The sequence below is a fragment of the Leopardus geoffroyi genome, chromosome C2 (assembly GCF_018350155.1).
Source record: "Leopardus geoffroyi isolate Oge1 chromosome C2, O.geoffroyi_Oge1_pat1.0, whole genome shotgun sequence".
In the NCBI taxonomy this organism is placed as follows: Eukaryota; Metazoa; Chordata; class Mammalia; order Carnivora; family Felidae; genus Leopardus; species Leopardus geoffroyi.
The window spans coordinates 144146906-144218994 of record NC_059333.1 but is presented as its reverse complement, the minus strand read 5'-3'; the positions used below and the strand labels follow the sequence as shown (position 1 = coordinate 144218994).

The following is a 72089-nucleotide window of genomic DNA, read 5'->3' as shown; positions in this document are numbered from 1 at the left end:
ATAAAAGCATCACAAACACTTGGAAGACACTTCTTCAACCACAAATGAATGAGTGATTGTCTTGGGCTAATTTTCTATTCTAAATGACCTAACGAAGGATACATCAATCCTGGTGTACACTCTTTGGGAAACCTGCTGTATCTCATAATTATTTGATCAGTGTCTCTCCTTACTCTACTATGTGCTATATGAAGACAAAGGCTTAGTCTTATCCAAAGCCCTATTCCTCAATTCCTGAGTGCAAGATAACCAATACTTACTAGTTGAATGAATGATCGTTCATGTATTTTCTACTAGTGTGACCATATTTATTAGAATTATTGTTATTGTTATTTGCAAGTAGCCAACCCACATTAGCGTAAACAAAACCAGATATTTCTTCCCAGGCCTCGGGAACAAACTAAAACCAGAGGACCTTTCTCTCTCCACCTCTTTCTTACCGCAGTTTCCTTCAGACCCTTCTTGTTCCTTGCTTATTTTTCTTTCCCACTACAAAGCAACTTTCTGTGTCTGAGTCTACAGACAAGCTATACGTGTCTTCACTCCACCCACCAGGAAAACACAGAGACTCCATTTCCAAAGTCAAGTTTATTAAGAAGGGATTTATAGGGCAAGCAACCACTTGTGGTAGGACAGTGGGATCCATTTTGGGCATGGCTGCTTTGCCACCGTCGTTAGGGTGAGTCTGCCACAAGGCAGTTCCTGAAAAGAGATCCACTTCACACGCTTTCTGCTGATTTGCATTTCCTCTTGTGTGAACTGGTTCGTCTTCTTAATTGTTTCCATTTTTCCATTTTGGCATCTTTTCTTTTTCCTACCATGTCGATAAAAATTTTGACCTTTCTGTTTAGCTTTCTGAAAACACTTTTCCGGTTTATATCAGTCACAATTCAATGCAGAAAACAGAAATCATTCTAGATATTGTAAACAGAATGGGATCGAACACAGAAAATTAGATGCTTGTAAAATCCCTGGAAGTTCTGTAGGGACAGCCTCTAGGCCAGGCTTCTGTGAATGACTCTTGCAACATCACAGAACTGGTCCTTAAAGGTTTTGGCCGCATCTGCCACCGTCAGGAAGAACACTCCACTGCAGCTGGGGTGCGAGGGTCAGGGAGCCACCACCATTGCAACGCAAATGTCTCCTGACAACCACAAAGGTAAGGATTAGACACTGGAATGCTGTTCCAGAAGGCCTCACACCTCCACAGCCAGACCTAAAAACAAAAACAAATAGCCAAATGCAGGCTCTGCCTCACTTCTGGCTCCAAATTATCGCAGGAATGTATTAATGAGTAAATCTAATTTGAATCCGCCATCCCAGGTGCAAAGGAGCCTGGGAAATGTCATTTTTACCTTCCAACCTCTGAAGTACAGGAAGGCACATGAAAAAGGGGCGGACAAGATCCTAAATGCCACTTGACTTTGTCTACTGCAGACATATAAACACACAGTACTTTCTGAGAGATTTAAATTTTATGTAATTAAATCGGTCAGTCTTTATCTTTGTAATGTATTCTATTGCTTCCAAACTTATGAAATCATCCCACTCCAGAGACATTTAGTAACTATTAAATTCTGGTTGCTTCTTGTCTTCTTATTGATACTGTTGTTGGAAAAGAAGATGAATGTGGAAGCACCCAAATGAAAATAATTGCTGGGGACTAGTAAAAAATTTGCTCAAAACTGTATTCAACTCCATTGTTTTTACCACAAAAAAAAAAAAAAGACAGTGATTACAAGGGTGCCTGGGTGGCTCAGTCAAGCATCCGACTCTTGATTTTGGCTCAGGTCACGATCTCATGGTTTGTGGGATTGAGCCCCACGTCGGGCTCTGTGCTGGCAGTGCTAAGCCTGTTTGGGAATCCCTCTCCCTCTGCCTCTCCTTGGCTCGCTCTCTCTCTCTCTCTCTCTCTGTCAAAATAAATAAAGTTAAAAGAAAAAAAACCAGTGATCAGAAAGTAACAATATACAGCCTGGTTGAAATTTTACTTCAAGTGGCACTTTGGGCCTTTGCGACAGGCTATGGGCAAATCATGTCATAGCATGGGCATCAGTTAACTCTGATGTATAATTTTTATATACATAGGTGAGAAGTTATTCTCAACTTTGTGCTGTTCACACAAGTACAGCTTCGGTCTGTTCTCAAAAGACAGCGAATGATGCAGAATGCCACACGATCAGGAAAAACAAGGCATGTCGGGTACCTGAATCATTAAGTGATCTTTGTTTCGTTTGAAGCTTGGTTCAGAAATGATTCTTTTTTTCTCATAAGATTTTGTTTTGAGGTTTTCCAAAATCTCTCATTCTTTTTAAACAAAAGCCTCCATAAACCTCTCAAAAAATGTTTATTTTGTTTGGCAGTTAGAAGAACACTCTGCAGAGATTTGTTTTCATCACACCTAATTGGCCATGTACTGCCTCCTCCTTGAGGTGAGCCAGGGCGACTGGATGCCAACCTATGGAAAATGGTTTTCCAGAGCAGCGTCTGTCTCTCCACACAAGTCCTGGGGCTGTAGCTGGCGCTGTGGTCCTTGGAGTCCCCTTGCCCTACAATTGGATGGTTTAGTCAAACCAGGGCTCTCCCCAGCTGTTACATCCTTGAGGAAACACTTCTCTGAGATGCCTTTTAGTAAGACTTTGTTGAGCCACTGTCTCCACTTTTATTGTGGACAATTATGTAAACTTAACCCTTTTGTGTGGTCAGCTGAAAGTCATTGATAATATATTCCAAATCAGCGTTTCCCAATCTTCACTATACATCAAAGTAGCCTTCAGAGACTTATTTCAAAAAATAATATAGGTATACCCAGAGATTCATATTCAAAGGTCTGGCATGGTGCCTAGGCATCAGCATTTTTAAGCTCTCCAGGTGATTCTGTGCTGCAGCCACGGTTGAGAACCACTGCAAAAAAATGATGGGCCAGCTCCAGTGAGCAATTTGTGTTCATTTGCCTGAGACTTTCCTGGTTTTAATACTGTAAGTCTCATGTCCCAGGAAGCCCTCAGTCCCAGGTAAACCAGGACAGTTGATCACTTTAGACCTATAAGTCTTTCCTCTCAACCTCCCAAGAAAGCCTGAGTCACATATGCACCCTCTGTAATTACTCATTGGACACAACACTGGGTTTACACACCCAAAGCCCAGGTTGGATACAGCCCTTCTTCTGCCATTCCCTAGCTGTGACCCTGGGGGGAGTCACTGAACTCTTTAACAATAAGAGTTTCCTCCTCGCTGCCATGTTGGGGGCATCAAACAACAGTGCGTGTGACAGAAGAGGAAACTGAGGCTCAAGGAGGCTAAATGACAGCGCTTTAGTCATTGAACTGAAGTGTGCCTTGCCTCTCAAGCCTAAATGTCTTCCACTGCTGCTGTCCTGGAGGGCCTCCAGGAGGTATTCTGCAGCTGGGAATGAATCACCACCTCAGGCTAAGAGCAAAGCAGTGAGCCACCCACCTTCCACACACTCCCTCCAGTATATGGCTTGTATGGATATTTCTCTTTTATGCTTATTTGGAACTAAGGTCATCTTTGTAAAATGTGTTTGGTGGAGATAGCTTAATTTGTCCCAAGTTCTAGCTCCTGGAGGTGGGTTTAGATTATGCCTGAGTAGCCTCTTGAAGGGAAGGTTCCAGTTCCCTCCCCACTCCTTTCAGGCCACCCATTGAAAAATGCTGTATTAGAGCTTTATTGTTGACATTTTTCATGTTTTATGTTTCTGAAACAAAGATGGGTATTATGATCAATGGGTACATCATATGTGATGCTATTTTCCTTTCCTCCCCAAACTGCCCCTGAATTAATGGTATATCAATACACTTAATGGAGTTATTAGTATGCAGAAAACAAAACTATGTCTTTTAATTCTACCAGCAGCCCTGGAGGTAGCTTTTGGAGAACGTAGAGTTGCCTTAAAGCATCGTGCAACCCTCCGCCCCCATCCCCCACCCTGGGCTGGAGCCCATGTCGGCTTCCTAAAGGCAACAGAGCGCGCACACAGCCCTTCTTCAGTTTGGCAACTTAACACGAATGGATCCCACATTCTTGGAGAACGTGAGACTGCAGCTCAAACAGTATTTTTGGAAGTCATTAGTTAGCTCAACTGTCAAGCTTGTCCATCTCAAAATGTAGCCAGGTGCCCCTCAAAGTCATAATGAGCTTAAGACGTATTGTGTTCACATCTGTCGTAATTATCAACTTTCTGCCCTTTGCCATCCCAGCGACGAAAACTTGATACCAACAGTTATGTGAATCAGGAGAACTGGGGCCCGAGAGGTCTAAGAGGCATTCTGAGAGGAGTCCAGCAGTTGCCTATTTTACATTCAGAGCTGTTTGCCTCCTACTCTTTTGACCATCCACTCTCACAATGTAACCTTTGAATAAACTTACTTTAAAAAATAAATGAATAAGGGTAACGGGCCACCTTGTTTAAGTGATGTTCTCATCACAGTCGGACTGAGCAACTTGGTAGGACCAGCTTGCCTATCTGGAGTTGAAGGAAGAGAAGTGAACAGATTTTTAAAATAATTATTCATAAGATGTCAACTCTCATAACATTGTTTCTTGATTATCTGCCGACCTGAGGGGCTCTTGCTCTGCTCTCAGAATAATGCGTGACACGCTGACATCCAGCTGGTCAATGGTAATGAGATATTTAGTGGGTGAGAGAGAAGGGCCTGATAAGTAAGTCCAATTCCCTTTGTCTGCGATCTGTTGGGATAATTCGCACAATGTTTCGAGGAGTGCGTGGGGAAATGAACTGAAAGCGAAGAGTCTACCGTCCTTAAGTATTTATGTTCTAGGTGATAGGGGCAAAAGATAATATTGATCTAAGAAAAGTGTAGGTTCTCTTGAGGGAAATATTTAAGCATCAGGGAGGAAGTGAGGAATAAGAGACAATAGCAGCCAGGCAATTTTCAAATTCCCTTCTTGCCAGCGTTGAGCTGTGTGACTGTGGACAAGTCACTTAAACTCTCTGGGCCAGTTTTCCATTCTTAAAAATGAGGTGACAGGCCTTAGAGGACAGTGGTGATGATGAAATGGAATAATCTACACAAGATATAATGTGCATAAAAACATATTCAAAATAGTGACATTTAAATATTACATGTTATTTGTTCTAAACATTCTTTTTCCATTTTGAACTCCTGGATTCCCAAATATATTTTGTTAAATATCACATTTTGTGTGGCATGTGTGCTGTTTTAAAGGTGTATAAGAATACAACATGAGTATAAATTCTGAGTTAGAGAAAGATTATAGAGAGATTTTTGTGATTCTTAAAAGGCAACTACTTTATTTAATGTTTGACTTGGAATTGTGTTCTGGGCTAGTTTCAGAAGGATTCAGGTCTTCTGTCATGTGATAGTGATGTGGCCCTTAGAAAGGCAACCCATGGGGCGCCTGGGTGGCGCAGTCAGTTGAGCGTCCGACTTCGGCTCAGGTCATGATCTCAGTCTGTGGGTTCGAGCCCCGCATCAGGCTCTGTGCTGACAGCTCAGAGCCTGGAGCCTGCTTCCAATCCTGTGTCTCCCTCTCTCTCTGCCCCTCCCACACTCTCACTTTGTCTCACTCTGTCTCTCAAAAATAAATAAATATAAAAAAAATTTATTTAAAAAAAAAAAAGAAAGGCAACCCAGGTGAGACTGTTTATCCTATCTATAAAATGGGATAATTCTCCTCTTCCCACCTCACCAGGATGCAGAAAGGATCAAGAGAAGATACATACAAAGGGGTGAAGCACTCTAGTAATGAGAAAGATCATTATTATGAAGAGTATGGTGAACACCTGACATGTTTATACCTGTGGGCTTAGGAATCAAGGTTTTCATTGAATACACAAGCTCTAGAACCCCAGAAAGAGCTCCTGGAGATGCCAGGGTGGAACCAAGGCTGCTGTTTAGAGTTGAGCTTTCTTCTTCCATATTTTATGGGGGAATTACTCTGTCTTGGTCAGTATGTTGGACTGAGCCTCAAGTAGAGACATTGTTCCTCCTTCCCTGCATCCTAACACTACCACCACAGGTCATGATATAACCCCACCCAGAGAAGAACTGCAGTTAGACTTGGGAATTTTCATAACACAATGTCGTCCTTACCCCATAACACAGGCATCCCCTTTGGGCAAAAGTTCAGAACCTCTAAATTCCAGGGCCACCAGAGAAGATACCATTGAACCCACTACTCCCTCTCTCTCACCTTTCAAAAATCAGTTGAGAAAATGCATTCTTGGGGTGCCTGACTGGCTCAGTCAGTAGAGTATGCAACTCTTGATCTCAGGGTCATGAGTTTGAGCCCCATGTTGGGGGGAGAGTTACTTAAAAAAAATTAATTAGTTAAAAAAAAAAAAGAAAATGGATTCTTAAGGAGGATATTCAGAGGTCCATGCTATCTATTTGACTGTCTAAATCATGGCTCTTAATCTTTTAGTGTGTGAGGATTCCTTGCTAACCAAAACATTTTATTAAGGCCTTTCTATATGACAACAGTTTTATTTAGTGACCACTGATTGAGAAAATACACAGTGACCATCAAAAATACTAACCACCACCATGAATTCAAAAGTACTATCATTGAAAACATTTATACCTATAAAAAACCAGCTATTCAGATAAGTGTGAGGTGTATGTATTCAGTCTGTAGGCAGTGCATGTGAAGAAACTCTCACGAGAGCTGATGTGTTCCCCATGGGGGCTTTGGACCCTGGCTGAGAATCCCTGCTCCTAGTTTAAGAACGTCAAATTTCCATGACCTCCTTAGCTTTGCCTCACTAGAAACACTTTCACTCTGCTATTGTTGAAGATGTCACCCTCAGACTGAAGATTGACAATTATGTTATCTAGTGCCACTTATGAACAGACCACTAATTTCTTTTAGAATTTAATGCCAGTAAATGCTTATGTTTCCTGAAGAACTAGCAAATGGGTTTTTTGTTGTTTTTTTGAGGTTTTTTGGTCAGTGGTGTTCTAGTTGTTGTGTCCGTGTGGTTAGGGGCATTATTTTGAAAGTTTAAAAAAGTGGGACTGGGTGTTGAAGTTGGTGAGGACCCAAAGCCACAGCGCGTAAGGATCTGTCTTTACGAAGTTGTACATGCAGAAAGGGGACGTGAAAACAGGCATTTTCTCATTTTTATGGGCTCATGTTGGAATATCCTTTATTTTTTTAGCGATGCCCCTTCTGGTATTCTTTCATGGTGAAAAGAAATAAAAATGCTCTATTTCTCAAGATACGACTATCTGGGATTTGCATAGGGTTTTGATTGCATAATGAGGGTGGTTGGAGCAAGTGGTAAATATATAATAGGAATCTGCTTGCCTGCCCAGAGAGAGACTTTTGGGGTGGCAGTTCTAGAGTCTGATCCTTTTTTTTTTTTATTGAGGTATAATTGACATAAGACGTTTTATTAGTTTCAAGTATATAACGTAATGATTCAATATTCGTGTATTCTGTGAAATGATCACTACGATAAGTTCAGTAACAGTGATTGCTACCTAAATTAACAGTACTTTTGAAACTGACTCACAATAACCAAACTTAAGAGACTGATGTATAAATCAGAATGCTAGCATATGACTTCACAACAGGGGAGATAACTGTCCAGCGGAGAACATCAATGTCTATCATCCAACACACTACCTTTCTAGTATTTGTATTCGGGGGTCAAATTATTCATCAAAGTTTGGCTAGTAAATACTGAGTTTAATAAAAACAGAATCAGTAAAGTTTCTGATAAGCTTATTTCTCCTTTTACACACACTTTTCCTAGAACATTTTCAGGGCACTCTTCAAGACAAACTCTGTGCTTATTTTTGTCCTTAATTGGTTTCTACCAAATGTCCATCTCACACAAAATGCTTGTACCTCTTTGGTTGAGTTCACCCAGAAGCAGACCCTGAGAAAAGGAATTAGTTCAAACCATTTATTTCCGGAGGAGATTGCAGAAACCACCGGTAAGAGCTGGGAAGTGAGACAGGAAGGGAAGGAACCATTACAGAGTGTGTTAAGGTGTAGGCTATCATTTGGGGCACCGGGGTCTCCGTCCCACTGGACATTTATGGGAAGTGATACAAAACACTCCCTAGAATGGCTGCACTTGAGGGCAGAAGAACCTGGGGCCCTTATCTTCCCATTCCATCGACCATTGCCTAAGGGACATTCCCAGAGGTGTTAATTCCCTAGAAGGATTTGACCTGCCCCACCCATGAGCTGAGCATACAACAGAGCATTAGCTACTTGGGTCACAGAGGCTGGCAGCAGGAAGTCCTGGGGTGAACAGGCATCAAGAGTGGGGAGGGATATGTGCCGGCCATTGATGGCCTCTGCTAATATCCTACTGGGCAGAATTTGTATCAACCTACTTCAAACAGGGTTGGCTGTCATAATTCATATATGACTATTGACATCTTAGACTCAAGATATCAAGGTAGATTTCCCTCAACTCATAGGCAAAATTGTGAAAACTTGTGAGACCATTTCCTTAAGATGATGGCAAGAACGTTTCCACCTTATGCCCTGCTTCATTATCAGAGTTCCTAAGGTTAGCAAGGTGATGAAACAAGGCAGAGGATGCAGAACAGAAACACGGTTCATGGCAGTGAATGAGTGTGCCACTGCTGCTGTAACAGATTGGCACAAATATAGCAGCTGGAAACAATACAGGCCTATGCTATCTCACGGTTTCCCTGGGTCAGAAGTCCAGGCCCAGCTGAGCATGGTCCCTTGCTCAGGATCTCACAGGACTGTGAGCAAGGTGTCAGCTGGGCTCCATTTTCACCTGTGGAAACAACCTACTTCCAAGCTTATTCAGGCTCTTGGCAGAATTCATCTCCTTGAAGCTATGTGACGCAGGGCTCTGGCTTTTTGCAGGCTGTCAGCTGGACACTGTACTCAGGTCCTAGAAGCCATCCACAAGTTTTTGCCATATGGGCTTCCTCTGGATGACTGTTTACTTCATCAAGCCAGCAAGGAGAATCACTGCTAAGAGGGAATCTCATGTAACATAATATAATCACAGGAATGACAGCCTATCACCTTTGCCATATAATGTAACCTAATCGAGGCCATGACATCTCATCACTTTTGACATATTCTGTTAGTTAGAAGCAAGTCCCAGGTCCTGCACACGCTCAGGGGAAGGAGATTACACAAAGGCGTGGACTTGGGAAGTGGGAAATCCGTGGGGGTCATGGTAGGATCTGTTTGCCACACATACATAGTGCACACCCGATACATATTAATTTGCTTCCTCTGCTTTGGATTCTTCTCCCATCACTGCATGTATTATTACTGTCACAGTAAATTTAGGCTAGAATAAAGACTCATGATGGACACCGAGACTCTGGGATTGAGAAAACAATTCAGACACGACAGCTCCGTGGTGACAACAAACACTGTCAGATCACATTACCTGTTCATGCACAGTTATCACACATTTAATGTGGTGAAATGTTATGGCCACATCACAGTCAGGCTGAGCTGATGGTTTTAATTTGGGTCTAAGGCTACAGTTATGCTGATGCTTTTCACCGCTGGCTAGACTGGGGGACTCACATTTCCATGAGTTTCTGCTATCAGGAGGAAGGCTTTGTTTCCCCTTCATCTTGAACTTCTCATGCAAGTGAAAGCTAGTATTTCCCAAGTGGAAAAAACTGTCATTAGACATTAGTCCCCTGCATTTCATATTGGATGAGAGTCTGAGTGAGTTATGGAAATATAGGGGCTGGCACTTTCAAGCTCTGGGAACTCTAAGTGGCAATTGAAATTTGGCTTTCCTAAGGACTTGATGAAAAAACAGAGCTTATAAAAGTCCACAGGCATCAGCTTCCAAGAAGTCACCTGAGGATAAGCTGCAAAAATGCTTTATGTGCGTATAACTACTGTCATTTCCCACCCTGGCCCCAACCACTAGTTTCCAAAAAAAAAAAAAAAAAAAAATGACTTGACTGTCAGCCTTTACTGCAATAAGAAATATTCATGACTCAATTTTGAAGATTATATTCTTGGAGTTGACCTCTGTTGATCTAGGAGAGATTAGGCCTGTTTTACTGATGGTATTACCAGTCTATATGGATTGAGGGCTCCAAAGCAAAGCAGTGGACTTTTGTTTTGTTTTGTTTTTAAAATTTTTTTTTTTTTCAACGTTTATTTATTTTTGGGACAGAGAGAGACAGAGCATGAACGGGGGAGGGGCAGAGAGAGAGGGAGACACAGAATCGGAAACAGGCTCCAGGCTCTGAGCCATCAGCCCATAGCCTGACGCGGGGCTCGAACTCACGGGCTGCGAGATCATGACCTGGCTGAAGTCGGACGCTTAACCGACTGCGCCACCCAGGCGCCCCTGTTTTGTTTTGTTTTTAATGTCTTCTCTATTAACTCAGAACCTGAAAAGTCTGCAGTTGTAGTGCTGGGAATAAACGTTGTGAGGACAACAGACGTCTCCTAGAAGTTCCAGTTGATGGAATTCTGTTGTTCATTTATATATCTCCTTGATGACACCATTGGTGGACAGGGTCCAATTGGCTTTCAAACCCACAGAAGAGGGGCGCCTGGGTGGCTCAGTCAGTTAAGCGTCCAACTTCAGCTCAGGTCATGATCTCACGGTTCTTTGGACCAGCCACATTTCAAGTGCTCAGTAGCCACATGTAGCTAATGTCTACTGCCTTGGATAGCACAGTTAGAAGCTTCCATTTTAAGTTTTTTGTTTTTTTTTTATGTTTATTTATTTTTGAGAGAGAGAGACAGAGAGTGCAAGCAGGAGAGGGGCAGAGAGAGAGGGAGACACAGAATCCGAAGCAGGCTCCAGGCTCCGAGTTGGCAGCACAGAGCCCGACTTGGGGCTCCAACTCACAAGCCGTGAGATCATGACCTGAGCAGAAGTCAGATGTTTGACCGACTGAACCACCCAGGCACCCCAGACACTTCCATTTTAAATGGATTCTTAGGAGTTTCCTTTTATTGGGAGGGTGGTGGATGTGGTAGGGGCGGTATTGACCAGTGCCTCTTAAACTTTAGCATCCGTGAGAATCACCTGGAGAACAGGTTAAAATGCAAATTCCTGCGTCCTAACTCCAAAGATTCTGATTAATTGGTTCTGGTGTAGGGACCAAGCATTTGCACACCCGAAATAATGCTGATGTTGGTCCATAAACCACATGTTTGAGTACCCATGGTACAAAGTCTGCGTCCTTCAGTTTTATCGTTAACCTTACTGTTTTCGTTAGTTTTCCAAGAGAAGACTAGTTGTACCTATTTTGGCCGCAGTAATAGAAATGAAGGCCTTTCCCATGGCACGCATATCAGTTTCTGTTTCTACCAGCCCCACACAGGTAGAGGATTGAAAACCTGCAACCCATTCACTCTCACTCTGCCAGTTGTTGAGCCGCTAGGACCAATGCTTGTTCTATCTGGGGTGTCTCATCTCCTCCATCAAGTGGAGATCAGCTGGCTCCTGTTTCTCCAAACCTAGAGATCTCCCTAGGCCACGTCCCTATGGGTCTCCCTGGGCCACGTGTCCCCTCGGTTGTAACCTCTCTTTTTAATTATCATAGGCTCTGCCGTTATTATTACATTGAGTTTGCATTTCAAATAGTTTGGTACAATCGATGTGTTGAATTTACATAACGATCTTGTCCTAAAACCTGTGTAGTATGACTAGCAATGTCTTTTATCATAGTATATATTGTTTCTCCTTTTCCATGAGCATAAATGACACTAATATTTAGGCAGCAGATCATCTGCCTAATTGTAAATCTTCATATCATGGTCGTGGTTTATGATATTGCCATTACAAAGCAATGTTGAGTAGTTATGGTAGAAACTATGGGTTAGTCTCATGTTTACGTATAACTTATAAGGGTCCATCATTTTGTTCTAGCTAAGCACTATTTCAGTAACCTACCTACCCTGTGGCCCTCCATGAAGATATTTAATAAATGCTCAATAGCCTATTCTCTAAAAGAAGCTGTTTATAATTTCACTGGAGAGTATTATGCAGACAAAGAAAAAAATGTCCTAGGAATGTCCAAATTCGCTTAAAACACCACTAAGTTCTAGGTGCCCAGTGGCCAGTACAATGGGGGACAGAAAATGGACTGAAGAGATAGTCAGGTTTGAATGACAATTTCCGACATTAGGCCAGTTAGGCAACTTATTTATTTCTCTAGGGCTAGTTTCCTCATCTACAAAACAAGAATAACAAAACCCCTAGTTAAGGAGGTGACTGTGAAGATTGAATGCATGTACAGGGAGTGGTGCTCAGCAGAAGACTTACTGCTATTATTGTTTCAAGAAAAAAAGGGTCTCTAGGCTGCTAATCTGAAAAGGCACCATGAAGGAGATAGCATTTGAGTTAGGTCTTTAAAACTGGTAATATTTGTTTGGTGTTCTTTTAAAAAAAAAGGGGGGGGGGGACGCCGGCGGCTCATCGGGTTAAGCGCCGACTATTGATTTCAACTCAGGTCATGATCAGGTTATGGGATCGAGTTCCTCATCGGCCTCTAAGCTGCTAGCGTGGATTCTCTCTCTCTCCCTCTCTCTCTGCCCCTTCTCTGCTCATGCTCTCTCTCTCTCTCAAAATAAATAAATGAACATTTTTTTTTAATTTTTCTTTTTTTAACATTTATTTATTTTTGAGACAGAGAGAGACAGAGCATGAACGGGAGAGGGTCAGAGAGAGAGGGAGACACAGAATCCGAAACAGGCTCCAGGCTCTGAGCTGTCAGCACAGAGCCCGACGCGGGGCTCGAACTCACGGACCGCGAGATCATGACCTGAGCCAAAGTCAGACGCTTAACCGACTGCGCCACCCAGGCGCCCCGAACATTTTTTTAATTAAGAAAAAAGGTTTGTACATAAACTGTAAATTCATCGTATACAATATTGAAGTGATAATTTTTAAATGTTACCGTGATTTCACCATTTTCATTCATTTTATGTTGAACAACAAGGTGTTAAATAGAATCATAGAATAGAATAGAATTATTCTTATTGAGGGGTTTCAGCATGCCTAGTGTCCCCACATTCTAAAGCGAAGTACCACACCATCTATGAAGAATTTGCATTTTGGGTGCTCTTTTGCCAGCATTTGCCCACCACCCACTTCATCCTTAAAAAAAAAAAAAAAAAAAAAAAAAAAGGTGAAGAAGTCAGTGGGAAGTAGAAAGTTTTGTAGAAAGAATGTCTTTAGGTCAGTGCCTCTCAACTGGAGGCAGTTTTGTACCCCCAAGGGACATTTGGCAATGTCTGGAGATATTTTTGGTTGTCACAACCGGGGGGCGGGGGGTGCCACTAGCATCTAGTGAGTAAAAGCCAGAGAGGCTGCTTAACATCCCTCAATGCACAGGACAGCCTCTGGCAACAAATACTCATCTGGCCCCAAACGCCAATGGTGCTATCGCTGAGAAACGCCGCCTCAGAGAGAGGGTTGTCCTCGAACAGGTGCGCTGCTCCTGCCCACATCTGTGGGACTTGTGCTTCTCTCTCACCCCGATCCAAGTACGAGGATTCAAGAAAACTCTTCAGATCATTTGGCCGGGGTTCTTTGGAGTTTGGTAGACACGAATATCTGTATTTCATTCCCTTCTGGAAAAACCCTGAAGAGGAGAGGCTGAGGGAAAGTTCAGTGAAACAAAGATCCCTGTTTTTCTGGGCCTCAAGGACTATGGCTGCAAGAGGCCACCTCTAAGAAGAGACCGGAAACGGAGTGAAGGCTGAGAAGACAGCAGCACAAGACCAGGCAAGGGCAGCATACATCTTCCTGAGTGGAAAAAGTAGGAGGGAGGTCTGCAAAGAGCGAAAAGGCAGGAGGATCCTGTCGGGCCAGGGACAGTCTTTCGAGAACATCAAGACAGCCTCTGAAGATGAGCATTTAAACTGTTGTCACACCCAAGGGGATGATCTTCCCATCTTCCCTTTCCTCCCTGCCTTCCTTCAGCCCAGCAGGGTAGAGAGGAAGCCAGCGAGTAGACAGGAGGATGAAGGGACCAAGTGGGTAATTGTGAAGCAACCAACCAATCCCCTTTACCTACTGCAGGTTTCCTAAGCTGGGCCAGGAGAGAAGCTTACATAAAACAAGAGCCTGAAGGGGCACCTGGGCGGCTTCGTTGGTTAAGCATCCGACTTCAGCTCAGGTCATGATCTCAGTTCACAGTTCAGTGCAGAGCGGCTTTTCGGATCCTCTGTTGCCCTCTCTCTCTGCCCTTCCGCCGCTCACTCTCTTTCTCTCCAAAATAAATAAACATTAAAAACAACAACAACAAGAGACTGAAGATGTGATGCTAGCCTAGGCAAGACTTTTTAATACCTGCAGATGACTATACAAGCTAAAAGGCCTCCTCACAAGGTCATCTTGAATACTGGAAGAATGAGTCTCTAGAGTTTCTTTGAAAAAGGTAGTATGTGGAAGAATAAAGTTACATTATATTTGGAACCTGCCAAGACTGGGTCTTTCAATAAGCTGGTTACATGCATGTGTATAATAGACATGATATGTAAACATATAGGTACACACACCTGCAGAGAATATATCTGTGTATCATTATATCCCATATATGACAAACAGCTATACATACGTTTGTGGATGTATGTTTTCATATATTTGGATTACACTCTCTATATAAAGTTTTCTGTTATGCCTTATTCACTCATCACTTTACTATAAAATTTTTTTATGCATTGAAATAAGCCTTCATATAGATAGATATACCACAATTCATGTGAACAACCCTAATTCTGTTTTTGGATATTTCAATAATAAATCACTAATTTACTACCAGAAAGAACACTCCAATGAACATCTTTATGACTCTCCACCTATATTATTACTTCCTGGACTAAGATTATGAATTTTATTTTAACACTATTGATATTATTATCCAACTCTTTGAGAAATCTTTATCAAATTTAAAAATTTTTAATTGCAGCAAAAGACATATGGCATAAAGCTTACCATCTTAACCATGTTAGTTTTTTGAGTGAACAGTTCAGTGGCATTAAATATATTCACATTGCTGTGCAACAAATTTCCAGAACTTTTTCATTTTGTAAAACTGAAACTCTTATACCCATTAAACAACTCCTCATTTCCTTCTCCCCCTACCCCCTGGTAACCACCATTCTACTTTCTGTTTCTATCAATTTAACCATTTTAGATAACTCATACAAGTGATTCAGGCAGTATTTGTCTTTTCATGATTGACTTATTTTACTTAGCAGAATGTCCTCAAGATTCATCTATGTTGTAGCATGTGATAGGATTTCCTTCTTTTTTAAGGCTGATTAATATCATATATATATATATATATGTGTGTGTGTGTATATATATAAATATACACATATATATATTATATATATACACACATATATATATATATATATATGTATATATACACTAAATTTTGTTAATCCACTCATCCATTGATGAACATTTAGGTTGCTTGCATTTGTTAGCTATTGTGAGTAAAACTACTACAAATATGAGCATACAAATATCTCTTGAAGACTCTGCTTTCAATTCTTTGGAATAAAGGACTTGAATAGAAATTTCTCCAATGATGATATAAAAATGGCCCACAAGCCTATGAAAAAATACTCAACATCACTAATCATAAGATAAATGAAAATCAAAACAACGAGATTCCACCTCTTACCCATTAACATCACTGTTACAAAAACAAAACAAAATAGAAAATAACAAGTACTGGCAAGGATGTAGGGAAATCAGGGGCACCTGGGTGGCTCAGGGGGTAAATGTCTGACTCTTGATTTCGGCTCAGGTCAAGATCTCATGGTTTGTGCAGTCGAGCCCCTCTTGATGTCTGCCTACAGAACCTGCTTGGGATTCTCTCTCTCTCTCTCTCTCTCTCTCTCTCTCTCTCTCTCTCTCTCAAAATAAATAAACTTAAACAAAAAGGTGTAACGAAATCGGAACTCAGGCATACTACTTATGCGATTGTAAAATGGTGAAGCCACTATGGAAACCGGTATGGAATTTCCTCAAAAAATTAAACATAGAGCCACCATATGATCAGGCAATTGTACATCTTTTTACATTAGAAGCACAACATTACTTCTACCCCATTCTATTGTTCAAGGCATGTCACAAGACCAGCCCAGGCTGTAATGAAAAAGAAATAATGCCACCTCTTGATGAGAGGTGTAACATGTTTGTACAGTGATGGAGGAATTATGGAAGGCTATCTTTAGAGACCATTTACATAGATAATTTGATATAGGGATAATGATAGTCTTAGGTTTTATTTTACATTTCTTTGATTACTTCTGAGTTTTTTTTTCATGTTTCCCAGTCGTTCGTAGTTCTGTGAATCATTTGTTTATGCCTTGTGACTTGTAAAAAACTTTCTCCAGCAGGTTTTTAAATTTTCTGTAAATGTTTTTGTATGTAGGGGTGCCTGGGTAGCTCAGTGGGTTAAGCGTCTGACTTCGGCTCAGGTCAGGCTCAGGTCAGGATCTTGAGATTGGTGGGTTCAAACCCTGATTCGGACTCTTCACTGACAGCTTGGAGCCTGGAGCCTACTTCAGATTCTGTCCCCCTCTCTCTCTGCCCCTCCCCTGCTTGCATTCTGTATCTCTTGCTCTCTCAAACATAAATAAACGCTAAAAAAATTTGTTTAAGTCTTTGTATATTTGTTGCTTATGAGAAAATAGGATGTTAATCAATTTCCTGTCAAATTTATTGTAAAACTGTGTCATATAGCATTAAGTTTTTAAATGCAAAATGCATTCTAAAATTTTTATTTTCAAGTAACAAAATCTGTTTCGTTTTCTTGATAACATATTCAGTGATAATACACAAAATACATGATTATAGTGACTATTCATTATCTTGTTGGCAGTGTAACATCTTTATGCCTTTCCTAGTTTGAGGGAATTTCCAACAGTCTGGGTTTGGTATTGTACAAGGCACATACCCCTGGGGTACACACATGTGGTTCACTAGGAGCAGAGAGAAAATACTGAGATATTTCTTTTTATTTACTTTATCTTTAAAAAATATAGAAATTAAACTTTACCGATACTTAACATAGATACAAATCCTGGGACCTTTGTTTGGATCACACACCAGGTATAGGGGATAAACGAGAGAACATGGCACTCTAAAAAAACATGGAAGGTTGGTGGTCCTACCCTTTATTCCTTTTGGGAAGATTTTCATGTGTTTCCGTTTGCATATGACTAAAAAGATCTACAGGCTATAGTACCCAGCTTTATTTAAACTATCCTTTATGGGCATCTGGCTGGAGGAATTGGAAAAGCAGGCAACTCTTGATCTTGAAGTCATGAGTTCAAGCCTCATGTTGGGTGTAGAGATTACTTTAAAAAACTTTTTTAATTAAAAATAAAAACTATCCTTCAAATATGGACAAGTGCCTAGAAAGTTTCCTGCAAATAAATATGGAGTGAATATCCTCTTATCAATGCAAACCTAAGGGAACAATGTGAAAATAGTGAGGCTGACACTCTACTTCTTGTTGCCTTAAAAACCCATCAAATTTGCCAAGAGATGGGCCAGAACAGTTAAAATGAGTAAGAAGACTGTCTCACATACAGATATACACTTATGTCCCATGTGTACATTGCATTTGGGTAGCTAATGGTAGCATGAAGTCACTATGATTCTCAAGATGGTCTACATGACTATCTAATATGTAAAGACAAATATCTATATTTTTCTCAGATATCAAAATTCACATGACATTTATTCACTATTTAAATCTTTTCCCCTAAGCTTAATGATATATACTGAGTTTAACGTTTATACTCAAGTTTCTTACTTAACATCTTTCTGAGGGAAAACTTTCAGTTGTGATGGCCATTAAAAATTGGTATTGAAATAAACTCAAGAAACAGTCCTTTGGGGGCACTTGGCTAGCTCAGTTAGAAGAGCATACAACTCTTGATCTTGGGGCTGTGAGTTTGAGCCCCATGTTGGCTGTAGAGATAACTTAAAAATAAAATCTTAAGAAAAAAAAAAAGGATAAGAAACAGTCCTTTGGACACTCTCTCAAAAATAGCTAAAGCAATATTTTAGTGAAGCAGATTTAATCATGGTGCTATTATGAAAATATTATTTATAACCGTTTAAGGGTATAAGTAAAATACATTAGTACTAATAATACAAAAATAAACATAATAAAGCAAATACCATAATTTCCATTTTCATTTTATCACAGCATTTAAAAATGTGTATTTGTTTAATTTTTATATATAGTCATACATGACTATGTATAAATAAATAAATGTTTGTACAGGTATACTGCTGGCTCACACAATGGGCAAATTAGAAATAGGGATCTTTCTTTAAGTAAAACTTTTTTTTTATTAGTTTTTGTTTATTTCTACAAAATAAAAAACATTCTGTATAAATTATAAAAATAAGATTGTTGAGTATAAAATAATAGAAAATGGAAACTTTAATCAAAATAGTTATAAATCACAGTTAGAACATGCATTTTTTTATTTAAAAAAATTTTAATGTTTTGTTTTATTTTTGAGAGACAGAGAGAGACAGCATGAGTGGGGGAAGAGCAGAGAGAGAGGGAGACACAAAATCCGAAGCAGGCTCCAGGTTCTGAGCTGTCAGCACAGAGCCCGACACGGGGCTTGAACTCACAAACTGTGAGATCATGACCTGAGCCGAAGTCGGACGCCTAACCGACTGAGCCACCCAGGCGCCCCAGAACATGCATTTTTAACGGTTGTTTTATGGAAATGAATTCTTTATGATGATTTCAATGCTTACTTGACCCAGTATCTCATTTTCCAGAGAAATCATCTCCAATTGACTTGCTAGTTTTCTTCAGATATTGCAGACCTTAAGTAGTTTTAAGTACATTTTAATTTTGAAACTATATTTGCCACTGGCAACTGATAGTGGAAAATCAATATATAGTGGAAACTATATTTGCCACTAGCTCTGAGGCTATCAGGATATTTGAAAATGTATCCAGTAAGTTATTGCTGCAAGCATTTCAATATTGAAATTGCAATATTTCAGAGGAAATCTATGTAGATTCTAGAAAACAGCTTAAAGATTTTAGTTTCTCAAAATATTCATGACCCATAAATATCACATTTGCTGTTGTAGTCATCAATAGATACCAACTGTAACTTTCTGTGTAATTGCAGTATTTCATATCCTTCATATTTCATCAAATAGTATAATCTAGAACACCAGAACAGGCATAGTATTCTCCTGGCATTGTAAAATTTTCCTTAATGATAATATTATTGTATCTGACACAGAAAACAAAATTTCTCACTTGGAAATTTGGGTTTTGGACAGAGTCGGGGTGACCATAGGATTCGCGGTCCAACTTGGTCTTCTCACTTGTACTTTTTGAGTTCCATATCTATGTCCAGTGACTGCAATTTCTACAGCAACAATAATATATTTTTCATAGATATCATAACCATAATTTCTTTTTTAAGGAAATGTCTTAATCTCCGATGTTTCAAGGGTATTAAGTCGTGACTTTCAGTTTCTGCAACATTTTGCTCACAGTATTAAGACTTTTAAAGATATGATAAATTAGAGCTAAACAAATACATATAAATGTTGATATTTTTTCATGTATTCTTTGGCTTCTTTTCGAGACTATTCATCTTTATTAATGCCACCAAAAAATTCTAGAAGAGTTTTTAACCTACCCCTACTTGTGTTTTTATTTTATTTTATTTTATTATTATTATTTATTTTATTTTATTTATTTTATTTATTTTTTATTTATTATTATTTATTTATTTTAATTATTTTATTTTATTTTATTTTATTTTATTTCATTTCATTTTATTTATTTTTATTTTGAAAATTTTTTAATTTTCATTTTAATTTCAGTACTGTTAGCATACAGTGTTGTATAAGTTTCAGGTATACAATATGGTGATTGCACACTTCCATACATTACCTGGTGTTCATCACAAGTACGCCCTAAATCCCCATCACGTATTTCAGTCACCACCCCCCCCCACTATCTCCCTTCTACTTGTGTTTCTAGTAACATAATGTTACCAACTGCATTTCCTATCACAAATTCAACAATGGCTAAATACTAATATTTGGTAAGTATGTATCCAATACTCTTAATTTTCATTGAGGCTAAAAAGTACTTGTATAGTCTGTGCAATATAAAAAGCTATTCGGAGTGTTTTCAGAGAGAGTTTTGCTGTCTCATTTCCTCTCAGTTTAAAAAATGCACAGAAAGCAGAATATGGGATAGTCTATCATTTTTGAATATCATCTGTTGCAATTTGTTATGTTTTCCATGCCCATTTATTCTATTGAATCTTAGATTTCCAGATTTTCTCTTGTAAGTGGTCTACTAAAAATGCATGTATAATCCTTCTTTACTTATGTCACCTTCTGGGCAGAATTGCCCGAAAGAGTTGCATGTAGAAATAACAAGACTTGCATTTTTAAATTCTCAGATCTAACAATTATCATCTGTTCTACGTGGCTTTGACTGCATGTGTATGTGCCGTGTAGGAGCCGGCTTGCACGGGCTGGTGAAAGAAAGCCTACCGTTAAATATTCAGGAATTTTATAAGCCAATTGTTAAAATATTGGACATTTGAAATCAGTCTTATTAGGAGTGTTTACACCATTGTGATTGGCAAATGCCACAGATCAGGGCTTTTTTTTCCCCTTTTTTCTTTTTTAAAAGGGTCAGTTTAGGGGGCGCCTGGGTGGCGCAGTCGGTTAAGCGTCCGACTTCAGCCAGGTCACGATCTCGCGGTCCGTGAGTTCGAGCCCCGCGTCGGGCTCTGGGCTGATGGCTCAGAGCCTGGAGCCTGTTTCTGATTCTGTGTCTCCCTCTCTCTCTGCCCCTCCCCCGTTCATGCTCTGTCTCTCTCTGTCCCAAAAATAAATAAACGTTGAAAAAAAAATTTTTTTTTAAAAAAAATAAAAGGGTCAGTTTATCAGCACACCACTTGTATCTAAAATGAATGATAATTAGCATTACTCGCCTTATTAAATAATCTTATTCATTCCATCTGCTATAATCTTAATTTTTGGTTTTGTATTTCAGCCCCTAAATAGCGTACAATATTATTATTTGTTGTTGATGTTCATATTATGCATGTCAGTCATAATGTTATTGAATTTTACTATCGTTTCTACCAAATGAGGAAATTCCCATTGTCATTCAATTGTATAGATTATTCTCTGAGTGCTAAATTATTTTAACTTATTTTAAATACTTATTGCTAAACACGTAAGTATTTATAATATACCTCTTCTAATAGCCTGTTAATATTTTTTTCATCCTCAAATAGTTTATTTCCTGTAGCGTCAATAATTATCTACTTTTTTCAAAACAGTTTTTAATTTTGAACGCTTAATAAAATGTTTGTGGTGCATCTCACTGTATTCCTGTTTTACAACAATTAAGTGACAAAGATGTCGATCTATATCCCCATTCTCTTTATTCAGCTGTTTTTTTTTTCTTTAAGGGATTTACATAACTTTTTTTTTTTAAAGAATTCTTTCAGCTTAAAATAAAAGTAACAAGAGTTAGGATTTTTATTTTCAACATTCGTCAGAATTCTTATGTACGAAGTTTCCAAAGACTTCCTACATGTGCTTTCTTCTGGAAGATAAATTTGTCCTATTTGATGCTCAACGGGAGGATTTTGCTTTCGATATTCAAATACATGGACTTTAACTAGATCAACTGAGAGTGTATTTCATTTAATGGATTCTACATGGTTTTTTTTTTTTTTTCTTCTCTCACTTTTTAAAGAAGAATTCATCCATTCTTTTGACATGGAAATAGAGGGTAAATTCACCTCTTGCCCTCTCTGTGAAGTCTGTGCTAGAATCTTCTGAGGCTAATCATTTCCTTTTCTTTCTTCCCCCTGGCATTCAATGATCCAAACTTTTCTTTTTTTCATTTTATTGTATAGTGGATTCTCACTTTCTGTTTTTCTGATAGGATAAACTATTTTCTTATGTTTTGAGCATCTGGGCAGAGATAATGTGATCATTTAATACATTTCCTTTAGAATGTGTAATATTTTAAAATTATATTTATGTAGTGAGCCCTTAAGATTTAACAGCAATTAAAATTGTATGATAAAATTTTCACGGCATGATAATGACTGTGATACAGTTAGATCATTATGTGCTAATGGCAAATAAATATTACTTATTCTATAGTGAGTCACTGAGAGTATAGGCTTAAATTGGAAACTCTGCAATGTCATTTTAGTAAAATAAACAAATGACAATACTGTTAACTACAAAATGAAACATGAAATTTAGCTACATTTTACCCATTGGAAATTTTCCTTTTTTCATTTTAAGATATTTTCTGATGAGCTCGTGAAATTTGTGAAAAGCAGCTTCCAGTAGTAGAAGCCTTGTTAATTGTTACATCAAGAGAGTCTTTTGTTTGTTAAACTTGTTCTTTCTTTGTGAGTCAAAGCAAAACGGTATGTATGTACTCTATTATGAAAAGATATTTTACTTGATGAGTTAGGGAACTGTTATAACAAATACACAAATAGCCTCTCTTTGAAACCTCGGGAAGTTATAATAAAAATGTAGAAACATACTAAATATGTCTCCAATGTGAATGTCACTGTCTTAGTTGCCATTCCCTTGTATGGGACACAACTTGGACATCTGTAGGCAGCAGATGAGCTCCTGTTGGAGACGCACGTTCATAGGGTCTGGAGACCATTTCATCAGCATAGCATAAGTACTAAGCAAGCAGGCATTACTTTTCTACAAATAAAAACAAAATTTAAAGTCATTAATCTGATCCATCTATTCCTTTGTGATTTCCTCCATTGGTTTGCTCTCTGGTTTGGCTTATAGTTATTTCCCTGAGATCACACACTGATCATCCATATTTTTCTGCTATTTTTTACATTAAAATACCTTTTAATTCTGTTAGGTTTATTTTAATGCATGATATATAGTGAGAATCTAATTTGCTCTCAGAATTTTATCTATTGTATACTCACCCTTCATTTCATAATCTTTCTCTACTCATTTCCAATGTCATTTTTATCATAACAATTTTTGATAGAGTTTGCTTCTGTAATATCTCTTTCATTTGTACCTATTCTCGTACCTTTAACATGCTATTTTATTCAGTATAGCTTTATAATGCATTTTATTATTTGGCGAGGTGGATCTTCACTCATTAAGTGTTGCTTCCCTTTTTTCATAAGACATTTTTGCCGATTCATTCTTTCAAAGTATAATACAGGACTTGAAAGCATGGAGATAAAGAGAGAAAAGGTATTTCAAGGAGGACAAAAGACAAAGAACTTCCAGTAAATAGATGGAAAGTAATGTTGAGTTTGACAAAGGAAGGTCATCTGTCTCATCTCACCGATCTGGAAGCTAGAATTTATCCTCTGATATCAGCTCATCTACTAAGAGAATTGGAGAAGGAAAAAATACATAAATACTCTAATATCAATGTGTGTGAATACTGCAGGCTTACCAGGCTTACCACAGCACTTGCTTCTTGAATTTGCTCTTCAGCACATGGTGTCTAAATAGAAAGTTTCTGAAAATATTCTGAGAGAGTAAAATTTTATTTTATAATGGTTTTTCCTACACCTGATATGGGCTTCACGCTGCCCTCCCTGGAAAACTTACCTCTCACCAACTTTCGCGAAGTGTCATATATTCTTTTAGTAAATCTGAGTCAAGATTCAAGGAAGCCCTGGTTTTATAATTGAGAGGTTTTGGCTTGGTTTCATTTTGAGGTTTGGGGGATGATAGAAACTCAAAACAAAATGAAAGCTCTTTAAATCCTCAAACCTCCATTTTATAATAAATATATCGTAATGGCCTCTGTTCTGGCCCAAATGAAATTTAATTTGTAATAAATTAACCTACCTACACCCAGATTTTTAAAAATCAACAGAAGTCTAACTTTAATATACAGGATAAATAGAAGGAAAGAAATGTATCATTTCCAAATATAAATGCTTGGTCACAGTCACACCGAAAGGTGTAAGGAAGTTGTTAGATATTTACACTCCGTGTAGCAATCACAGTGAATAAGACGGCTACAAAAGCAGAATGGAGTGCGCAGTATTGGCAACTCAAAAGCCTAAGCGGAGAGACCGTCAGTAATTTGATTTTCCAAAATGGTAAACCTCTGTTGATAACGTTCAGTCTAAAACACAATGCAATCCTTTTCTTGATTTTTAGGTAGTTGCATACTTGAAGCAGGCAGTGTATACACGAAGCAAGTTGGAGTCTGGAGTCGTGTCATCATACTCATGCACTTTCTGAATGCATTCCAGAAGTGCCATCAACTCTTGACATTCCTACAGGACAGATCTTCATGGATCACCAAGTGTGACCTTCCCAATATTATAATGAGATGGAATACTAGATTGACAATGATCATCTCAAGTATGTGAGACGCAAGTGAATGTGTATAGAAGAAGGGAGAATGGGTGGAGGACCCCCCAAAATGAGCTCTCAAGCCCAAATTCCAAAATATGTAGGAGAAACTAACCCCAAGAAATTCAGCCCCTGGAATCAACAATCAGGAGATAGAGTCACCCCTCATCAAAAAATAAATTTTTTTTTAAGTATAGAAGAACCGGAAATAATTTCATAAAGTCATCCGCCATGAGCTCTGTAGCTATATAAATAAAATACTTTCACTTCCAAAAGACCTGCTGTTTTTCAGTAGGATACTTCAAACGGTGATTATGTACACAGAGTGAGAACGACATCACCTGAGCTAGATTTTTATGGCTTTTTGTTAAGTAAGTCTCCTGTGCCACTTGAGGGAGGAAAAGCTTATTTCAAACCAAATTTTTAAAAATGTTGACTAACCAGTAAGAAATCTCAGGGGAATATTGGCCTCCTAGAAGTTCAGAATCAGAGACCTCAGACTCTCCACCAGAACCTCAAATCTGTCAATACCAACCATGACACCTGCCTAACCCACTTTCAGTGAAATCACTGCTTCTGTGGCCCATGCTCCTTTCCAACTGTAAATAAAGTTCTTTCTCACGCTAATTAGAACATGACAGGGAATGAGGTGAGGCCATGAACTCTGGAGCAGAAGTAAGTTTGAATCCTGGCTCTGTCACTCACCAGCTGTAGGAACTCGGGCAAATGATGTCCCCTCTCTGCATCTCCATTTTTTCACCTGGCAAATGGGGATAGTAATAGTATTTATTGCTCTGGTTGTTGTAAAAATTGAAAGCTAAATTTTATGAAGGGCTTGAGACAGTGCCTGGGAAACAGCCAGTGCTACAGAAAGGTTGCAGGAAGTCCAGCCTTGGTCTTCACTGCTCTCTTTGAATGCTAGAAAACTGCCAGAGTCCCAACTAAGGATCCCAGGTCTTTGCAGGATTTCTCATATTGCCTGATTTTTATTCTCTGTCCATCCTTATCAGGCTCCAATTTGGCAATACTCTTGGAAATTGGGTTCCTGGATTGAACCTATATCTCTGCCATGTAGAATGTATTCATGCAGCAACTTAAGATCAATGCCTACTGCACTGCTATGAATATGTACAAAAAGTTATTCATATAAGGAGCAGGAATGTCCATTGACAAAATGTGTCCAAGAGCTCTTTTTTGTGTTTTTATAACTGAATTCAGTTTATATGGTGAGTCCCCACACTCCTGGATGGTAAAGACTTAATTTGAGTTAATTCAAATTCAGACTCCCTGGCTTGCCCCAAGTTTACATCAGAATTCTGGGGGACGCAAGGTTCACAGAACTCGTCGAGTCAAGGTGTCAGGATGGAAAGGGAGAGAATATCTGGTTGTCAGTGCGTATCTACACTATCATCCACTCAGAGGTTCTGGTTCCCTTCTAGACCTCGGTCATTGGTCATTGCTGCCAGTATGGCACCCTCTGGCCCTACCCTGCTATTCTCATCATTAAAGCCTCTTTAAGATCCTGACTCTCCTCTGAGTCACACTTCTGTGAGGGAAAATTCCACTGTAGGGCATTGCTCTGATCTGGGGAAAGCTTGCATTTTCCAGTCCTAGACTCCTCTGCTGTTGCAATGCTATTCTCTGACACAAGGAACTCTTGGAGGCTTACACCACCCGGAGCACAGTTAAGCTTCCTCATCAGGCTGGTGACCAGGCCCGGGGCTTGCATCTCCCCCGTCACACTCCCAGGCACCACCCAGGGACAGAAGCCTGGGTCTCCTCTGCTCTCCTACCTCCAAACTTATCCCATTTTCTCAATCCTCAGCTCACCCCCCTCCCTCCGACCCCACAATTGCTCGAGAAAGCCACCAGGTCTCGTCATGCACCCTCTGCAGCTCTCCATCACTCAGGATAGGAGATCTTTGTTTACCTCTGTGAGGGAGACACTGGCTCTGATTCATCATGTATTCTTCCAAATGGGAAGAGGCTTTTTTGAAAAATGGTCACTTGTTAATTTCACAGCATTTTAAAAGTCTACCTTCTCCTATGCTGCCACTTTCCCAAGGACAGGAAGGCAAAATGCCTCATGTCTCCAAGTGCAAGTACACAAAAGGAAGGAGAGAGTTGGAGAGAATAGGAAACATGAGAAAGACCTATCAGTGAGAATCACACAATTTCTCACCTTATTACCTTTTTTGATGACATTCAATCAAATAGAGGCAATTCTATGATCAAGGGAAATATTTGCTCAGCCCCTACTGTAGGCCAGCATGGTGCTCAATGCTGGGGCACAAAGATGAATGAGAGTGAGCCCCTCTGTCTCACCCAAGTAGATCTCATTCTCTCCACTGCTTCTTCTGTTTGATTTAAGCTCTGTAATTTTTCAGCTATAGTATCATCTTCTCACCGGTTTCCCTGCCTCAAAGCTCATTGTCCCGTCTTTTGTGCCTGCTCCTTACCCTTCACTTTTACTAAAACGTACACCTAATTGTATTATTCTTTACTTAAAATTTACAGTGGCTCCCATCATCTTTGGGATAGAATGCCAGGCACAGTCTTAGTTCTTAAAATTATTTCCCTTAGTTCTCAAAGCAATGCTGTCAGGTAGCCATTGTGATCGCAATTTTATTAACAAGGAACCTGAAGATCAGAGAGCTTAAGCCATCCTGACCAAGCTCACAGAGCTGGCAGAATTAAGGCTCAAAATCAGCTTTCTTGCCTCTAGACCCACTGCTTTTAATGCTCCGGTCTCCTTAATTCATCTCCCCTCTTACATTAAGGAGTGATCTATGTAGTAAGACTACCACTACCATTAATGTCATGACTACTAACAGTACAACAAGTAACTATCACCTGGGATTTCATGCCCTCATTTATCTTCGATATAGAGAAGGAAGGAGGAGAAAGACACTTACCTAGTTGGTCAAGTCGGTCAATCAGCCAAACGAACCTTGGCAGTCCATGGGTAACAAATTTCGAGCCAAATCACCCTTGCATGCAGTGTATTTTATACAAAGACTTAACGATAAAATACTTAGTTTATAAACCATCACTGTGAAAGTAGAATAAAAATTCCAGTCTCCTGAATCTTCTGTCCACTAACCCAAAATGCAACAAATAAATCCACTAATCTAAACAAACAGAAACCTTGCCATAAGTTAGCCCCGTGTAACACACAACTTAACACGTTTGAAAGCTTTACAATATGACAATTAATTACATCTCTAGGAAGCATGTGGTACAGCTAAATGGCGATTCACAGGCAAACCTCAAAAACACCAACATTGCTTATGACTGTTAACCTCACTCAAAATTTTTTCCCTAGTGGTTTCAATATTCAGTTGGAAGAGTGACAGTTGGAGTTAATGGTTTTCTTTTCTCACCTTTCCTCAGAAACCAGTCCATCTCACTATTGCAGTGCTTTGCAACCTTTTTAAACCCATGGCCTCTTTGGATAAACCTGAAAATCTCATGACACCTTCCCTCCACCTCTGACTCCTACCCTGACCAGTGGGTTTTGTGTGTTCAGAAAATAAATTCTATTTCCTGCATATCACGTCAGACAAGAAAAAAAAACTATGGTGGTTAAGTTTTCGAATTATTATGTGACAAAGGCATTTTGCTTTCCAAATATAAAAATATATTTTGACATTTTTTCCCCAAATCACATATTATCCACTCTTAACACCCCACCCTATCTTCCTCCTTTTTCCAAACATTGCCTGGACAGCTACAAATGACGGATGGAACACATTCCCTTATCTCCTCCAACAAAATAGTGGTAAAGGAGTGAAAAAGGAAAAGGAGAGACTTGTTCACATTTTTGGAAGATGTAAAGCAGGTGGTGGAGTGGTGGCTGATGTGATAGAAGAAGAAGCTTAAACCTACAATTCATACCCAAGGGGACACCAAGGAGAAGTACACTTATGTGCCCTGGAGAACTCAGCAGAAAACACAGGGACCCATGGCCAGGGGTAAGGCTACACAAAAAAGGTGCCTGGATGGCTTGAAATCCCAGATGTGTGTTCATATCCCACCTCCCTCTATCCCCATGCAGACGTGCCAGCAGCCAAATGCTCCATTGCCCACGACTGACAGCCAGGTTCTATTCTCCAATGAAAGTGAAAGGGAAGGCTTGTGTTCAGAAGCACCAAATACAGAAGAGGGTGACAGGGAGGTACAAGACTGTAAAGGGGGTAGTCTATTGAAAATTTTGCATAATCTCAACTCCTTTCACAGAATCTCCTATCTTAATAAATGGAATTGTTGGGTTTTTTTTTCAGTTGTTTAGACAAAAAAAAAAACTCAACAAATACCTCATACTTTATAAAAAATTAACCAAAAATTAATCGTAGACAGAATGTAAAATATAAAGCTATAGCTGTTCTAGGGGGAAAAAGATGAGAGGAAATCTGCACAACTTGGGTTTGGTCAAATTTTTGAACATGAATCCGAGAACATATGACGTGAAAGAAAATGGACTTTATCAAAATTAAAAATATTTGCTCTATGAAGAGCACTATTAAGAAAACAGAAAGAGCCACACACTGGGAGGAAATATTTGCAAATCATATATCCAATAAAAACCTTGTGTCTAGAATATATAAATAACTGTCACAATTCAACAATGAAAAACAAAGAAAACAAACACATCAATTTTTTAAAAATGAGCAAACAAGCGATATGGACACTTCACCAAGAAGATATATAGATGGCGAATAAGTATGAGAGATATTCAACAGGGGCTCCTGGGTGGCTCAGGCAGTTGAGCATCCAACTTTTGATTTCGGCTCAGGTCATGATCCCAGGATTGTGGGACTGAGCCCTGTGTTGGGCTCTGTGCTGAGCATGGAGACTGCTTAAGATTCTGTCTCTCTCTCCCTCTGCCAATCTCCCCAGCTTGCACATGCACTCTCTCTCTCTCACTCCTTCTCTCTAAGGGAAAAAAAAAAAAGAAAAAAGATGTTCAACATCATCAGTCATCTAAGAAATGCAGATTAAAATCCCAAGGAGATACTACCACATATCTACTGAAATGGCTAAAATTTTAAACGCTGCAATATCACATGCTGATGTGTATTCAAGAGCAACTAAAACTCTGATCAGAATGCAAAAAGTTACAGCCATTTTGAGAAAATTTTAGGAGAATCTTACAATGCATGTGATAAGGAGGGCTACATTTCTTGTTGTCAGAGAAGGAACAGAAGTTACAAATAAACAAAAGGTAATGGTAAGAAGAACCCTATTGTGCTGTGTTGAAGAAGAAAGTCTCATGGTAAACTCATGATTTTTTAAACATGCACACAGAGGAATAGAAACAGAAATAAATATAGATTTGTGTCTGTATGAGTTATAATAGATAAATAGACAAATATGGCTATCTATTTATCTATCTCTCCGAGCCAAGACTACTTATAAGTCTCAGAAGCAATGAAATCCCAGTAGCAACCTAGTACCTAGATCTTGGTTTTGAAATACCATTCTATAATAAAAGAAACCAGGGTTTCTTGGACAAGTGGTTGATTCCAGTGTTGGAACAAGGAAAATAAAAAGTAGCCTGGGAGCCTTTTGTGGTGCCACAAAGGAAGTGTTATTCAAAGAAACGAAAAAAGAAAAAGACCCGTGAAAAGATTAAATAAATAAGAAAGAAAAGGCAACTGTTCCTCACAACATTCCAATTAATAAGCATGCAGGGAATAAGGGAAATAGGAAATCATCATTAGAACACTGCAGTAACAGGTACTTGAGCCTCTGATTCTCATGGAAAGGCAATATTGGTTGGTATTGTCTACTTCACATTTCTTTCATGTGATTAGAGAAGTTGAGTCCTATCTGGCTTTTGTCACAGATATTTTGAGTTTTCTGTCATGTAAATTCAATAGAATCCTATGAAGAGGAAGAGAAGCCTCTAAAAGTTTCATTTGACTCTTTCATTCAAAAGTGCTCTGGGCTGCCAGCGCCCTGGTCTTTGATAGTATAGGGAGAGGAACCGCTGAAAGCATTTCCCCATGTTGGAAGAGCTCATCCTGTCCTTTCCAACTCTGGAGCTTTCATACACATCTTTCTTTCCACTGATTTGTGTTACTTCCTGGTACCTGGTGCTGTGTGGCTTACTGAGTGCCCTTTGCAGAGTAGGGCCCGGCCTCAGAGTGTTTCTGTTCATGGGCCAGTGGTGGAACCACGATAGGAGCCCTTTTCTCCCAGGGCTCTCCCTGGGAAGCTTTCTTTGCCTCCCCATCGCACCCCTTCCCACACCCTCGGCCCCATCTCTCAGCCCTGATTACACTAGACGTTGGTGATTTGCTTGTCATGCCCCCTATGCTGTGATCTTGAGGGCAGTGCCTCCATCTTGGTGCCTGGCATGTAGCCTTAGACAAAACAAAACAAGATGGAGGAGACCAAGGCACCACGTGGTTGGTCTGCGTATGTAGAGCCTCCATGATGCCAGGCCCCGGGGCCCTGAAGTCCACCTTAGATCCTGAGGCTGTTGAAGTAAGTCCTAAGACCGTGAGTCAGTGACCCGCAGGACGACTTGGGGTCCAGGTTTGCTGATATTTCTCCCCAAGTTTCTCTTGGTGGTGTTAGTGGTCACCAGAGGGGCAGAGAGTGGAAAGGGAGCCCCCGCATGACACATCCTGAGAGCACTTCCCGCCATACACTCAGAGCATCATGGATCAGCTCTTCACTCCACACAGGAGGTCAGAGGGAAAGCACTGGGGCTGGGGCCGGGGTCCACTTCAGCTGGCTCTGAGTCTTAATAACGGTGCCCTGAGAAGCCATTGACAGGGAAGGCCAGCCCCAGGTCCCATTGCTATGCCTGGAATAACTTTAATGACCAAGAGTTTTTCTCTTGGATTGCAGCTGCTCATCACTTTCCCCTCTGCCTACCCATTCAAAACACCTTACAGGCTTGCTGAAAAAATGAACGAATGAATGAAGGAATGAATGATATGTTTCATTTGAGGAACATCATATTCTGGCATTTCCAGCAATGCCTCAACAGCCATTTACTTAATGACTATGATGGGCATTTGACATACATCAATCCCTTCAGTCCTGAGAACAAATGATATATTATTATCCCCTTTTTGCAAATGAAAAACAAAATGTTTCTCAGAAAGAGTAAAAATTGGCCAGGCTAGCTCGTGTGGCCGAACCTAAAAATGAGTCTGTGTCTCATTGGCCATATTCTTTCCTCCATATTGCATGGTCATCTCAGCGAACTTTTAGAATACTTCCAACTGGCAAGTAGAGTTTAATTTTCCTTTTGAGGAGTGAGGAGCATACCGAGGAACAGGAAGGCTAACCAAATATCGCTGCTGACTTCTGATTTTAATGATGTCTACTAGTGACATCTCACAGGTAACAACCCCTACAATCCTTCAGAAGGAATAACCCTAAGAAGTTCAGCCCAGGGACTCCCTTCAGTGATCTGACATTGCCAGAAATTATCTGAGAACTGGGAAGATGTCTCCCCATGTTGACTGAGGTAGTATGTCCCTACAGTTGCCACCAGTTCCTTCTCTTAGTACATACATGACATTCCACATGGAAGATGGGGTCTATCCTTCCATCCCTTTGACTTTGATCTGTCCCATGACTGCTTTGATCAAGAGCCACAAGGAGAGGCATCAGAGCACCACATGTACGAATGAAGGAGCCATGCTGGACATCCAGCCCTAGCTGAGCCTTCGGATAACTCTAGTCCCAGCCCTTTCAGACTGCAGTTACATAAAAGACCCCAAGAAGAACCGCCCAAGTGAGTCCAATCAACACATAGAGCCTAGAGATAATCATAAATTGTTTCAGGACGTTACATTTTGTGGTGGCTTATTACGCAGCACTAAATACCAGGAACCTTGCTGGTGCCCCTTCACACTGATACACGGAGAGTACTGGGGACCACTGGTTAGCAGACTTTTTGAGGCATTTCACAGGAGAGAAGTGGAAAATTCAAAGCAGTCTCCCACCTTCTTCTTTAGCAGTGCCCCAAACTCTCCAAGAACAGGGGAGGGAAGCTGCCTGCCTCTTGGCTTTACCTTCAACAAAGGTGAGCTTGTAAGAAAGGAAATATCACAATTCTAGAGAAAGAAGGCACTGCAGAGGGTAGCGCAATGGGTAAGGATGGAGTGGGGGGAATTCCAGTCACAGGGGGTAGTCCCCTGTTCTCTTTCATCCCCATCATCTGTTCATGCTTTTTTCTTCTAGAATGCTTCCCCCACCCCCATAACCACCGTTCCTCTCAGCCAAGTTAAATTCTTAACCCAGTGCTCCTTTAGCACTCTGTCATTCATAGCATTGCGATTCTTTCTTCAAATATTTGTCTTGCCCACTTGACTGTGAGTCCCTTGAGGGCAGGGGACATTGCTTTCATCATCCTGGTTATTTTCGTCTCTACATCAAAAATGTTTATTGACTGAATGATGCGTTTTGCAAGTAGGCCATAGCACAGTCTTCCAAATGTGTCTGTTAAAACATAGTAGAACCTGTTTTGCTAATAATATTTGGAGGCTATTTTTATTTTGCTTTCTGATCTAACTACCAACGTCAGCAAACTCAAGTATATGTAGGGCCAGACACGTAAAGTACATGAGAGAAGCAGGCCAGTCAGCAAGCACGTGGCTCATCCAATGCTGGCAGCTGTCACTCACTCCAGTAAAGTGCTGTCCGGTGGGACCAGTGTTGCTTCTAGAATGATTTTAAGGAAGTCCCGAATCCAGATTTTATGTGAAATGCTGGCCAAGCATGTCATCCAGGCAAATCACATCTGTGGTCTGAAGTTGGCCCGTATTCAGCCACTTAACAATCTCTAACTAGGAAATACTTCAGCCTGTCTCTACTCAAGTGTCTTCCCATGAAAAAGGCTTTTCTGACCACTCTAACAAAACTAGCACTCTGTACACACACACACACACACACACACACACAGACACACCCTGTAGACACTCATAGATGCTCATTTTTAATCCCGTCAGGCTGCTTAATTTTTCTTCATATCTGTTATCACTATCTGGTATTATTCTGTATGTAATTTTACAGATTTGTTTACTCTGTGTCTCTGCTACTAGGATGTCATCACCACTAGAACAGGGTCCCTGTCCGTTTTGTTGACTTCTCTATCCCCAGTACAAGTAACTGTATCTGGCACATACAAAGGACTAATGTAAACTGCTTGACTATTGAGAGTTCCTGCCTCCTCTGCTTTTTCTGCTGGATTTATGCCCTTCTCAGATACTCAAAGATAGTTTCTTGAGAATTCTCCCTCTCTAGCCCTGAGCTAGTGCCTTCCTAGACTGGTGAGTGGAGTTAACACTATCAAAAGAAACTCCAAGGGCCCTGACAGTTCTGCTTCTCACAGCCCAGGGCCTAGAAGGAGCTGCAATTCATCCAGCCTTCTCAGCCCTGCAGGGTCTTAGGAGTTTCCTGACAGTAAGGTACACTCAGCCCTAAACAGCACCTACATGTTTCAAAACGGGAAGAGTAAGGGCCTGAAGGGTCTCCAAGGAGCCTTTTCACTGGAGACTCTACAGTCAGGTCCTCGTGCTAACTGGGGAAGAAGACAGGACAGGGCGGGTGTTTCCATAGGAAGTAGTGCTTTTCTCCAACATGTTCTAAAGCCTTCAAGACCCCCTCTCCAGGGAGCCTGGGATGAGGATGGAAGCAAGAACAGGAAAGGCAAGCTGGGAGCCAGGACAGTGGTCCCCTGACTGTCCGTGTCCATGCTCTGCAGAGTGGAGGCTGGAGGTCTGGGAGGTCGGCAGACCCTGGAGGCACACATCTGAACGTCTCGTTTTTTTCATCACAGCTTTTGCCACATGTATTTGCTTTCTGAGCTATATTTGTTGTTACTTTTCTCTAACTGAATATGGTTTTGAAATTATTCCGTTTACTTGAAAATAAAATTTTATATGACAAACACCAATGGAAAACCAGGATCATTACATAGAAATAGGTGACGTGCACAAATGCACGCACACCCCGTAAAAAACCACAGAAAACAAAATAATGCTTTTAAATCCTAGTTAGGTAAGTTGGTTGGCAAAGTTCTTTGTCTAAAGAACTCTTTGTGCTAATCGAAAGCTCACTTAGCAAGTGTAATTGTTCTTGACCTGACCTGAAGGGACACAGCAGACCTAAAAAAAGGAGTAACTCTATGTGATACTGATAGCCGAGGTCATGATCCTAAATTCATGGCTATTCGTACACACTGGGAAACACAACTCTCAGACTTAGATATAGCCTGATACCAGAACCACCTGCAGGTAAAGATGGGGCATGCCAGTGACAGGTAAACGGTTGAGTTCGGAATCTGTAACTGAAATATCTCAGTAGTTGCTGGCGAGTGGGGCCAGAGCAAGCAGGGGCAGCAAACGGAAAGAAAATCCAGGAAACATTCTCAATCACTTCTCCTGGCTCCTCCTCGTGCCTCTGGGCTGGGGCATCTCAATACACCATGTAGCCTCGCCTCCTCCAGTAAACTAGACCGGGCTTCTACGTAGCCTAGTGATTTCTACATAGCTTAGTGTCCAAGATGGTTAAGAGCCAAAGCTTCAAGACTTTTTAAAACCTAGGCCCCAGAATTGAACATTATATCTGCCACATCCCATTTATCAAAGCAATAGACTAGCTCGAGTTCAACGGGGAAGGAAAATAGATTCCACTTCTTACTGGAAGGAGTGGAGTATCACATCCCAAAGGGGTACAGACACAGAGAGGCATGACTTCTTGGGGACTATTATTTTAACTACTTTCTATGTATCTATTTCTGTGGACCTTCAAAACTCTGATTCATCTGATCAGACCCTGCTTTCCTTTAAAATTATTGATGCCATTGTCTTACACAGTAAACTGAGTTGGGAGCTATTAAAAGGGGCTAAGTACCAATTCAAATGAATTTAATGTAACCACTCTGATTCCCCAGTTTGTAATCAATACACAGAAGGAAGGTGTTTTTTTTTTTTTTTTTTTTTTTTTAAGGACGGCACTTTTCTTTCTTTTTCCGTAGCTCCTGAAAAGTTAGATCCCCTCCAACTGGAAGTGATATTGGTGTAGCACAGTGATTCTCAAATGGTGGACCACTTGGGAACGTGTCAGAAATGCAAATTATCAGGTCCCGTCCCAGACCTACTGAATCAGAATCTCCCGGGGTGGAGCCCAGCAATTTGAGTTTAACACACTTTTCAGGTGACTCGACTGCATATTGGAGCTTGACAATCACTGATTGGTTAAACCTATTACTGGATTCAAAATCCCATCTCTATGACTTTTCAAGGTGCATGACTTTGGGCAATTTACTTCATCTTTCTGTTGCTCTGTTTCCTCGTCTGCAAAAGGATGATAGTAAAGGAATCTGCCTCAGTGTTGCGGAGAGGAGAAGACAAAGTAGCAACATAGAGCACTTAAAGAGCCTGGAGCATTCTAAGTATTGTGTAAGTGTTGGCAACTATCATTAAGGAGTTCTAAGTACTGGTTGTAATGGACCATGGTCTTTCAGAGTATCAAACTGGGTTGGATACAACTAAGGACATTTTTGAGAGGAAAGATTTTTTTTTAATGTTTATTTTGAGAGAGAGAGCAGAGAAAAGGGGCGGAGGGGGTGGAGAAAGAGAGCGAGAGAGAATGAGAATCTTAAGCAGGCTCCACATTGAGCCTATGTGGGGCTCAGTCTCATGACCATGAAATCATGGCCTGAGCCAAAGTCAAGAGTCAGATGTTTAACTGACTGAGCCACCTAATCATTCCGAGGGGGAAAATTTTTGACTGCAGGTTGGAGGACAAAGGAAAGCATTGAAAATCAGGATGCTTTCAGCTAGAGTTAAGTGGGGAAGTGGAGATTTCTGCCAGCACTATTGTTTTAGGATCAGGTATTAGCTTGGTTTCCCCAGTAGCAGTTTTGAATCCCATCTGTAGTGTTAGAAGTATGGCCAAAGGTGAATAAACTTTGATTTAAGAGTAAAAGGTAGTAATGCTGAATTTGCTATAAAAATCCTGTCACATAGGCTACCTGTTATATAAAAGGATTGTAGAATTGGAGGGCACCTACCTCTCTCCACCTGTCTCCTCCGTGGTTTACCCGCTGTCTTTCTTCAAGTGTGCACTCCAAGTTCAATTCTCAGTCAGCCCTTCGTGAGCATTCTCTTTAAAATTCACACACACACACACACACACACACACACACACACACCCCTACACATACACACACAGGTTTCCTATCCCTCTTCTCCCTTTTATTTTTTACCCTTAAGAATCACCCCCATCTCACATGCTGTGCATTCTATTTACTTAACTTTCTGATGGTGACAGACAAATCAGGTCAAAATCTGTTCTCAGAGGGCAGAGACATTCATCTGTTTTATTCTCTGCTGTACCCCCAGTGCCTGGCACCTCGTAGGTGATCAAAAACGATTCTTGAATGAATGAATGAATGAGTGATATTAGTGCCTCTACTGCTTTGCTCCATCAAATTGAGAAGGAGATGAACAGAATCTGGAGGGGCACCTGGCTGGCTCAGTCAGTAGAGCATGTGACTCTTGATCTCAGGGTCATGAGTTCAAGCCCCACATTGGGCCTAGAGCTCACTTAAAACAAACAAGCCAACAAACAAACAAACATAAAATAGGAGTGCCTGGGCGGCTCAGGGAGTTGAGCTTCTGGCTCTTGATTTTGGTTCAGGTCATGATCTTGCTATTTGTGGGATTGAGCCCTATGTCAGGTTTCGGCTGATAGTGCGGAGCCTGTTTGGGATTCTCTCTCTTTCTGTCTCTCTGTTTCTCTCTCTCTCTTTCTCTGTCTCTCTCTCTGTCTCTCTCTCTCTGCCCCTCCCTTGCTCATGCTCTCTCTCTCTCAAAATAAATAAATATTTTTTTTAAAACCCTATAAAATAAAATATTTTTAAAATTTCAAAAGAAAACAAACCGGAATCTGGAGAACTGAGGTTTTGACTCGGGGAGGGGGAGGCTTAGGCCCTTCCAAAAAGATGGAGTCATTAAACACCCAGGAAGTTGCAGTCATGACGCAGGATGTTAATCTGCCCCTGCTGTTGCACCAGGCACAGTGGTGGATGTTTTGTGCTCAGTCTCTACTTCCAGCCATCACATGAGCATTCCTACGTTTACAGATAAGGAAATGAAGGCTCAGAGACCTTCAAGTAACCTGTGTAGACTCACACAGCTGGGAAGTGGCTGTGCAGAGGCCGCGTCCCAGATCTTTAAATTCAGCTTCAGGTTCTCTCCTTGCTGCCAATGTTGAGGACGAATGCTCAGAAAGGTGAACTTGGAAGGCTGACTGAAAATGGAAAATAGGCTTCACATTTTTCAGTTTCATACCTGCTTTTGTAACAATGCTATAACGATAATAACTATAATCATTTGTATTATCCTAACCAACATTTACTTGGTGCTTAGCATGTGAAGATACCTTACAAGGATTATCTCATTTAATTCTCAAAATGAGCCCCCTGGGATTTATTCTTTTATTATTTTATAATAGATGGGAGTAAAGGCCTAAAGGGCTTAAAGGTCGAAGGACGTACTTACCTAAGTCACACGGCTACTGAGTGGTAAAGTTGAGGTCTTTTATTGGAATAGTAACATTAGAAAACCAACAACCTGCAGCATTCACACCAGCAATGTAACCAGGTTACACGTAATCCAATCCATTGCCTGTTGGTAAATCCAGCCCTGATTTACACTGACATTTGTAAATCTCGGAATGCCTTCCTGATTACCTACCCTGGTGACAAGCAGAGTTACTTAAAAGTAAGAAAAAGGAGAATGAACATAGTGGGTTAGCGAGGAAGTATATTTCTGTGACCGTCATCTTTCTTTGTAGGCGCTACACGTTTGTTGTTTCCCCAAAAAGATGAGGTGACTTCAAATCAGACCCGATGCTGGATTTTCACGTTTTCCGCCATGTCTGTAAGAATTTCCCTAACCGTGAGGATGGGAGGAGAGACTTCCCATAATTCCCTGCCCACCATACCCCCGGCCCTAGTCCCTGCTTGCCAAATCCTTTACGGTGGTTTTCTGATGTGAGCTATTATCCAGGAGAGTTCCAGAGCGACATGTGAACTCCGTTTCTTGGAGGGCTCAACCAGAATTCCCTGAAGTGAACGCTTAGTCTTTTACCTACCAGCCTCCCTCTTTTTATAGTTAATCAACTGGCTAAATCCTCTGAAGTGAAAAAATGCACATTTTGTTGTCTGTGACTTACTGAGGCTGAATGCCTCTCACGATAGCAAAGTCTAAGAAACGACTATGTATTAGGGATGAGTGATTTCTCACACTTAATCTGTTTCTATCCAAGACTGCCAAGTTGGTCCACCGGGCCCCAGAACTGAGATATCACATTTCCCACATTTCTTGCTTCTCTTTCTACTTGTGCTCCATTATTTATTAAGGTCTTGAGTGTACCTGGGGTTCATCCCCAGCTGGGGTCAGACTCTTCAGACCCTCCCTCATTCTCAGGAGCTAGATTTTTATAAAGCGTGAAAGACTCCTACCCCTGCAATTCTGCAATCAGCCTCTTCTTAAGAACGGAAATGGAGACACAAAAGCTCAGCTGAGAGAAGGTATTGCCAAGACTGGAGATCCAAAGGCCAGGATACCTTCTGTTAAGGTTTCTTTCCTTTCCCTTCTGGATTATGGCGAAAGCTAATGAATTGTTTGTCTCCATCAATTCAGACACTTTGCTTGGAGGTAATAGAAAACTGAAAGCATTCCTCAACCTCCACCATATAAGTGCAAAATCCAGGGGTAATTGAAAGTTTTAGGAATACTGGACACAGGTTCAAAAACTATCCTTAGACGTCATGTTTTCCCCATCTCTTCCCTTTGCTTCTTTCTGTGTCCACTGCTGTCTCCAGCAAATGTAGCAGAAACTGTTGGCTTCCTACACACGGCTCTCATACACCCTCACCTGGTGCCCTTTTGCTTCCTTCCAGTGCTTCCTTGTCACCTGGCTCTGAAGCTAGCATTGCCTGCTGCTGCCCTAAGAGCCAGACATTCCTGGGATTGTAAACTCCCCAGGGGCAGACCCTAACCGAGGCTCACAGGAGCAGATATATAAATACCCCAACTCCCTCCCCCGTGAGGGGAAAGACTTTGCAGTTGACCTTGTCTCCAGAGCCACCTCACCTCCCGCAGAGCTTAGCCAGAGCCACAGAACTTTGCCTGATTCTGTACTTCGCTTGGCTGCCCAACCTTCCCAATCTGACTTCCATCCTTCCCCTCAGGTTTATCCTAAAAACAGAGTCCTTGTATTAGGGGAATCCTGCCAAAGACAGGAGGAATCTTTGTACCCGCTGGTCCAAACATTCTGGGCATACGTCTTTCTCACCTGAAATTCACAGCTGTCCAAGCAAAAGTCCCTTAATTCGATTTGATTTGACTTTGACTGACTTGACTCAGGTACTCACCTCTAAGTCAATCATAGTGGGCACAGGCTATGCATGATGTTTGGCCAGACCTGGGTCCCATGCCCACCCCTGGATCAAAAGTAAGGCCCGAAACCTGCCCATCCACGTGGATGGAGAGCAGAGCTGGTGGGAGGGATGGTTCTGGCTCTTTCGGAAAAGCAGGGAATGAATGCTTTAACATTGTGTAGCAGGGATCCACAAACTCGGGTCCACAAGCCAACTAACTGCCTGTGTGTTTAAACAGACTTTTATTGGAACACAGCCATACACCTGCATTTAGGTATTGTCTATGCTGCTTTTAAGCTAGAATAGCAGGGCTGAGCAGCTGCCCCAGATACCGTATGGTTGGCAAACCAAAAATATTTACTACCTGGCCCTTTAGAGGAAAAGTTTGCTGACCCCTGAAACACAGCATCATTTCAGGATATGCTCTGATATCAGTTTGTGGCACATCCCAAGGAAATGCCAGGAAGTAGTTAATTGGTGTCATCACACGTTTAGGAAGTTTGAAGTTGTTTTCTTCAGAATTTCCAAATTGAGGGAGGGGTAGACGCCCTGCGGTGGTTGGCAAACTATGTACTGAACACCCCCCCCCCTTTCCCAGGAAGCTCCTGTGGGTGGGAGACAGCTGAGTGGGTGGGAGGCCAGCACACAGGACCCTCGGAATCCCTCCCTGTTTCACATTTACCTGTTTAGCTGGCAGGCTGAACTTGTGGCACTCATGGTTTATATTTCAAAAACTTGGTTTTTAGTCTCTCTCAGTCTTGCTCCGTGGGAACTGTCCTTTTCCACCTCTGGACGCAAAGTAAGGCAGCCTGTAACTTTTCTGTCCAATCTTAGTTAGCACAAAGTCCCGCAGTCTTATTAAGTCACCGAGAATCTTAGCTCAGAGATTCAAATGTAGGATATCAAGTCACATTTTAACAAAACAAAGCTTCCCTCAAAGGTGAGGTTTCTGAGCGCCCCCAAGCAGCCCACTACTGCCTTTAGGGAAAGGGGGTGCTCATCTTCTTCCCCTCTCCTGCTTCTCCACCTGCCCCTCTGCGAGCTTCTATTTCCGCTTCGGTTCTCTAGCCTGTTCTGATTGCAGCAGAGTGGAGGGCAGAGCATTAAGGGCAGGAACGTTTTCACTTGTGTGCTTCTGTCTCAGCTTTGCCACCTCCAGCCCTCACTGGTATTCCAAACTCAATTTTGCTCTCAAGAGACACTTCTCTTGGCTTCTTTGGGGATTCCCCACCATTGAGAACCTTTTTAGATTACATCCCAGACAAGAACTCACAAATAGAAACACAAACATATACCCTTTTTTCCTGGCGCTGGAACGTTTGCAGTGAAAGTGTTTTCTTTGGCAAAGTTCTCCCAACCTAGAGGTATCATGAAGAACTAGGTTAAGTCTTGGGAAATTCCATAAATGATTTGACAGCTTTGGTGTCAAAGTAGGAACCCAGCAGAGTAGGTAGGTAAGTGCTTCAGAAATCTTGACAACCTAGAGATAAGCAGTGCTTCCTGTTTCTTTTCTAACATCAAGATGGTGGTTTCCTGTAGGCTGTTGATGTGTAATGATTAGAATTTCTTTGATAGCACATTGAGAAAGTATTTTAATTAAAGTGCTGCACGTTGGATGAATAAGGAGGCAAAGGAATCCTATACAACTCTAGGTTGGATGAAAAATATTTTGCCTGGAATAAGAAGAAAAAGGGAGAAAGTAGAACAAGTCATGAACTTAAAAGAAATTGTCTTATGCGTCAGATAAGTCTATTAGACTTTGCATCTTTAGGTTCCTTTAATAGATGGAACTGGAAGTATTTCTATTTGAACTTCCAGACTCTCTAACAAAGGATCAGAAATTCATTCTTAAGAACTGACTTATGAGCAAACTGACATTCATCGAGTGATTGTATGTTTTCAGATAGATACACATATCATCCAGCTGTAATTTTTTCCTACTCTGGGCAGGATTTCCTTGATATTGTTTCTTCAAAAGATGCTCCTGTTAAAGACCAGGAGAAAAAGACTCAGAGAGGTTAAGCAAGTGAGTAGGGTTTTTGGCAAAGCAGGTGCCAAAACCAGAGCCTTCAGACTTTCAACCCATTTCCCTTCACTCTCTATTACACTACGTCTAGGGCGATGTATTCCAGACACTACCGGATGTTCTACTTTCTAAAACATGGCTCCATAATATGAACTTCCCCACCTCATCCCATTCCTTAGCAAAGCAAGGATGGATTTGATTTTTGAATATACTTAATAAAGAGTTATAAGAGCCAACAATAATTCAATTTAAAAAAAGAGGGATAAGAGTCAAAGTAAACAAGTCAGGAGTTAACCCTTTAAAGCTAGGCACAGTGGTAGCACCCAGAGAGGTGTCACCTTGTTGCGGGCCATTCATAGAGTAAACAAGGTCAGATCTCTCCTATCTGGGAATCACTAGCCTGAAATATTATCTAGTCTCTGAGAACCAACCTAGTCATATAATAAATAATTGCTAAATTTCACGACGCCCAACAACTTGATGTTTTAAGCTACAGGAAGACGTTCAAGTCTATAATTATTTATTGAGCATATACTAGTATCAGGTTCTATGCTACAGTCTTGAGGATACTATGGACAGGCATAGTTCTTTCCTGGCCTTACTTACGTACTTATTTACCATATATTTATATAGTTCTTGCTTTGTCCCAGAGCTTGAAGTCTAGGGGAAGAAAAAGGCCTAGGGGCCCCTGGGTGGCTCAGTCAGTTAAGGGTCCGACGTCATCTCCGGTCATGACCTTGTGGTTTGTGAGTTCGAGCCCCACATTGAGCTGTCAGTACAGAGCCTGAAGCCTGCTTCAGATTCTATGACTCCCCCTCTCTCTGTTGCTTTGTTTTGTTTCTGATTCTAGGCACCAATACTCTCCACCACCTTATATAGAGCCTGGGCGACTCTTGATAAAGTGGATGGCAGGCATCTGTATTACTAATACATAATGTTTAGTTATTGCATAACTTTCAGTATTTACTGTAAAAGTGTCTCAAACTGGGGAAAGACAAAATTCTGAAAAACTGTAAAAGTTGCAAAACCCAAATAACTTATTAAAAAAAAAAATCTATGAAGCATCAGCTGATCGAACGGGCCAAAGGGCTGGGTAAAGGAGGCAGAGTAATCAGATGAACCAGAGTTTCTCCTGTATAAAAGACTCCCATTTGCATTACTGCAATCACATGTGTAAATTACTAGCCCCGGAAGAATCCCAAAAAAGAATACCATAAGACTACTAATAGAATGTTAAAAATTAAACCAAACTCCTAAGAAATCTGCAAATTCTCCCAGGCAGAGGAATGAGGAAGTGAGGTGGGCTGGAGTCACCAGCTTCCCTTTCTTCTTTGCTTGTTGACATATCTGTGGAGAGCACAACACCAGGACCTAGTGGGACCTTTTCCCCTTTCTCTCCCCTGGTCCCCTCACACACACAATTGCAATTTTTCCTGAAGAAACTAAGGAACAGTGTTCAAACCCAAGAGGAATTGAATTATAGACTTACTTGTACAACTACGCTTGTCTTTTCTTACCCTTGCAATTTTCGGAGGCTTGGATTTTTAAAAATCTATGTTACAGCTTTCAGGACCTCACAATTGCTCTGTTCCAAGGGTATCCAGTAAGTACCATAATGAACCTGCTTTTCAGAAGGGGCCCCTGAAATCAAATATGTTCAAGCAGAGAACATGAGCCCAGGACAGGACTCAAAGGCTCATTCGCCTGCCTAGAGTTGTCACTTCATGTTCTTTTCATGTAAATCAAAGATGAGCTACAAGGTAATTCAGTTCTTTGGTGCAATTACGATTCTAATATATGCTGTGGCCTGGAGCCCCTTGCAGAGGTTCTGAGTTTTCATCGGCGTTCATTTTTAAGTGGTTCAATTCTGCCCCTGATTGCCAGGTGCTAAAATATGAACCTTCACACTTGTGAGTCACCCAATTTAACCAAGCTGTGGCTTTACCCTCAGAGAGTTTCCTAGGTGTGAACCTAACCGTGCCGGGGGCCCACAAAAACATTTTAGTCAAGATTTCCAGGGTAAATTCTAGCCCACCCTTGTCAAAACCACACAGACTCCCACCCCCACCTCGCTGCAGAGAGTTACTCAACCTGGGTCTGAGCAAGAAGACCCTTCCAACAAAAAGTGGGGGAGTTCAAAGGTATGATTTGCCCTTTAAGAGGCTCTCTGTTTTTTTTGTTTTTGTTTTTGTTTTTTTTTTTTCTTCTGATTCTGGCAGCTCCAACATGCCCAAGGCATCCCAAACAGGTTGAAACAAGAGGGAAGACAATAGAAAGCAAAGTTGAATGGCACCTGGGTGGCTCAGTTGGTTGAGCGTCCAACCTCGGCTCAGGTCACGATCTCAATGTTTGTGGGTTCGAGCCCTGCATCGGGCTCTGTGCTGACAGCTCAGACCCTGGAGCCTGCTTCGGATTCTATGTCTCCCTCTCTCTGCCCCTCCCCCACTCGCACTCTGTGTCTCTCTCAAAAATAAATAAATCTTAAAAAAAATAAAAAAAATAAAGCTGCTCCCATGCCAACTTGGATTGCTCTAAAAAAGGACATGAGCTAGAAATCATTCCCTCAGCTGACAAGAATTTATTGAGTATCTGCTCTGTACACAGAATGATAAGAAGCTTTATGGGGAATTCGAAAGCAATACCAAGGCCTGATCTACAACTTTGAGATAGCAATGCAGGCTGGCACCATTGAAAGGGAAAGAACACTGGAGTCAGATAGATTTGAGCTTAGATCCTGATTCCACTGATACTAGTTGGCTAGAGGAACTTTGGCAAGTAAATTCACCTTCCTGGGCCTCAATTTCCTTGTTTGTGAAATGGGAATAATCTATCACATAGAGTTATTGAAAGAATTCAGAATAAAATAGTATATAAAAAGTTCTTAGCACATCCTAGGAATTCTCTTTGCCTCAAAGAATTTACACTTCTAATTAGAAAAATGAAATATGGACACGAGAAGCAATTGAAAACATGATTGAAGCACATATAAGACAATTAGCAAATGAGGTATGACTTTAGTTAGGGAGCTAGATGACCTTGTTTCATTTATCTAAGATACCATCTTTTGTAAAAGGAGCTTCCATTTCAAAGATGTAAAATGTGGAGAAAATATAGATGTTAGAAAAATGAAATTACGTAAGTATAACTTGTAAGAAACAACATTCTTGCAAATAAGTTCAAGTTATTTGCAAGCTACAGACTCATAAAGCTATCTTTTTATTTTTTTTTTCTCTTGCTTTTTTCCTTTCACCTACTTCTCTTTTTTTAATCTTGGTGCAACCCGTATATTTTGGTAAGAGTCCTTAAAACTATCTTGGCACAAGGCGGAGAATAGACTGCCAGGTGGAGAGATGGTCTAACTTACTGAACCAACTTCAGCCTTGCTCTGGGCAATAGCAACCATCAGACTGGTTTCCTAGACTCCAACTGGGCGATGATTTGTGGTTTTCCAAATTCGTAAGCAAAAGATAACATAGGTAAATTGATTGGCAAAATCAATTTCCACATAATAAACTTGATGCTGAAAGGAAGCATAAAGTTTACAGAATTCTTTTAGAAACATCTCTTTTTCCTTTAGTTCATACGTGTTATTAGCATAGTCACACTGCCAGACCTTTAATTTCTCCCTAAGGCAACCATACCGGCACATACTAGGTTCAGCATGTATTAGGTTTTAAGGCAATGCCTCCATGTGCTCCATTTGATAATGGTCTATCAGCCTATGACCTAATCTCATTGAATAATTCTTATTGAATAAAGAAAGAATTCATTTTTCATCCTAAAGACTACAAATGTCTCTGATCATTTGGAGTAAATGTCTTTACTAGAAATAAGGGGGCAGGGCCTATAGTTTTGAGTGGGAGATTAGACTGTAAGCTCCAAGAGAAAAAGGACCAGGATCTAGCCCAGTGCCTAGTCCATGAAAGGTGCCTCGCAGGTATTTGTTGAATGCATGAATGAAGGGAAGGACAGATGGAGAAAGAGAAAAAGATTGTGAGTAGTGGGTTAGGAGAGATTTGGATTTCAAGTAACCTATCGGAGAAATACAGGAAAAATTTATCCCAAGAAATAAGAGCAGAATAGGAGAAGGTTGACTATAGATATATTTGTGGACAATATTGTCATAAATTTTTTTGTCTTCTGATGAATACTCTGAAACACTTTATCGGGCCTGTTAACAATTTTATAGGCCTTATCAAGACATACCTTCAGAGAAAATCTGAGGGGTTAGTGACTGAAGGAGCTTAAACTTGCTCTTCGGGGATTTGCAACTTCAGATGATCTCATCACACTTGGTCTTCTCAGATGAATGGAGTTTTGAATGGGGATCCCCCCCAAGATGGGTGAAGCAAGTAGTTATGATGACAGGGTAATGGATGGATGGATGGATGGATGGATGGATGATAGATGGATGAATGGAAGGAAGGAAGTCAAGTCTCTGCTTAGGACTTTAGAGCTACACACTGTGTTACTCCAGAGGCTAGCATTCTAGGATGTGAATCTCGTTGCCTGGACCTATGCACTATACAACCTGCATGACAGGACATGGTAGCCATAGCACAAAAGATAACTATGAAATCTTAGACCATTCAAGTTACCAGACCCAAGCCTAGCAGTGGAGCTAGGGACCAGGTGAAGCATATTTATGGATGGCCCAGGAAAAGAAGACTAGCCTGCATCAAGAATAAAAGCACACTGAAACTTTAAAGTAGACATCTCCAGAAGAAAGAGGGCCTCGGGGCCAGAGAAAATTGATGTAGGCAAATGACAGTAGACCACACACTAAGTCCTCAGCACAGCTGTGGACTTTGGCATATTTAGAAATCAGATGAGGGGGGCGCCTGGGTGGCTCAGTCGGTTGAGCATTCGACTTTGGCTCAGGTCATGATCTCTTAGTCTGTGAGTTCAAGCCCCGCGTTGGGCTCCGTGCTGACAGCTCGGAGCCTGGAGCCTGCTTGGGATTCTGTGTCTCCTTGTCTCTCTGCCCCTCCCCCACTCATGCTCGCGCGCTCTCTCTCTCTCTCTCTCTCTGTCAAAAATAAACATTAAAAAAAAAAAGAAATCAGATGAGGAAGTGCGATGCTTGATTTTAAGTGTCAACTTGATTAGTCTACAATAGTTAGTCAAATGCTAACCTAGGTGTTTATGTGAAGGTAATTTTGTACACATAGGTAACATCTACAATAAATTGACCCGAAGTAAAGGAGATTAACCATCGATGATGTAAGTGGGCTTTATCTAATCAGTTGAAAGCCTTAAGAGCAAAAGAGCAGAAAAAGAACTATTCTGCCTCAAGACTATAGCATCAGCTCCTGCCTGAGTTTCGAATACGCCGACCCATGTTATAGATTTGGAATTTGCCCCATACCACAGGCAGGTGAGCCAATTCCTTAAAATCAATCTAAATAGATAGACTGCTTGATTATTTTGGTTTTCCTTTTTTTATTTAGAATTTTGCCGTCAACGTATTAGCATCATTAATAGTAAAACCACCTTTGTAGCAACTCACAACCAGTCATTTACGAAAATAATGTAGTACTCAACCACTACCTCTCATTTGATCTACTGGCAAGCCCAGGTGATAGCATACGTGTATATCCCAAGTATATCTATATCTAATCTAGATCTATATCTTATATATCTGGAGATCTGGCCGTCCCTTCTAGAGTGCCCCAAGGATATCTACGAGGCCGCCCTGGCCCAGGGCCAGGAGAGGCACAAGAAAGAGCTGTCCAGCTGTGAGCCCTTGTGGGCCAAGTGGGACCCACTGTGCCAGACCTCCCAGTCCTGGCCCTGGCCTCCCGTTCAACCAGCCCTGCGTCATAGTGGAGGAGTTCAAGTGAGAGTAGAGGCTCGGGTCCAAGGCAGTTGAGGGGCTTAGTGGGCTGCAGACCAAGGCAGCCAGGGAAAAGGAAAAGCTGAGAAAAAAGTGCTGCCATGCGTCTACTTCCCCAGTGGCTGCCTCTGGAGGCGGCCTTCTAACTCTGGGCAGCAGATGTCATAGCTGCACAGTCCCTCCGTGTGGTTTTGCACAGAGACCGTCTGCCTTTTGAGCTGCCAGCTTCGGGAACACAGAAGTTGTCAGGATGAGAACCTGTCCTTCAACAAGTTCAGGATGTTATATCTCTACTCCTGACTGATACAGGAGACCACCTAAAATTACAAGGCAAAATGGAGTAGCCATCATCTGATAGTCAACACATCTTCCTTGAGTGCCTTCTACGTGCCAGCCACTGTGGATGCAGCTGAGTGCAAGTGATGGCGAGTGGGGAGGGAAGTCAATATGAGACAGCATCATGGGCTGCAGAGAAGTGGGGTCAGCCCTGCTCTTGCAAGAATAACAAGACAGATAAGCAGCAGAGAGCTGCCTTTGACTCAGCCCAGGAGGCAGCCATGCCAAGTTATCAGAAATTTAACTTGCAGGTGGAAAAAATCAACACCAAGGATTCTGCTGAATCATAAGCAAGACTAACCATGGAACCTTGCGTAAACTCATTTCCTTTTTGTCTGTTCACCTGTTCTGTTAAATGCACGTGTGAAGAAAATAATTTCTTTCATGGTTGCTGAAATCTGGAGTTCGATTGGGTTCATTTCAGCAAGTTACTAACCGCTTTCTTTTCTGATTCGAATTACTGAAGCTGCTGAGAATTGCTGGTTTCCTTTGATGCTTGCAAGAGAGAAGCTGTTTAAAACACTTAGGATCCCATGCAGGTTGATTTACCTTCTATGATACATTCGAGAATCAGAGACCAAGATTAGGTTTGGGGGATCCTAGAAGACATTCTGAAGCCTGTAGGAGCCGATGTCCTGTTTCTTGCACCTCCCTACTCACCTTCAGATATGGAGAGAATGCTAAAATGGCAATGGTTAGAGTTTATATCCTGCAGAATCTCACGTGGTTTGAGCTCTCAACAGCTATCACCAATCCCAAATATTTCCTGCAGTGAGGAGACAGCCATGAGAGGTGCAGAGACGAGAAAGAGAAAAAATATTCATCATCTTGCTTTTACATCCTGGTAGGAGATTTTGCTTTGGGGGTCATTTGGATGTTTTAGCTTTTAATGAAAAGCAGAACTGGTTATTGCAATTGGAAATAAAGGGAGGAAAGCATTAAACTTTTTTCTCTTCTCGCTCCCAGATTTATTGAAATATAATTGGCATATAACTTTCTGTAAGTTTAAGGTGCACGGTGTATTGATTTGATACACATATATTGCTGAATGATTAGCTCATGACTCCATCAAAATAGTTATAATTCTCTTCAAAGGCTGAATGATATTCACTGAGTCTCCAGAGGAATGAATGCTTTCAAAGCAATGAACCTATAGTTTTAAAAGAGAAGGACCACCTCTATGTGTTGATCTGGGGAGATCTAGGGACAATATTAACTGAAAAAACAAAAAAACAAAAAAACAAAAAACAAAGGAAAGATTAGTATGCATATAGTATGTTAGATTTTATGAGAATAAAACAGCTATAAGAATATGTATTCGAATTGTTTTATATTTCATAAATATGTAACAAAAAAATAAACCATAAACTCCTAAGGTGGTTACCTCTAAGAGCCAGGGTAAAGTAGTGGGTCAGGTAGAGGTTACAGTGACGGGATCAAAGCTTTTCTTCCAATGTGCCATTTCATATTTGACCCTTTTTGTGTGTGTGGTAAAATACACATAGAATTTACCATTTTAACCAATTTGAAGTATCCAATTCAATGACACTAAGTACATTCATGGTATTGTACAACCATAGTAACTCTCTGGTTCCAGAACTTTCTATCACCCTAAAAGGAAACCCCATACATACTATTAAGCAGTCTTTCTTCATTCTGCCCTCCTAACCCCTAGATACCCCAAATTTGCTTTCTTTCTCTATAAATTTGCCTATTCTGGATATTCCTATAAATGGAATCATACAGTAAGTGGCCTTTGTGCCTGGCTTCTGTAATGTTTTCCAGGTTTATCCAGGTGTAGCATGCATTAGTACTTAATTTCTTTTTTTTTTTTTTTATTTTTTATTTTTTTCAACGTTTATTTATTTTGGGGACAGAGAGAGGCAGAGCATGAACGGGGGAGGAGCAGCGAGAGAGGGAGAGAGGAAGACACAGAATCGGAAACAGGCTCCAGGCTCTGAGCCATCAGCCCAGAGCCTGACGCGGGGCTCGAACTCAACGGACCGCGAGGTCGTGACCTGGCTGAAGTCGGACGCTTAACCGACTGCGCCACCCAGGCGCCCCAATACTTAATTTCTTTTTAAGGCTGAACAATATTTTACTGTATGTATAGAACAAATTTCTTTATCCATTCATCCATTGATGGACATTTGTTTCCATCTTTTGCCTATTATACAGAGTGCTTCTATGAACGTTGCTTTTTTGTCTTTGTTTAAACACCTATTTTTAATTCTTTTGGATATATTCTGAGGAATGGAATTTCTGGGTCATGTAGTAATTCTGTTTAACTTGTTATGGAACCACCAAATTGCTTTACATAAAGATGGCACCATTGTATTCCTACCGACAATGTATGAGGGCTCCAATTCCTCCACAACCTTGTCAACCCCCGCTGTATCCTTTATTTTTTTTTCTTATTATAACCATCTTACTGAGTATAAAGTGGTATCTCATTGTGGTTTTGATTTGCATTTCCCTAATGACTGATGATGTTGAATATCTATTCGTGTGCTTGTTGACCACTTGTATATCTGCTTTGGAGAAATGTCTATTCAAGTCCCTTGCACATTTTTAATCATGTTGTCTGTTTATTGCTGAATTGTAGGAGTTCTTTATACATTCTGTATACTAGACTTTTATCAGAGATATGATTTGCAAGTATTTTCTCCCATTTTGTGTACTGTCTTTTCACTCTGCTTGAGAGTATCCTTTACACAAAAAATTTTAATTTTAATGAATTTAGTATATCTATCTGTCTTCTGTTAACTTGTGCTTTTGATGTCCTAAGAATACACTGCCAGATCCAAGGTAATAAAGAGTTACGCCTATGTTTTCATCTAAGAGTTTTACAGTTTTGGCTCTTATGTTTAGTTCTTTGATTTTGAGTTAATTTTTGTGTATGGTATTGGGTAAGGATCCAACTTCATTCATTTCCATATGGATATCCAGTTCTCAGCATCTTTTGTTGAAGAGACTGTTCTTTCTCCCATTGAATGGTCCCATCACCCTTGTTGGAAATTGCTGTTCGCCATGAATGTATGGGTTGATTTATGGTCTCAGTTCTACTCCACTGATCTCGATGTCTATGCTTATGCTAGGATCACACAGACTACTGTAGCTTTGTAGTAAGTTTTGACATCAGGACATGGTAATCCACCAAGTTTGTTGTTTTTTTCAAGACTGTTTTGGCTACTCAGGACCCCTTGCAATTCCATGTGTTTCAGGATCAGCTTTTATCATTTCCTCAAAAAAAAAAAAAAAAAAAAGCCATGGAAATATTGTTAGAGATCTGGTGAGTTCTGCCATTTTAATTATGTTGTCTTCCAATCTGTGAGCAGGAAATGTCTTTCCATTTATTTAGATCCTGTTAAATTTCTTTCAGCAATGTTTTATCGTTTTCAATGTACAAGTATTTTGCGTTTTTGGTTACATTTATTAAGTATTTTATTAGTTTTGATGCTTTGTAAATAGAATTGTTCTGGTTTCAATGTAATTTTCAGACTGTTCTTTGCTACCATGTAAAAAATACAACTGATTTTTTGTGTGTTGATGTTGTTTCCTGCAATTTGGATAAACTCATTTATTGGCTTTAATAGATTTTTGTGAATTCTTTAGGGTTTTATATATATGAGATTGTGTCATCTATGAGTAGAGATAGTTCTACATCTTTCTTTCTTATTTAGATGTCTTTTGTATCTTTTTCTTAACTAATTGTTCTGGCTAGAACTTCCATTGCAATGTTAAATAGAAGGGGCACCTGGGTGGTTCAGTCAGTTAAACATCTGACTCGTGATTTCTGCTCAGGTCACATCTCATGGTTTGTGAGTTCAAGCCCTGCCCTGGGCTCTGTGCTGGCAGCGCAGAGCCTGCTTGTGACTCTCTCTCTCCCTTTCTCTCTCTCTGCCCCTCTCCTGCTTGCAGGCTCTCTCTTTCTCAAAATAAATAAATAAACTTAAAAAAAAAAAGAATAGTAAGAATGAGCATCCTTGTTTCTAATCTAAGGGGGAAATTTTTCAGTCTTTTACCATTGAACATGCTGTTAGCTATAGGGTTTTTATATATGTCCTTTATAACAGCTTTTGCCTGAAGGTCTATTTTTTCTGATATTAGTATAGCTACCCTAGCTTTCTTTTGATTTGCATGTAATATTTTTCTATCCCTTTACTTTCAAACACTTTGCATCTTCGGATGTGAATCTCTTGTAGTCAGCAAACATATATCATGTTGTTACTCTTTTATTCATTCTGTGAATCTCTGCTATTAAATTGGAGAGTTTCTTATATTTACATTTAAAGTGATTTCTGATAAGGAAGGCTTCGGCCATTTTGCTATTTGTCTTTTACTTTTTTCTTCCTCAATTCCTCCATTTACTGCCTTCTTTTTTATTTAGTTGGGTGTTACTTTTTTGTGGGTTTTTTTTGTACTGTTTCATTTTGATTCCTTTCAACTTTTTAAATTTTAAAACTATTTTTAAATTATGTTCTCAGTGGTTATCTTGGGGATTACATTTAACATAACAATCTAGTTTGAGTTAATATAAACTTTATTTCAATAGTATGCAAAATTCTACTCCTATTTATCTCGAGGCTTCCTCTTTATGCTGTTGTTTTCACAAATTACATCTTTATTGCATGCCCATTACATAGAATTATCATTTTATACTTTGAATTTAATATGTCATTTCACTGACTCCATGGTTTCTGATGAGAACTGGCTGTTAATCTTATTGAGGATCCCTTGTATATAATTCATTACTTCTTTTCTTGCTGCTTTCAAAGTTCTTTGCCTTTCACCATTTTGATTATTATGTGTCTCCATGTGGATTTCTATTTGTCCTACTTTGAAACTTGCCCTATTTTGAAACTTGTTGAGCTTCTTGGATGTGTTGATTCATGTCTTTGTCAAATTTGGGGAGTTTTATAGTATAATTTATTCAAGTATTCATTCTGCCCCTTTCTTTCTCTCATCTCTCTCTGGAGTCTCATTATATATATTTTAGTATACCTGATGGTGTCCCACAGTTCCTCTAGGCTCTATGATTTTTTTGCTGTAATTCTTTTTCTACTCCACAGACTAGACAATTTCATTCCACCAATCTTCAACTTCATTAACTCTATCTGCTAAAAAAAAAAAAAAGTTAAGCCCCTCCAATGACTTTTTTATTTCAATTATTGTACTTTTCAGCTTTAAAATCTCTATTTAGAGAGAGAGAGACTCATTGTCCTAGTTTTCTTTTGTTCTTCGACCTTGGTTTTCTTTAGCTCTTGGAGCATATTTAAGGAAGTTGATTTAAAATCTTTGTTCAGTAGGTCTGCTTCCTCTTGGGCAATTTCTGCTAATTTATTTTTTTCCTTTGGGTGGGCCATACTTTTTGGTTTCTCTTTTGTTGAAAACAGGCCATTTCGAGTGTTATGACGTGGTAACTGGAAATCAAACTCTCTCCTCTCCCTAGGATTTTCTGTTATTGCTTTTTGTTATTGTGGGCTGCACTTAGTTGTTTATTTAGTGACTTTTCTAAACTATTTTTGTAACGACTGTGTTCCTTGTCATGGGAAGACTCTGAAGTCTCTATTCCTTTAGCGTAGTGCCCAGCTTGTTGTTTGACAAAGATTTCCTTAAATGCCTGAAGCCCAGAAAAAGAAAGTCTGGAAACGTAAACAAAACAATTCTCCAGGTCTTTGCAGATTGGCTCTGTAGTGGGTCACTCCCTCCTTAGCCACGCCATATTTCAACTCTGCTTGAGCCTCCTCTTTGGGCTTGCACTGAGCCTAAGTAAGGGTCAGCTAGAGATGAAAGCATACGGTTTTCTCAGGTCTATTCTGAGCATGTGTCCTGTTGGAGAGGCATGCACATGTTCTCTAGATTCCCTAGCATACATGAGAATTCTTCAAAGATGTTATCCCCCTCGAAAATCTCACTCCTTGGCATTTCTTCCTGTACTTTTGGTTTGACTATTGTTCGCCCAAACTGCTACTCTTTGCCCCAGACGGTAGTGGTACGTTCTTCATCTTTCAGTGTTTTGGGGAAACATCCTCCATGTAGCCACTCAGTCCTGATAGATTTCCAAGTGGGGTGAAGAAAAGGAAGCCCCTTGGATCAGTTCTTTGGAGAAACACCAATAAGGTCAGAACAGACAAACACAGTTCCTGAGGAACAAGGTCTTGTCCACTTCCTCTGAAACCTGATGCCCACGCTGGGAATGTGGGCTGTTGTCTTGAAGTCCATCACCACATTGAGGAGAATGGTGGGACTAGATGAAATGAACATTTCTTGCCATGTTTCAGTGGCCTTTTCTTGGTGAAGCATTCACTTGGTTGCTATAAACCTTTGATTCTCAGAGTTTAGTAAGTTTAATTCTGACAGTTTTTTTGTCAGGCTTTTCTGTCTCTACTGATAAATCCCAAGACTTCCCTCCTCCACCATTTGCACTGATTTCTCATATTTGCCTTTTGAATCATGCAACTGTATTACTTATATCAAAGAATAATCAATTTGAAAAAATTTTTTGAGAGAGAGCATGAATGGGGGAGGGGCAGATGGAGAGACAGAGAATCTTAAGCAGGCTACATGCCCAGCATGGAGCCCCATGTGGGGCTCGATCCCTAGGATCATGACCTGAGCCCAAATCAAGAGTTGGACGCTTAACCAACTGAGCCACCCAGGCACCCCAATTTTGAAAAAATTTTAATGAATGTTTTAGTAGATAGGGTCTTATTATCTAACCTCCTGGCATTCTCAAACTTTGGCTCCACCAAATAATTGTTGCCACCAAGCTCTCATTTAATCTTGTTTGAGGCAAATACAAGAAGAGAACTCAACTGAGAACCAAGGCTAGTTTGTTAGTTAGGGCTTACACTAGTCAAAACCTTGAAGTATTAAGTCTGCCTTCCCATAGACATTTTCTTTCCCATCTCTCTCCATCTTTGTTCTCTTTTATTCTCAAACCCAAGCCTAGTATTTCACCTGCTCTCCTATCACCTTCCATGATGAAACAATAGTGACTGACTTAAACTTGTTAAGTGTTTAAGGAGATGAGCAAGTTTCTATTTCATAACTTGTCTTAGAATTCTGATCTCCCAAGATCAAGTAGTACACAGTCATCAATTCATTCACAAACATGAAGGAAGTCATTTTTGTTTGTTGGTTGGTTGGTTTTCTGAAGAGCCAGCTCTCAGGTTTGGAGAGGATAGAGCAAATTAAAGGAAGAGTTAAGGTGCCTTGGGAGAAGGATAAGGGCAACAAAATATGATGCTGTTGGATAAGCATCACATGATAATTTTGTCAAAATCAGTGCCACATAAAGTGTGGTCTCCAGATGTGCTGACTCAAGATCTCTAACCAGGAATCTGCATGTTCACCCATGCTCCAGAGGATTCTGAAACATGCTATAGTTTGAGAGCCACTGCCCAAAGTTACCTTACTGGGTTTTTCTTATAATGAAGGTAATAACATTCCCTTGAATTTCTGTAGCCCTACAAAGTTTTTTTTTGTAGATGATAATCTTACCTGTTATCACAAAAGCCCAGGATTGGGCTTTGAATAAGAGCCTCTTTTAATAAATAATAAAACTGAGTTTTATTATTTGACTTTTTCCATGGTGCACATTCAAACACAAGTCTCTTGACTTCAAATCTATGGATATTCTAATTTTGCCTATATGAAACTTTTTTTCAAAAAATTAAAGTAAAAAGGATGCACCTTTCCTGGTGTAGCCACTCACCCTTGCCTTTCCTTTGCTTATTCATTGGTTCATCCACCATGCAATCCTTTACATATTCAGCAAATATTCATTACAAACTATAATAAGCCATGTAGTGTGTATATCCAGGGCTATCTAAAGTTATATTCAAAGATCATGACAGTTTCTTTTTATGGGTTTGTCTAGGGTGATACACTCTTTATTATGTATAATTCCATTACACACATTTTCTTTAGTAATTTAGTCACTAGCTTCTTTAAGAGCAGTTAGCATAGAGGAGCACCTGGGTGGCTCAGTCATTTAAGCATCTGACTTCTGCTCAGGTCATGATCTCAAGGTTTGTGAGTTCGAGCCCCACATTAGGCTCTATGCTGACAGCTCCAAGCCTGGAGCCTGCTTCAGATTCTGTGTCTCCCTCTCTCTCTCTCTGCCCTCCCTTCCCCCGGCCTGTGCTCTGTCTCTCTGTCCCTCAAAAATGAATAAACATTAAAAAATTAAAATAAAAAAAAAAAAGAGCAGTTAGCCTAGGGATTCCCTAACATTATCTCCTATGAGAATTGGCAAGATGTCTCAAAAATCCTCAAATCCAGGCCTCCCTACAGACCAATACATCAGAATCTCTGGGGACAAGACCCAGGCATCAATATTTTTAAAGCTGTTCAGGTGATTCTTATGTGTAGGCAAGGTTGAGAGCCAGTAAATTAGAGAATATAAATCTAATTCTAGTGCCTCCTAAGAAAAGTTTTCCTATTCTGTGAGTCTCATTCCAAAACACCTGAGAGAGAGAGAGAGAGAGAGAGAGAGAGAGAGACTGGGATAGACAGATAGTTGAGGGGATGGCAGAATCTGGGTGTGTACCCTCTTGGAAGTCTTCCTTTCCATCGCTCTGTTAATTCTTACCCCACGGGTATGTACGTGTTCAACTCAAGCTGATGCTCAGTACTCCTCAGAAGTGTATGTCTACACAAAGCAAGCATAGTTTTCAAATTAAGTGTTCATTATAAAGTCTTGGTGAAAATCTAATGTCTCCAAATTATTCTTGCTTAAATTGGTAGAATCAGTCGGACAAGGCTACCAGTCTACTTTGAAATTTATCTGCGACACCCTCACGGAAGTACGAATTACTTCAACTTACGACAAAGTTTCTTTCCCTTCCAGTTTTACAGCCCTCCATCTATTCCTTTCCCATGATGCTGCACTTTCTAAAGTCTGTAACATTTTACATGTGCCTCTGAGCGGCTGGTTGGGGAAGTGACTTCAGGACCAAGGAAATCTAGGTGTGAAAACTGGCTTTCTCAATTATTGGTAGTGAGATCCTGAGCTCAGTATTGCATCTCTCTGAGCCTCAGTTTTCCCGTTTATAAAATAAGGGTAATAATGCCTTGCAAGGTGGCTGTGAGCATCAGAAGCAAAATGTGTAAACTACCCAATGCCTGGCACATTGGCCCTCAACAAATGGAATTATATTGATGATGCTTCCTCTGTCCCACTGGTCTTAAGCTCTTTATCCTTTTTCAAAGCATCTTTGCCTTCATTATCTCATGTAATCTTCCCCACAAGTGAGATAGGCTAGAAGTTATCTCTGGGCTACAGAAGAGCAAGCTGAAGTGCCAGACAGTTAATGGGATGGATTCAAGAGACAATTATGCATTCTCTTCATAAAACATGCTCATAAAGAGAGACAGTCCTAAGCGGCAATCTAATTGGGGAAAACAAGACAAAACAAAAAACACACACAGGGCTAAATGCAGTCATCCGCTTTGGTAGATCTGAAAATAAATACCAGTGTGAGCAAAGTCAACAGGGGGAACATATACATCCAGAATTTGAAGCTGGCGTGGCCAAATGAGACGTGCTGTCGAGTTCGGGTGGTAGGATGGTGATTGATAGATCTTTCTCTTTTCTCTGTTTTTTAAATGTAATCTTCTTGTCTTACACCTTTCCTTATTAGATGAAACTTGTAATGTCAAAGATAAGATGACATATGTGTTGATTCATATTTATGTATAAGTATATATGATTTTTCATAAATCGTGTGTGTGTGTGTGTGTGTGTGTGTGTGTGTGTGTGTGTTTTCTAAATGACAATCGCAAACCATTCCTGATTTTGGGTTTTCCCATGGACAAGAAGCAACCTTAGGCCCAGTGTGATGCTGCAGTTTCTGCCAACCCAGAACACCTGGGGAGCAACTGATATCTAGAGTGATTGAGATAGGGATACTGTCTTTTACTGCACATTAAAATCACCTAAGGAGATTTAAAAATCCCAATGTCCACTTCTCACTCCCGACCAAATGCGTAAGTATCTCTAGGGATGGGATCCAGATATCAGTATTTTGTAAAGCTTCCCAAGTAATCCCAGTGTGCAGCTGAGTCTGACAACCAGTAGTCTAGATCAGTGCTTCTGATGCCGTATGTCTGGGGTGGGGACTGGGATTCTGCATTTTTAACACGCTTGCTTCCTGGTGGTGCTGATTCTGTTGGTCCTGTGACCACATTGACTGAGTAATAAGGATATAAAGGGATTTCTTTGCTTTCGTTTTAGGAATATTAACACATGGGTTGCACAGCCACCTTAGGGACTGGTTTCATTAGTTATAAAAGTGAGAATTTGGGCTGGATAATTTCTGAGCTTACTTTGGCACTCCAAACTTCTATGCTTTATTACCAGCCAAGGCACAGATCTTGTGTTTCTCAGGGGACAGGAGACTACTGTTTGTACCAGCATCTGTGGAACATTTGGCAGCCAGGCTGGTCCTCTTCCCATGAGACAGACTGAGGCAGGGCTGCTCAAACATCTGTGTGCAGCAGAATCACATGGAATGCTTGTTTTGAATGCTCTAGAGCCCTCCGTGCAGAGATTGATTTCATAAGTCTGGGCTGGAACCTAGAAGTTAGTGGTGTTACCAACAGTAACAGTTCACATTTATTGAATGTTTCCTACGTGCCATGTATTGTTCTGGTAATTTCATAACATAAATCCGTTGAAACTTCACAGTGATCCTAGGTGACAGGGACTAGTATTTCCCCCAATTTACAGATGAGAAAACTGATAAAGAAGGTAAATAATTAACCAGGGTCATACAGTTAGGAAATTGCACACATGGGATTCTACTGTGAGGAAATTCAACACAATTAGATTTTGAGGTCTTTTCCTCAAAGAATTTGGTCATGAAAAGGGAAAAAAAAAGGTGGGGGGCGCCTAGGTGGTTCAGTTGGTTGAGCATCTGACTCTTGATTTCGATTCCGGTCATGATGATCTCACTGTTTGTGAGATGGAGCCTCACGTGGGGCTCCGTGCTGACAGTGAGGCAGAGCCTGTTTGGGATTCTCTCTCTCCCCCTCTGTCCTTCCCCCGCTCGTGCTCTCTCTCTCTCTCTCTCTCTCTCTCAAAAATAAATAAATAAACTTAAGAAAGAAAGAAAAGGGGGGAAAAACAAGCAGTCATAGGGACAGCAGAGTCAGAAGCTGGCTTCAGATGCCAGACTTTGATCTAGCTGGTTCTGACGCAGGCAGGTTCTAGATCACACCTTAAGTTCCCATTTATAGATCTGCTGAGCCAGCAGACTAGCTGCCTAGGACCTTCTGGGAGCTTTTTTTTTTTTTTCAACGTTTATTTATTTTTGAGACAGAGAGAGACAGAGCATGAACGGGGGAGGGGCAGAGAGAGAGGGAGACACAGAATCAGAAACAGCCTTCTGGGAGCTTTTTAAAGTACAGTCTCCTGAATCCCCATCCCTCATATCTTGACTCCTGACGTCCAGCGTGAGACCCAGGAATCTGCATTTTAACAAGTATTAACCACCCCACCCCACGCTACCCCCCGGGATTCTAATCCACAGCCAAATTTGAGAACTATGGCAAGAATGGGACTTCGAGACTGGCAACCGGCATTTGCGACCACGTTCTGCCACTTAGCATCTCTGTGTCCTCGCTCGTTCATTCACTGATTTAACAAATATTTGTGCAGCTACAATACACTAGTACTGGGTGCTGGAGATTTCCCAGCAAACAAAACAGGCAAAAATCCCTTCCTTTATGGAGCTTACATTCTGGTTTACTAGAACATGATAAATGCAAGGGGGCAAAGGAAACAGCAAAGGAGTTGCAACTTTAAATAAAAGTGGCCAGAGAAGGCTTCATGGGGAAGTTGACATTTCAGGAAAGATGTAAGGACAGAGCAGGTTAAGCAGAGACCTGTGGGAAGGGTCTTCCTGGCAGAGGGAACAGCTTGTATGAAGGCTCAGAAGTTCAAGGGTGCTTGGCACGTTCAAAGAACAGCGGGAAGGGCAGTGTAGAGGGAACAGAGTGAGTGAGGGGGAGAGGACATGAGAATGAACCCAGAGGAGGAACAGAAGTCATGAGATCTAGAATTTGTAGGCCACTAAATGGACTTTGGCTTTTGGTCTGTGTGAGATGGGAACCCTTGGAAGATTTGAGTGAAATCATCTGAACTATCCAAAAGGATCCCTGGTTGCTGATCCCTGGTTGCTACTGCACATTGTAGTAGAATGAGGGAAGAAGCATGAAGACCAGTTAGGAGACCGTTGAAATTATCCAGGTGAGAGGTTGTGCTGGCCTGGCTCAGGCTGGTAGCGATAAAGGAAATAAGAAATATACTCCGAACATATTTGGAAAGTAGAGAAAACAGGATTTGCTGCAAGTTTTGGGTTTGGGTTAGAAAAGGGAGAAGTCAAAGATCTTCAATAAAATGTATTCAATCGTTGATTCATTTTAAAGAATATTTACTGGACGCTACTATGCACAATCATATGTGCTGGCCACTATGCAAAGCCTTGAGGTAGTTGGTAAATTAAACCTATCATCCCTGCCCTCAAGGAGTTACATTCTAGTGACATGAGGACAATAAGTACCTAACTCTTTGGGTTATGACAATACAAGATGCATAATACAGAATCTAGTACATGGCAGGGCCCAATACATGGCAGGTATTACTGTTATACAGATTATTTAGCAAAATGGCAATATATTTAGGTATAGACAACATAAGTTGGTGCTAATGAAATACAAATGAAAGGAATAATTAAGATGGAGTGGGATAGGGGCGCCTGGGTGGCTCAGTCGGTTAAGTGCCAGACTTTGGCTCAGGTCATGGTCTCACAGTTCATGGGTTCCAGCCCTGTGTAGGGCTCTGTGCTGGCAGCTCAGAACCTGATGTCTGCTTTGATTTCTGCATCTCCCTCTCTCTCTGCCCCTTCTACTCTCACGCTCCCTCTATCTCAAAAATAAACAAACTTTAAAAAAAAATTTTAAAAGATGGAGTGGGAGAAAGAGTTAAGTTAGTTCACATCCCTCCAATTTCCCAAATAATGCAACATTCATGTTTTCTGATTTTAATTTCAAAATGGTGGATGGTCCACTACCAGAAAAGTCAGGAAGCCACAACCATTGGACTTGAGCCCAACTCCGGGAAAGATTTTGGGTGCCTACTGAGATTAGAACAGCACAACTTTTTTGGTGACTTTTTAGGACTAGATCTCAGCAAGGGACAGTGGCCATGTCTGGAGACATTTTCAGTTGTCATGAACGGGGAGCATGGGGAAGAAGTGTGTTATTGGTATCGAGGGGGTAGAAACCAGCAATACTGCTAAATGTCCTATAATACAGAGGACACCCTCCCCTTCCGACTCACCAAAGGAGTATCCAGTCCAAAGTGTCAGCAGTGCCCAAGATTGAGAAGCCTGAGATGAAGAAAAGAAATGTAGAGTTATCCAAAACCGTAACTATGTGGTCATAAACAAAATCAGTGGTTTGAGAGAAAAAGTGTCCACACTCTAACAAATGTGATGAACGCTGGGTGACATCATCATGTCACTAATAAAAGAGGACACTCGGAAGAACAAATGTGTGCTGCCTTAGCTTTAGGCAATTATTCATTCTTCCTGCAGTCTTCACTGAAGGGTGTGCCAGTGCCTTTTCTTCTTTCTTTTAAAGGTCCTGTTTGCCTAGACTGGGATGTGCGGTGTTCTAGGAGCAGGGAGAGTCTGTTTGAAGACATTTTATTCTGGGAAAATTAATGGGACAGACAATGCAAAAGAAAAGAGACAAATTGTTCTTTTGGTTCCAAATAAATGCTTGTTTTCTGACACTGCCTGAATTTAAATGGTCCTCAGTTTGACTGTGAAATTAACACCTCTTTGAGGTTAATTGTGGGGGTGGGGTGCCATTCACACCACTTCCAGAGCTATTGTCTGTCTGGAATGCAGCACCAGCACTGGGTATATTTGCTTAACCAGCACTTGCTCAGTATCTCTTCAGCTTTCATCCGGATATTCCAACCCAAAGAATCAGACATTCGCACTGTTGACCCAGTTGCCATACTTGTCTCTCTCATCCAAGAAACCATTAAGAGAGGTCCGTGGACCTTGAGCCAAATGAATTCACCTCTGTGGGCCTCGTTTTCTTTCTCTTTAAAGTGGGAGAATTGAAAGAGTTCTGTATGGTCGTCTCGGCATGACTCTGCCTTGACCAACAACTTGCTTCTGGCCCTGGATTCTTTTGTTGGGTGCTGTCTCATCACCGAGAGCAAGGGGGTGGGGGTTATTGCACGGAAAGATGCAGAACTCATAATTACAGAATCCACCAGCCACAAACTCAGCTTCCTATTACCTGGGAGACCTTAGGAAAATCGTTCCAACTCTTTAGGGCCATCTGGCTACATTTTTAAGATTCCTTCTGTCTCTAAAATTATATAATTTTAGGAATCCTAAAACTGGTGACTCAAAGTTGAAAAGAATTTTGAACTTCATGGTGCTGCTACTCTGAAGTTACATCTTAAAAGGATAGTCGGAGAATGGTCTTGTGTACATTTTTATACTGATCACTTTTTCTTTGGGAAATGAAAACTTTCTGATCATTCTTACATATTGTTAGGATTTATACCCACAAATGCCGAACCATTTTTAAGTGTTTTTGTCTGTGAGTACATATGCCGGTTTTTCCATAGCCCATAGCATTAGATTTTATCATTTTTAATATTTTGGTTTACTATAGTGATAACTTTATTTAAATATCTATATCTATAACCATCAAAGAGCCCATCTGCATGCAACCATATTTCCTTTATACACACTGTTACCTGGACATTATGAAGCTGATGAGAAGCTCATAGTAAAGAGAGCTTCTTGCCTTAAACGAGTGATTTCTTTTTCCCCAGTGAAGCTTCAAGGACAGGATATTGAAGCTACCAAGAAAATATTATTCTAGAGGAGATTTTGTTCTCCTCCAAAACTAAAACAAACAATCAGAAAACAAAACAAAACAAAAACCTAAAGGAAACATTGGATACTTCTCTTAAGTTTATTATCAGGACAGCTGGGTGGCTCAGAGATCAAGCCTCCTGTAGGGCTCTGTGTTGGGTCTGCAGCCCGCTTGAGATTCTCCCTCTCTCTCTGTCTCAAAAATAAACAAACAAACAAACAGACATTTAAATTTATTATCAAGGAAGGTGATCAAATCTACGTTTCTGAAGGTCTACGCTTCTGAAGGGAGCACAAATTCTCCACTTACAGTGATGGAAGAAATGCAGAAGTGTTTTAAAAACAAAAGGAAAACTGGACTATTCACTGCAAGACCGCAGTCATCTCTGGATACTTGTGCTAAGAGTCCTTTAAAAAGTCTGGAGAACAAGGATAAAGAAAATGCACAAGAAAAATTCAAAATTGTTCCCAGATAATGTGTTTTATTAAACTTGTTCCCCCTTCTTATTTCGCTCGTAAATTCTCTCACCATCCTGCCCACCTCCTAGCATTCATTCTCAATACAAAACCATAACCCAAGGGAGCTCTTTCTGCCCTCGGGTCCTGTCCCTGTGCTTCAATAAAAATCACCTTTTTGCAAAAAAACAAAACAAAACAAAACCATAACCCAAGCAAATAAAATCCTGGCATGTTTCTTTTTAATTATTTTAGCCACAGAAATAATAGATATTCATTGTAAAAAAGCTAGAAAGATAGATCACAAAAGGAAGAAAACAGAACCCATCCATAATCCCATATCCCGGAGAGAGCCACTGTTAGCCTGGGTTCTGTCTTTCCAGATGTTTTTCCATGAAAACCTTTTCAAAAAGAAGTCATACTCTTCAAACTATTTCTGTCCCATCTTCTCGTTTAACAACATGCTATGTGCACTTTCTGGGGCTTTTTCTTCCCCATCGAAACCCACCCTGATTTATTTATGAATCCAAAGGTTACTTCTGTTGTGGAATCCTGACAATACTTCTTGCTTTCTATTGTTATAAACTTATCTGTAAATAATACCTTGTCACTTCACTTTTGTACACATCTTTAATTACTTCCTTATAGCAAATTCCTGGATGTGGCACTGTTAGACCGAATGGGGATGCCCACTCGTGGGCCTTTGACACACAGTGCCGTATCTCTAAAATCTGACACTGAAGTGACTTCATCTCTCCAACTCTGGATGATTGACATACGGGCCTGAAAGGGTCTTGCGTGGCCTTTCAATACCAGAAGGTTTTTGGGAATATGATTTAGGAAGTGTAGGTGGTTCAGTTGAACCATGGCAGAAGAAGTTTCAAAGGTAACAGCTTCAGCGAGTCACTGTACTATTACGATTTCTGGCAAATAAGTGGGTGAAAGGCAAAACAGAAGGGCTTTCCTCTGAGGAAGAAAGAAACCAAACCTCACACAGCAACAAATCCAGATTTCACCCACAAAGGTAAAGGCACCCCTGAATGTAGGTTTAGTTCAATTAAAGATACATTGAAAATTGAAAATGCACATACCTACAACCTGGAAATTCCATTCCTAAATGTGGATTACTAAATTAAATTCTAAATAGAAAATTCTTACTTATAAGAATGTAAACTGGGGGTGGTGCCTGAGTGGCTCAGTCCGTTAAGAGTCCGACTCTTGGTCTCAGTTCAAGTCTTGATCTCTAGGTCATGAGTTCAAGCTCTGCACTGGGCCCCGTGCTGGGTATGAAGCCTACTAAAAAAAAAAAAAAAAGAAAAGAAAAGAAAAGAAAAGAACGCAAAACTGCAAACACAAATTGGAAACAACCCATATGTCCGACAATAGTGGAATGGATAAATTGATTACATTACATTCACACAATGCAATATTATAAAGGAGATAAATAAATCCTCTGCATATGCCATGGGTAGATTTTAAAATATACTTGTACGTTAAAAAAAGAGAAAGATAGATGCGAAATTATATGTGCAGAACAATAACACAGAGAACAACACAATACAATACAGTAAAGGCAAAATATATGTATGTATATACAATCATAGCCTGAAGGACAGATACCACATTTATGAGTCTTTATTCCCCTTTGGTGAATAGAGAAATGACACCAGTGGGGTGAGGGCAAGTGGTAGGAGAGAAGAAAATCTTTCAATTTTATCTGTAATATTATTTTAATAGTAAAAATCATGCTGTTTTATCAAACCTAAGATGCCATTGATGAAAAAAACCTCATATTATTTTATGTATCACTCAGGAAGAAAGTTGCCACAATATGTAACTAATTTTAAAGTGCACCCAATTTCAGAGATGCTAAGATGTGAAAAAATGTGTGAAATTCTCTCCATATAAGGCAAAACACACAAGGTTAAGATCTGCTAATTCACGAAGTGGTTGGGGTACATGGTTATTGGTTATGTCACTCTGTGAGCTTTTAAGAACTTTTCCAAAGGAAAAGAACACATCAGATATTATAGGGAGTGGAATTCCTCCATCATATGTAGCATTTTATTTATTTATTTATTTATTTTAAATTTTTTTTTTCAACGTTTATTTATTTTTTTGGGACAGAGAGAGACAGAGCATGAACGGGGGAGGGGCAGAGAGAGAGGGAGACACAGAATCGGAAACAGGCTCCAGGCTCCGAGCCATCAGCCCAGAGCCCGACGCGGAGCTCGAACTCACGGACCGCGAGATCGTGACCTGGCTGAAGTCGGATGCTTAACCGACTGCGCCACCCAGGCGCCCCTCATATGTAGCATTTTAAATGCATACTGCTCATGTCACAAATATACTACTCTAAAGCCCAGCTGGCTTTTTATGTGTGGTCCCCAAATGAACTAGAATGTGGTGAAGGCGGGAGACATTTCCTCGAAGCTTTGTACCTTGAGAAGGATGACTTAACATTTACTCAAGAAATACTTGTTCGCTGCATTGAAGTTCTCCCAGATGAAAACAGCAATCCCAAAAAACAGATCCTGTCTGTTCAATAACCCATGTGGGAGGAATTTGATGCTGCTGACTTAGGCGTGCAGCCTCACAGCTCATCAGGTCAGTGCAGAAAGCCAGGAATGTTCATTATAGGGTTATTCCCTTGGAAAAGAAGCAAACTGAAAACAAGGCTATTTGTCCTACCATTAGCCAGTAAACTGAAGCCATCCAAGCTCCTCCCTTCAGCGTGAATGCATCCTAGTAGGTCACATGGCACGGGAACTAACTTGTCTATAGTCCTTTATTTCTCCCCTTGGCTTAAAGAAAGTCTTTCTCTAGAAAGTATTCAGAAGAGGGGAGCAAAAAAGGTTTAGAGCTAGCATTCCCAGATAAGATACAGATTCTCGGATCAATTCATTTATCAGATCAACCATGAATGTGTTTTAGTAAGTCTATTTCACTGAATGGAAAGATCAGCAACAAATAACTTTTTGCTATCAGCGTGTGTAACTATTACATGGGACATAATTATACTAAAAGTTTTTTCACTGTTTACTTGAAATTCAAATTTAACTGTGTTTTATTTTCTACATAGGACAAACCTATGAGGAGAATTAGCTTAATGAGAAATAAAAAAGGGGGGGGGTGGAGAATAGGACCGGCAGCTAAAAGGTGAACCGAACATAGAGAATGGATTAGAAGTGGCTGCAACAGAGAAAGAAAAGAGGAGAGGGGAGGAGGGGTGGGAAGGGGAGCAGACGGGAGGAGAGGCCCGGAAGCATCTGTGAAGGAGAGAATATTTGAGCTGAAGACTGTGTCCATCTTTCCTACTTTCTACTGGCGTGGAGGGGGTTCATTCTAAACTGAGCGCTGAATGTGGTCCCGGGAGCCTCAGTCACCTGGTGGTCACTGCCTACCTGGTGTGTCCCCGAAGTCGGCCAGCGGCAGAGGTCTCTCCAGGAGAGAGGAATTGATCTGGCGGGCTGGCTCGGGGCCATCTCCTCAAACCTGGCTGCTCCCTTCCCTTCAATGCTGAGTCAACAATCTTGGGGTCCTTTCTTAACTTTGCATTGGAAGACCACGTACAGGGTGACCTAGAGCTCCCTGGGCCGGCTGGAGAATGGACAGCAGACGTCCCCCTCCCGGGTTAGGCGGCTCCTCCCGGGCGAACTGGAGAGCCTGAAGGCCTGGCCCCGGCCCAGAAGCATTTTCTGTGGCAAGCTGGTAAGCTCACAACCTCCTCGCCTTCTAGAACACAGGCAGGCCCTGAATGCTGAAAAACATTGAAAAAAAATATACCCCTTCCTGTTCTTCTCTAAGTTATAAAAATAGAAGGGAGGGGGGGAGGGGGAGGCAGAGAGAGAGAGGTGTGAAGCAGACATTCCCTGGGTCTGAAGGAAGCAGCAGACTCCACCGTGTCTCACACCTTCCCTGGGTTTGTGTAGAGAGAGCTGTTGCTGCTGGCCTACCCTGCCGCCTGCACGCCGGCACGCCGTCCGTCTAGAGCGCGTGATACCTTCCCTTTCCTCTTGCAATGGTTGTTGACGTGAGAATTCAGCTATTGGGTTTTTTTCGCCTTCTGTTTTGATCTCAAGGGGTTTAAAGTTACTTTCACTTTTGCAAACCCTGTGGCCCTGGTGGGAAAAAGCGCGAGCCCTCACCGTGAGCCCCGGGGAGGGAGGTTTGGGGAGAAGGTGCCCCCATTGGGCTGGTAGTTTTCACAGCTGGCAGAGGCAGAGCGACTCCCGAAGGGCAGGCTCTGACCACTGGCCCCGTTTAACTTCCTGCTCACAGCAGCGCAGTGGGGGAGGCCGAGTCGTTCCCGTTTTACCGAGGAGGAGACCGAGGCAGAACAAAGAGACGGGCTCACCTGCCATCTACATGTAGGATACTGACATCTCTGGAAATGTGATGAGAATGGAGACAAGACTGTTCTAAAACTGCCTTCGCAGAAAGACTTGCAAGCAGATAAGAGGGTTGCTTTGACCAGCGGCTTAGGAAGCAAGGAGAAGGGGAAGGGGCCACACACCCAGGGCCTTGCCACAGATGGGGCTCAGATGGCCTGCTAGGAGAGGTGGGGAATCTGAGAGCAGGGCTTTTCTTGTGCTGAGTGGGCACAGTTAGCTTGGGAACAGAACGGAAGTGTTCTAGACCACTGAGCAGGGATAGTCCACCTTCTGGGTCCTCCTATCATTGTGCTTCTCGGCAGCTTTAAATAGCACATTAGCCGCAAAGAGAGGAAGAATGGAAAACCATCCCTCTTCTCATTGACAGAATTCTCTTTTTAAAGACTCCTTTTTCGCTAGTGGTAAAATTTTGGAAGCTGGAAAGCGGAAAGACAAGTATTGACTGACTTAATAAACCCAAGGAAGCTGGACTCTTAGACATGGGCACCCGATTTGGAGAGGTTTATCAACCTCAACAAGGATTATCAAACGTCTGAGGAAGACCACAAGTCAGAAGTCTAAGCAAAGAGATGACAACTTAAAACAAAACAAAAACACGACAGTCATTAATATTCTCTGAGAGAAAAGATGATGCATGTAGGAAATAAAAATAGGATTCTGTTTTTAAAAAACATGCAGATAACCAGAGTGAGTTTTGGAAAATAAAAATCTAAGAGCAGAAATGTACCTATCAATAAAAATGCTGGAAGATAATTTTGAGGATATTTCTCAGAAAGTAGAACAGGGGCGCTTGGCTGGCTCAGTTGGTGAAGCTTGGGACTCTTGCTCTCAGGGTTGTGAGTTCTATCCCCACGTTGGGTGCAGAGATTACTTAAAAATAAACTCTTAAAAAAAAAGTGGAGCAGAAGACTAAGAGATGGAAAATAAGAGAGAAAACATTTGCTAGATATTAAAGAGTGTCCAGAAGGCTAAACATCCACACAAATGAATTATAGAAAGACAGATAAAATAAGCAATGAAAAAGCTAACAAAAAAAAGTTTCAGAATAAAAAGGTCTCATCAAAGTTCACCACAATAAATTCATACGGATTCTTTTTTTTAAAATTTTTTTAGTGTTTATTTATTTTTGAGAGAGAGAGAGAGAGAGCGCGCGAGCATGAGCAGGGGAGGGGCAGAGAGAGAAGAAGACACAGAATCCGAAGTAGACTCCATGCTCTGAGCTGTCAGCACAGAGCCCGACGCGGGGCTCGAACTCACAAACTGTGAGATCGTGACCTGAGCCAAAGTCAGATGCCTAACTGACTGAGCCACCCAGGCACCCCAAATTCAAATGGATTCTTACCACAACTTACAAAGAGAAAAATCCCAAAATCTTCCAGAAAAGAAAAAAATTTTTTTTTTCACTTTCAAAGTACCAAGATTCAGAATGGCTTCAGATTTCTCAGTAAAACCATGGAAACTGAAAGACAATAGAGATATTCTGAGGAAGATCAGGTTCCAATTTAGAATTCTGTGCCAGAGACAATTAAATTTCAGTGTCGATGAGAGACGTTTTTATATATACAATTTGTTGCCATTTTTACCTCCTGTGTGCTTCTTTCTTAGGAAGTAAGTCTAGGAGGTGCCCTCCAAAGGTAGGAATAAAACTACCTTGGAAGGACAGAGACGGGGAACTCAACTCGCAAGCAACGTAAATAGAAAACCTAAGTCGTGAACATAAGCCAGGCCAGAATCCAAGACCACTGGGGCTGTGATTTCATTTCATTTTTTGTTTTTATCCGATTATCATGTTAACAAGGGTTCAACCAGATTTATTATGAAAGTAATCAGCCCCCGGGCCATCTTCTTTTTCCCACTACTAACTATTCCTCTGAAGCAACCACTGTCATCCCCTTTTGCTATCTCGTTTGGCATTGCCTCCGAGTCATTAAATAACATAGTCCTACTACTTGAGGTTGCCACTTTAGTCATTCCCTATGTATTCTCTACTCTGAAAGTTAAAAATGATTCTCTACTCTGAAAGTTAAAGATGAGCCTGGCTGGCTCAGTGGGTTAAGCATTGGACTCTTGATTTCAGCTCGGGTCATGATCTCATGGTTCATGAGATTGAGCCCCGGTGCCCAGCTCTGCACTGACAGTGTGGAGTCTGCTTGGGATTCCCTCTTTGTCTCTCTCTGCCCCTCCCCCACTCACGCGTGCTCACACTCTCTCTCAAAATAAATAAATAGACATTAAAAAAAAAAAAGATGATTCCCATTCTGCCACCACCACCACCACTTTTTGGATAGGTCTGCTTATTCTGGAAGTTGTTTCTTGCCTTAATTTCCACACTACACTAAAGCTTTGGGTTGTGTTTCCTATCACTCAAGTATGTTTCATATGGTGTGTGTGTGTGCGCGCATATGCGTGTGCGTGTAATTTGATGATTGAGTCAATGGGTTTGAAGTAAAGCAAAGACAAGGAATCAGTAAAAATAAAAATTCCTACAATCAAGACAAGCACACAAATGTGTGAATAAGATTTTCAACAGAAACATAACAGAGACCATGGAGAATATAGGGCAAAATAGAGAAAGTGTTAATAAGTAGATTTATCAGGGCAGCACACGTGAGAAATAAAAGCAAGTTCAAGATCAAAGAAACTACTCAGCCTTCTTACTTTAGATACAAATTGGCAATTAGCCTAGATCACCTTACACAGTGACCACAGAAGGGCTATGGGATCCAAACAGGAAGTATCAGCCTCAGAAATCTTAAAAGCCCCTGATGCGAACTTCTACTCTTTGATCTGCCAGCACCAATTTTTCCTTATGAGGACAGACCCTCTTTTTTTGGAGAACTGCTCCTCTCTCCAGGATAAGCATATATGTGGTGCTAGCAAAAACTTCTTGTCCCAAACATTTTATTCTGAAGCCCTGTTGATCAAGCTAGAGGTGGATATGTGATATAAAGCCATGCGAATTCAAATCCTTCCCTGAGATGTTATAGAGAGTCCTACAGAGCGCAGATGATCTTTCTTAATGGTACCACGAGTCACCGAAAAATCGGAACTTCTGAAATATACAAGAAAAAAGAAAAGAGATATTGAGGGATGACTACTAGCCTCCACCACAATTACCTACTAAGACAATGTCACAGGATATTTTAACTGGAAATTCTCCCTTACACCACAGCCCTGGGGAGGGTGGGTTCTGTGCCATGTTTTTGCTTTAGAATGTATCTGCATCAATGGGGTAGATTTCAGATTATGCAGATTTACAAAGGAAAGGAATTTGAAAACTCATTCTGTGACTGTGAATCCCTTGGGTGTTTCAAGAGGATTAGAGAGGGAGCAGGAGGGAGAATTTGGTGGAGGGGGGCAGGGGGGGAATGGCTGCCACTGAAAAAGTTTGCTGTGAGCTCCTGGGCCTCTCCACCGGGGGTGTTTGCGAGAGGACAAGGCTGTAACTGCCTCTTCTCCTCAAGTCCAGTGAGGAGGCCTCCGCAGAATGTTGTGACGGGACATTGGTTAAAAGATACGTTTGCATAGAGCTGCTGTCATTCCTAGGGCCCTGCTCTACCATCCTGCCTTGAGGAAGGAGTAGGGGAGAGTTGCTCCTGATTAATTTGAAGGGTGACGATGGAGTCTTCAAAAGGACCCCCTGGAGAGCCTTGAGCTGGGAGATACAGGGAACCGGTGCTTGACTTACACTCACAGCAGACTGTGGACTGGGTCTGAGTCCTCTTTAACAAATCTAGAGTGAGAAGGGCTGACCTCAAGCTTTGGTGGTGGCACCCAGGAGCAGCTGCTGGGTTGAGATGGGTCTACACCTTTTCAGAGCAAGGGATGTGGGCTGTGGGGGCAGAGTCTGCGTGAAATTGACCTGGGCTTTTTGAAAGACCTCCTTAAGAGATAAGGACAACTCAGCAGAAAAAGGCTAGAGATGTTTGTCATTAGTGCCCAGAGCCCATTAACACAGAAGGCAGGTCACATACCTCTTATGCTCAAAACCCTGCAAGTAAAAGCCCGAATTATTACAATATCCCAGGAAGGTACTCCTGTCCTTGCTTTTCCCCAGAAGCAGCCGGTTGAAATCAGCTCAGGCCCTCTATGTAGAATATTCTTCATCCAGGTATCTGCAAAGTATGCTCCTTTACTTCCTTTACATGTTGTCTTAGGTTGGATTCCTTAGAAGCAGAGCCTGTGACAACGTGTTTTGTGCAGTAACTCCTTGAGGGAGTGCTCTCGGGAGAAACCTGTAAGAAGCAAGAGAAGGAGAATAAGGCAGAGGAAGCCGCTAAGCAAAGGTGTGATTTCTAACTTCCCCTACCT

The 72089-nt window shown here is 41.0% G+C and overlaps 1 long non-coding RNA gene and 1 other non-coding gene across 2 annotated transcripts; one reads left to right on the top strand and one right to left on the bottom strand.

Moving 5' to 3' along the window:
• The first annotated feature begins 30317 nt into the window (after nt 1-30317).
• LOC123576279 lies at nt 30318-30448 on the top strand. Its single transcript, XR_006701289.1, has one exon. It is a non-coding gene; the product is annotated as a small nucleolar RNA SNORA71 (small nucleolar RNA).
• Nucleotides 30449-41567: 11119 nt separating this feature from the next.
• On the bottom strand, nt 41568-61496 carry LOC123575723. The gene is made up of 2 exons (XR_006700956.1): nt 61362-61496; nt 41568-41796 (listed from the first exon to the last, which is right to left on the bottom strand). It is a non-coding gene; the product is annotated as an uncharacterized LOC123575723 (long non-coding RNA).
• Nucleotides 61497-72089: the final 10593 nt, after the last annotated feature.